Source organism: Urtica dioica, chromosome 2 (assembly GCF_054948205.1).
Source record: "Urtica dioica subsp. dioica isolate 48M chromosome 2, U.dioica_male_clone48M_v1_H2, whole genome shotgun sequence".
Lineage (NCBI taxonomy): Eukaryota > Viridiplantae > Streptophyta > Magnoliopsida > Rosales > Urticaceae > Urtica > Urtica dioica.
The window spans coordinates 37,977,800-38,049,888 of record NC_142757.1 but is presented as its reverse complement, the minus strand read 5'-3'; the positions used below and the strand labels follow the sequence as shown (position 1 = coordinate 38,049,888).

The 72,089-nt window shown below is 40.3% G+C and overlaps 3 protein-coding genes across 3 annotated transcripts; 1 reads left to right on the top strand and 2 right to left on the bottom strand.

Annotated features, from left to right (window-relative positions):
* Positions 1 to 4,467: 4,467 nt before the first annotated feature.
* LOC149404622 (Hyaluronan / mRNA binding family) lies at positions 4,468 to 7,147 on the bottom strand. The gene is made up of 7 exons (XM_089604435.1): positions 6,723 to 7,147; positions 5,933 to 6,290; positions 5,772 to 5,837; positions 5,542 to 5,671; positions 5,207 to 5,365; positions 5,055 to 5,111; positions 4,468 to 4,957 (listed from the first exon to the last, which is right to left on the bottom strand). Exons 1-7 carry the CDS (start codon positions 6,910 to 6,912, stop codon positions 4,772 to 4,774), a joined length of 1,146 nt encoding a protein of 381 aa, XP_089460561.1. The 5' UTR covers positions 6,913 to 7,147; the 3' UTR covers positions 4,468 to 4,771.
* A 14,564-nt stretch (positions 7,148 to 21,711) lies between these two features.
* PLA-I{BETA]2 (alpha/beta-Hydrolases superfamily protein) lies at positions 21,712 to 23,666 on the bottom strand. The gene has a single exon (XM_089605043.1). The coding sequence runs from the start codon at positions 23,568 to 23,570 to the stop codon at positions 22,068 to 22,070; it is 1,503 nt and encodes a 500-aa protein (XP_089461169.1). The 5' UTR covers positions 23,571 to 23,666; the 3' UTR covers positions 21,712 to 22,067.
* Positions 23,667 to 51,880: 28,214 nt separating this feature from the next.
* On the top strand, positions 51,881 to 52,357 carry LOC149404620 (uncharacterized). Its single transcript, XM_089607609.1, has one exon. It carries the CDS (start codon positions 51,881 to 51,883, stop codon positions 52,355 to 52,357), a length of 477 nt encoding a protein of 158 aa, XP_089463735.1.
* The last annotated feature ends 19,732 nt before the right edge of the window (positions 52,358 to 72,089 follow it).

The window sequence follows — 72,089 nt, the reverse complement described above, 5'->3', positions numbered from 1 at the left end:
ACATGATTAAACCACGTCATCATTTTTTGCTAGAATAGAAACTTGGATGAAACGTTGGCTAGATTTCAATATCAACGTTTCAAGTGGCTTAGTTCGACTAATTTTTCTTGTTATTTTGTAGTGTGAATAAATTAACTAGGTCTAGTATTTATTAAGTGATCTCATTGAATCAAGCATCATGTGAAATGCTATCTACATCTCACTAAAATGTTTGTGTTTATTCATAAACAACAAAAGTGTTGAATGAAATAATAACTAGAAGAGTAAAATTGTATTTTTGTAATTCTCAGTTAGTTAATGATATTCATGAGGGTAAACATATAAAACATAGGAATCGAGATATTTTCAGTGTCAATTCTTTAGTGGAGTCAATTAATATTAAGAATGAATATTGGAAATGTTTGTGAAATTTTGAGTACAATGCTTCAATCTTAGAATTTATTCATATGAGTATAATAAGGCCTCTCTATTTATAATAGAAACTAGTTCAAATATTTAGCTTAGTCAATTTTGTGAAATTGGACATAAAAGTCACTTGGAGCAAAAACTAGTTTTTTCGCTAAAATTTTCAAATTGTCAAAATGTGATTTTGAGGTTTAACATATAATGATAAATGAAATAAATGTCATCGGTTATAACTTATATTATGGCCCTGTATAATAAGTTAAAAAGGAAGGTTAAATTTGGTATTTTCCAAATATCATTTTCCTATTAGTCTATAGCTGCTAATTAATTAATATGGATTTATGAAACAGGAAATTGTGATTGGCTATTGAGTATTTATGTGGATACAAGCTTGGTTGTGTCTATTAGAGCAACTCCAATGTTAAGAGATTCTCACTCATGGCACATCATCATAAATAGTATATATTATTAAATATTATTTGTATATTACTAATGGACATTTTTTAGACAAAATACTCCATTGTGAACATCCATAAAAGTTGTCAACAATAATATTATTTTAAGACATATGATTTCTTTTTTATTTATTTTATATCTATTTTATATTATTTTTTTATAAACATATTTCTGAGCATTGGTGCCAGATATGAGCATCATTGCCATAATGATTATAACATTCTAAGTTGCCTACAATGCAATAGCAACTTGAATTGATTTCCACCTAAGCTCCACCTAAGTATGTGCAACCCCATTGGAATTGCTCTTAGTAGGAAATAAGGCTTCAATCAATGGAGAATTAAGGGGGACATATTTATTTGTAGATTTTTCTTAAGTTAAAATGAAATGTGTGTACTAATCTCATTGGCTGTTTTCAAATTACTTGCATTTGATTTTTTTTTTTTTTTGAGAGGGAGGATAGTTTTTGGCCATGGTGAGGTGTTAAACTTTGACTCCATATTTGATGGATTAAAGAACATCTAAGATGTCTTAAGTTTTCCTACAAAAAGAGAACTAGTTCTCACGAGTTTGACACACCATTCAAATGCCAAATTCTTAAGGCACTCGGCCAATTATAAAAAATAAAAATTAAAAAAAAATTAAAAAATTGTTCAGCATATCCGAGATTCCAAGTAATCATTTGATTAATTAAATCAATTTATAATCACTTTATTCACTTGTGCCCACACCCAAGTGATTCTTTTTGTGGTTACATTGGAGGTAAAAAAGTTCTTGCATCTCGAAGTGATGTACTTGGTGAGACATTGGAGGTTAGAAATCCAAAGGCTTCTAAGATCAAGCACGCTATAAGAGTTTGGTATGATTGCTAGTTTATGTTATATATAATTTTGAATTCCACCATAGTGTGTTGTGTCAAATGTTTTTTTAACCCAAGTGTTATTTTCAACAATTAGTATATGTTCTCCTTCCCTTAAAAACACCATAGCCAAAACATGCTCTTTAATCCACACCTTCCGTCTTCCAACAGAATTGTCTTGTAAATCTATATTCAATGAGGACCTGGAAAGTTGATTCCGGATCATGTTCACACACAGTGACGGAGCCAGCTAAGGTCCAAGGGGGGCTTAAGCCCCCCTTCAAATTTTTTTTTTTGCACTTTTTGCCCATTTTAAAAAAAAAATTATATTTTTTTCCCTTGAAAATTTATACTTTTGGCCCAATTTTTATAAATTTTTTACAATCAAGCCCCCCCTGAAATTTTTTTTTCAAATTAGCCCCCCCTGATGGACTTTTCTGGCTCCGTCACTGTTCACACATATGGCATCCACTTCAAATCCTTTACGTTCTTCGGCGGCTTTTGCTTCCGTAAATGCTTCCATGCCGGAACTCGAATCTCTGGCAACCATCCACGTTGGACCTCTTAAAAGAAGTTTATAAGCATTGTGCAATGAATAATTACATGACACTTCCTTCTTCCACCTCTAATGAACATCCTCCATATCTAATTTGTTGAAAATGTCATTAATAATCTCAGGATCCCAAGCTTTGTCTCCCATCTTCATCAATCTGCCCATCTTACAGTTCACTACACTCGGGTTTAGTTATCATTTAGCCACGGGTTTTTCACATTCTTCTTTAGCACATCTTCAATCCTCCAACGAGGTCTTTTTATTTAACTTTGGGCTTCCAAAATACTCCTCCATTTCCCAAGTCTGTATAAAGAAATGAACCATTTGAGAAGTGCTTTAAAGATCTTCCCCCAAGTGAGTCTTCTTCAAAGCTTGTTTTTCTAATAAGGGCGAGATCAAAATCATGGAGATTACCGAGCCCCATACCTCCACAATCTTTACGTCTATGTTTTCCCAACGCATCCAGTGAATACATTTTCTACTTGGTTCATAAGTCCTCCAATATCCTTGCGCATCATGAGGGGGAGTAGGAAAATATTGATTGGGTAATTCGGAAGTGATTGGATGATCGTTTTTAGCTAAACTTCTTTCATCGCTTGTGACAGCATTTTACCTTCCCACCCGTGAATTCTTTAACCGACTCTCCTTCATATAGCCCAAAATTGCTTCTTTATTCATGTATACTGTGTTAGGAAATCCCAGATACTTTAATCTATCATTCGCGTGTCCATATTTACATCTCACAGGTCTGTTGGCGTCTGTTTCCTCAATATTTTACCAAAGAAAATCGATGACTTGCAAAAGTACTAATTGCCCTAAAATGGTTGTTTATACGCTCGCGCATGCTCATATATATAAGAAAATAGTCCCCAAGACTCGCCATCATTTAGTTGACAACCAGAGGTGGATCAACCTATCCGTGGGCCTTGAGCGATGAGAAAAAAAAAATAAGGCTTTTACATCCTCTACTCCCACGGTAATCAAGAGAAATGGACGTGACGAGACCAAAAAGTGTCCGGTATTTGTGGGATTCGGCGGTTTCGGAAACTGCAACACATATCGATGGGAACCGACGGTTTTACAGAACCGCTCCGGTTTTGTTTGTATCGTTATCGGCACGGATGGAGGCAGCATGGGCTCACCAGGGACTTAAGCCTCCCCTTGCAATTCTATCCAAATTTAATCTCTTATTTTTACCCTAAAAAAGTTACAAATTAATCCCTGAAATATGTTCTTACACTAGCCTCCCTATGTTTGGAGTGTAGCTCCGTCCCCGGCTATCGAGAGTCACCGTGCCGTACCGCATTCGAATCGACCGGTAACCCCGGTAGTTCAATACCAAAAAATAAAAAACAAAATCAAAGTCTTCCCAAAGAATCCATTTTGGAGTGTGCCTGGGCCTGTACTCAGGCAGTGCCGGTTCTGCGCTTTCGACGCCAAAAATTTAGGCCCAATCAACGACTGGTTCTAAGCCCCAGCCCAGCCTGGCCAGTTTTGAAGTTCAATGAGGCTAGCCCAAGAGCTGGGCTGGGCAAGCTGGCCAAATTGACATCTTTATACGATCACAAACCCGCCTAACCCTCATTTGTGCTTTTGGCGTACACAATTTAAACTAACAGACATCTCAGGAAAAGGCTGAATGGATGAGGTGGCGGGGTGCTGGCGGAGCTCAGGGATCGTGGGGCCCCGCGCGGGTACAACACACTGATAAAGGCTTATGGAATCGGCGGGATGGTCAAGTTAGCTGTTGGGGTGGTGAGAGACACGAGGGAAAACGGGACGAGCCGATAAGATACGCTATGTTGAGTTTTGCTTTCGTTCTTTAAATCTGAACTTGAAAAATATTTCGGGGAAGAAATAATATTTGGTTTTATTTAATCTATTACATGTTCTGGACACTACATTCTTAAGGCTAGGTTATTTTTACCTCGATCATAGTATAAATTTAATTTAGGCGGGGAAACAATTCATTTACGAAAATCAACGTTGATATAAATAGTGTTAACCTTTAAGGATTTCATAAAGACATTTCTATTTTTTTTTTACTAGAAGTCTGGAAGTAACACTTTATAGAAAAATTGCTGACCTAATCTTATCCAACATATTTTACGGTAAATCCGAATCAGATCACTTGAAGCGACAACTCAACAAGCATTCCATTGGAATGTTTCCAACCAAGACGTAACTAAATAAATTGGAAAAAAGCAAACCACTAATAATTAAAAATAACTGAATGTAATTTCTCAACCTATTGAAAACCAAAACTGATTCCATGACTCGTTCGGAGACGAACGATCTAAAATTTACACTCAAAGAAAAGAAAAAAAAAAAGACATAACATTAAAGAGTTTTTTTTTTGGATTTTTTTAGATTCGTTTGTGGTGAGAGCCAGGATAGGATCAAGCCCGCCACCCAAAATAGTTTATCAAGCGATACCAGAGAAGAATTCCCTAACGAGCGAAATGCAGTGATTTGGAGAGTTTGCTTCGGTGGAGTTTTCATTTACCACCCAGAGTCGGGAACTGACCAGGATCTTCAATGGACGGTGCCGCCGCAGCATGGCTTGAAGCATAGCCTCCGCCAAATCCACCGCCCCTCGCTCCGCGGCCACGCCCACGGCCCCTGCCACCTGGCGAGTAGTTCTTATCACCAGCCGGCTTCAGAAACTCGTTGATGCTCACAGACTACACACAAACAACAATCCCAATGTCAAGTCTTGATATAGAGACGGAGATAAAGGATCGAGTAAAAACACAATGATAGAAACAAATTGTTTTAAACCTTCTTGGCTTTCTCCTCCTTCTGGGCAGCTTCCTTGCGCTTGTCCTTCTCAGAACCCTGACAGCAGAAAAAAAAAAGAAACACCCAGTCAAGTCCATCTGATTCTGCTATTGGAATCTTTTGCTTTGTAATCATTCAAAGTTGGTCCTTACCAGTTGGGCAAAGATTTCATTGTTTTCCTTTTTACATGAGATCTGCTTCATGGACTCAAACTCTTTGGAGTCCACCTTCCTCACATCGGAGGTCTTCAGGGATTCAAGGACCTTTCTCTTCTCTTCCAGGACCTTCTCATACTCTTCGAGAGTCATCTCCTATTCCAAGCATATACAATCAGAACATACAACAATACCAAAAGATACATTTCTTCCTTCCTAAAACCTCTACACATGTTCTACAAATCACAACTTTATGAATCAAGAATTAAAACCAGTTTATATTTATTAATAAAATCAAACAAACAGAAATTAGCAATCAAATAAATGATAACCTTGTCCTCTTGCTCCTTCTCGGGCTCAGCAACAGGCTCTTCCTTGCTGGCCTCCACAGCTTCACCCTCTCCGGCGGGCTTCTCAGCATCAACAGCCTTCTCGGCTTCCACCACCGGCTCCTCAACCTCCCTAAATTTAAATTCAAGAAAACCAAAAAAATGATCATCAATAAACTAAGAATCCAAGACCGAAAATAATCAGATTTAAAAAGAAAACATAAGATGATTACGGAGTAATGTCATCAGCGGTAGTTCCCCAGTTTCCACGTCCAGACCCTTCCCTCTTAATCTCACTCCTGCTCAAGACAAAACCAAGAAACCCCATTAGAAGAGCTTAAAGAAAACGCAGACACTAATACCCCACAACAACACATCGAGAGTTTTTACTCACCCGCGACCAGTTCCGCTACGGCGCTCATACGTCCTCCTGGGACGCTCTCCTCCTTCCTCAGCCTCTCCATTGCTGAAGCCACCGCGGCGACCGCCACCGCCGCCGCCGGCACCTCCGCGGTAGGGTCCACGTCCACCTCCACCACCACCATATCCACCACGCCTCTCTGTGGCGGCTCTCCCTGAATCTCTTTCATCGGATTGCCTGTACCCACCACCAGGGTACCCATTGTTGTTTCCGTACGAGTTCTCATTGTTGTCCGACTCGCGGTTGAATCCACGTCCACCACGGCCGCCGCGGCCGCCACGGTCACCTCCGCGGCCGCCACCACGGCCATATTCACTCCTGGCCTCCTTCACTGTACAAATTACAGATTAAATCTATGAAATCCCATATGTGTTAACTAACTGCAACTTCTCAAGGTAAATGGAATATACAGTATTATTCATTGCTGTAAAATTGTTCAAACGCATCACAATAAGTATCTGAACTCTAACATGCAAAGATCGGTACTTGAAATAGCATTGTACCATCCTTCAGATTCCATAACATACTTAAGCAGATAACAAACAGGCTCAGAAAATATACAACAACCGACAGATAATAAAATCAATCTACACGAAGAGAAAATGAATACAGAAAACGTTACAAACAAATAAAATATAAAACGTATACCAAACCATAAACCCTAAAAACCAAAAAAAGAAAAGCCCAATCCTTTGTAATCAATATATTCGGAACACAAACAAATAGCGAAGGCAGAAAATAAGAATGAAAATCGGAGACTGACCGGCCTGATTGGGAGGGAGGGGCTTGGAGGGAAGCGGTGCCGCCTGAGACTGAGACTTCTTGGCCGCAGCTTCAGCGGCCGCGGATTCAGCCGCCGCGGCTTCAAGCTTCTTTCGCTGAACCTCGACCAGGTGATTGACGTCGCCGACTTCATCGTCTTCCAAGAGCCCGAAGGGATTCGCTGACGACATTGTTGATAAAGCTAATCAAGCTCCGAAAAACACTTCCGATCCCTCAAAAACCCTCCCTGAAATCCCGAGTGATTGCTCAGTTGTTGTTCGAGTCCATGAAGCGGGGAATCGATAGAGTTGAGATGGGAGAGTGTTTGGGATGTTGATAAAGAGAGAGAGAAGAGCGAGAAGAGAGAGAGAGAGAGAGAGAGAGTGAAGAGTGTTTGTGAAAACCCTAATCGAAAGTGCGGCAGACAAAATATAAGGGGAATCGATGAAGGGAACATCAACCTAATCTTAAAAACCCTACTCGGGGAGTGTTATGTTGCGGCCCAGTCCACTTTAACTACCCTATGTCTTTCTTGTTTCGGTTTCTTTCGTCGTTTCTGTTTACACGACCACTTTTTCTTTGTGTTTAACACTTTACTATCTATCGAACCTCAAATAAAAAAAATAAAAAACACTTTTTACTATCTATCTATTCTTAGTAACTGCTCTTCGTTTGGTCTTCTAGTTTCCTTCCTCTATTGCATAAGAGGAAATTAGGGTTGGCAATACTAATTCTTTCGCACCGTCAACACGTACGGGCTAGTTTTTGTTTATTACCTATCAATTACGGGAAAAAAACAAAAACAAAAAAACAAAACAACAACAAATTTTGTTAGATTTATAAATTCTTTTACAGTTATAGGTCATAATAATCAAGGTTCTATAATTTTAGTACATTATTGTAGGACGAATAATTATCTAATAATCCATTTATCTCTTATCATCTTTTTTAATGATATTTGTAGTTCAACACTTATATTTTTATTGCCCGACAAAATAATCTTGTCAGTATCGTCCGCCTGTCTAGGACTAGATCTTGGCACTAGTCCATATCGAAACTTCACGCGGTTCGATTTAGGACTGTACCCCATTATCGCGCGTGCGTTGAGAGATGGTGAGATCTTTCGCTTCTCTACTTTTGTCTCATCGAGAGTGATTTTCGAATTTATCTTATTCTTTGAGTTCTTCGATTCATTCCAGTCCTTTTAGTTCGTCGTATTTTTCAGATTCTTTGTGTTCTTCTATTCCTTCTAGTTCTTCGAATCCGTCATGTCCTTCGGATTCTTCAAATCCTTCGAATTCTTCACTTAAGAAATCAGAAACGTGAACAAGAGGGTCTCGAAAGGGTTCCCTCAACGTGCGTTTCGACACTTAATATTAGTCTAATTATTATATTGAGCTAGATGATATCAAGCTGGTCTCCAAGAGTTTTAGAGACTATAGAAGTTGAGATGTGAATGAGGAAGAGTTTTCTTAACCAAAAAAGAACTTACCATATGTCTTGAGTGGATGTGGTATTTATAGTTATGCTTTGAAGCTTGTGAGATATGAATTTGAACGAGGCGGCTGGGGTGTGGATTGACTAAGGACTCTTTAATGGCATATGGTCTCAAAATGGCTGACAGAGTGGTCCATGGTTGAGGATCGGTCGAGGATCTTAAATTGGTCGAAGGCTCGACCGAGATGGAACGTGGCGTGAGGAGACTCATGGCTGTTGAGGCTTGCTAAGGGTTGGACGTGGTATGGCAAGACTCTCGTTGCTTGGCGCTTACTGAGGGTTAGATTGTTGGAATAGATCTAGGGTTAAGAAAAATTTTATCGCTTCTAGCAAGCGGCAGAATATAAAAATTTCTTTAAACACGTAAAACGTTTTTACAACCTAGACAAAGCACATGAACATATAATTTAAAATTTTAAAACTACATTAAATTTTTACTCGGTACCAACCTCGAATGGAGCTTGAACCTTTAGAAGCCTTCGGAAGGTTGAAACGTTCGTCTCTACACGCAGCACGCCTCTCCCACTAGTTTTCTTGAACCTATTGAGCAACAACGAAAGTTTCTACCACTAGAGTCTTAAGAGAATGGTTGGATTTAGTGTGTGGGCACTTTTAAACACGATGACTCAAGAACAAGTCTATGAGCCAAAGAGCTAAAACAAATGCTAGGTCTAATGAAGACCTAGGTGCCAAAACAAAAGAACAAGAAGGGTTAGAGAGAGAGAGAGATGGGCTGCCACTTTTCTAGAGAGAGGAGCTCTCAATCTCTAAAATTGTGTGTTGTGAATTGTGAATGAGGTGGGGTATTTATAGGAGGAAGTTTACCTTCAAAAGGAAGTTTCCTCTTTTCTATAGAATATCACATATTCATGAGCAAATATTTGCTTCCCTTTTCCTTATGTCACACGTCCAAATAACCTTCTAGAAGGCCTTGGATTTGTTTCCTCATTTGCTTCTCCCTTAGCCTTGGCCGAAATCCCACTTTCCTTCTAGAGGAAATTTGTTTTCTCTTTTTTTTTTTACAAGTATCTTCATACATCAGTGCACAAAATAAGTCTCTTATTCTCTCTTATATGGACGGTTTCTTAAGGCTTCTAGAACACGTTTCTAGATGTCTTATTTGTTCATGACAACATAAGAAAAACCCATTAAGAATTTTCACATAAAATTCCATGAAATGAAACTTATTATGGCTGAGTGACTTGATTCATTTGTCATCATATGACAATGTCAAAAAACTTATTTATTGACATTCATTCCATCATATGTCCAAAAAGACAAAATTATCATTTAGACAATTTTCGTAAAACTTGTCTAGTTCTTGTTTTGACTTAGCTTCTAGTTTAACTAATCATACTCTAAAGACTTGTGGTAGTGACCTCATGGATCCAAATGAACAAAGCTTGAGCTAACATACTTGGACTCAAAAGTTCACAAACCTTTTTCAAGTTCTAGCTTAATGTCAACTGACTCCACTAAAGAGTTGACATTGAAATCTCTCGGTTCAAATGAATATATTTTTTACTCAAGAATTCTACTTAATTGTAATGAGTGGATCCACTGAATTTTATCTGTGTTTACCCTTCATGAATATCATCAGCTAGATGAGATTTACAAAATTACCATTTTACCATTCTAGCTGTTATTTCTCCAACTCCTTTGTCGCTTGCGAATAAGTTAGAAACAATGTATTGATTCATCCAAAAAAGTCATGACTCAATTTGGACACTGGCCACAGGTCCACTCCGAAGCGTCTTGGCGATCTCCTGAAACCGATCGTCGGAAGTGATAGTCTTAAGAGAAACTGCACAACAAACCATAAAATAACATCAGAAAGAAAGAAGCCCGAGACGACAGAGGAAATAAAAAAAAAAGCCTAACCCGCTGCACTAGACCAGTTGAAGCGGACCAGACCGGCGTGACCACCCACGGTGAGCTCAGAGACCCTAACAAAAAAAATACTTCTCAACCCACCTATCATCCCTTGTAGGGATCCCCTGAATTATGGTCACCCCCGCCTTCCACGAAAAGTAGAAAGTCTCGGGATGACGATAATTCCTCTTTGTCGTGATAAGGCGAATTAGGTCATTTAGGGAAATCTTTACACCCAACTCGTCAGCCAAGGTAAGCATCCCACACATGATCCTCAAGGAGGATGGGGTGAGTTGTGGAGAGTCACTTCCATCTGAGCCATATAACCTAAGATAAGTCTAGGAATTGGAAACCTAAGCCCACACTTTTCCAAAAAAATCTCATGGACACACAAATATCCATCTTTCACGGTCTCAGCCTAATCACCGGGACCAAGCAATAAGAGCTCTACTTTAGGTGAAATGTGAAATCTCCGCCTAATAGGGTCTAAATCGGCTCTATTAAGTAATGATGGAGGACACTCGTGAAGGAAATTTCTAGGCGGATGATAGAATCTCCGAGACTTGGATTTTTTTGGCTGGGCTAGACGTAGACGCCATTGGAGTAATCTTGAGCTAAAGTTTTCGATTTTTTTTTTCTCAAAACCAGAATGCCCAAAACCCTAACAGAGAAGAAAACAAGAAAGCAAAAGAGAAAGGTTTGGAACGTACCTTTCTTCAAAGCGAGACAATTCAAATAAATAAGAGAGATCGATAGAGACGTCCCTTCAATTTATAGACACGGAAGCCCAACAGACTTGCATTTAATGCGCCGTCATATCATGTCAAATCGTATCTTACCAAATCAAATATTTTGTAAAAAACCCCTTGATCTTCTCGAGATAAAATCATTACAGTTTGAATATTATATAATATATTCACTTGTTTTGAAGGTAGCACAGCACACGTGGCATATCTAATAGTCCATTCCAAACTAGGAGAGTAGTCAGTTTGTTTCTTGACCAGGTCGTATATGTTTTTTGTCTTTACTTTATCCATTATTATATATTGAATAAATTGAGGGACTGACTGTTGATATTGGACTTCGTCCTCCATCTAACGAAAGAGGGATTCCGCCCAGTACAAGTTAATTGGGCTCAAGCCCATACATTTATCTTTGGCAGGTACTGATAATGCACTAGCTCATTGATAGATTCGAATTCCAGCTCGAGATAATTGTCCCCTGAAGACCCAGATATACAAAGCTCGTCAGCCAGATCAATCTGCAACCGTCTCTCATACGAATAGGTCTCTAATGGCAGGTGTCTTGAGGCGCAGTAGTAAGTTTGACGCACAACGTGTCCCGAACAACCCGGAGCTCACAACCTCATCTTCTCATGCTATAAATATATGACAATTAGGCCCATTTTGGGCACGTTACTTTTCAATTATTATTATTTTTATTAAATTCTAATCTTTGTACTATTCTTGAGCGATCTTACAAACAGCTGCAAGCTAATCTTACTTCCTGCATTTCGTCTTTGTTTAATTTCAAATTCTTAGAGAGATGAAATTTAGTCTTGTTACGGGAAATTGATGCCCATCTATGTATCCAAATCGACTCATTTTAACCATAAATTTGTCCTGATGCTTTGGTGTGATTTATTGCATAAACAATTCCCGGAGGTGTTTTTCTATATGCATGCACTTTGAACAAAATAACGTTTAGTGTAACTTGTTTCTATCACCGCATGAGATAGAAAATAGATTTTAAAATTATTATTTTTCAGTTTTCTTGGCATTCCCTTCCACTCTACTTTCTCCTAAATTGTTGAGTTCAAAAGTGGTGTTTGAAGGCTTGAAAATTCAATTTTAAGTCTCCATTGTTCACTTAAGCCCACACTTAAATACTTACTAAGATATATTGATGTTTGGTGTTCATCCTTGGACGTGGGACAAATAAGGCCACCGATGATCGACGCTTAAACCGCCTTGTCCTTCCCCGTCTTGTCGAGCTCTTTCTGCTTCGCCACCAGCGAGGAGGAGAGTTCGATATTTGCCGCCTCAAGCTCTTGCTTCAGGTTCTCCTTAGCATAATACAATTTGGACCTGCGGCTGACCTTCTCGAGCTTGTCTTTGACGTCGGTATGAAGACAGATATTTTCGAGCATGATGTCCTTCAACTTCTTGGAGACCTTCTTGACGTACCCGTCCTTCTTCGCCAAGTCTCCCTCGAGAGACCCAAAATTCTCATTCATGGATGTGAACTAGAGGTGTTAGTGTGCAACTTGACGAGCTTCTCGCGCTTCCCTTCGATGTCCTGGATGCGACCTTCGTACATGGCCATGCCCCAGTTAAGCTAGGTAGACATCTAAGTATAACAGTGAAAAATAGAAAATGAGAGAAATTACCTGAAAAGTTTCTTCACTCGGTAGATATAAGAGAAGTAAAATTTGAAATGACCATGAAATCTTTTATAAGGGGTGGTTAAAACCCACTTCCCGAAATTTTTTCATCATTAACCCCCAAATCAAATCTTATCTCTCCGATTCGTGCAAAATATTTTCAACTGACGCGCCAAAACGATTCGACTTCGAAATTGTGGCACTATACAGACGCGACTCGTAGAACCCATGCAGAATCAAATATTTTCAAATATATGATTCACGCCAAACATTCGGGTGAACTCAACTCCTTTGTATCTCTTTGTCTATTTAATATCCTCCGAATATTAAATAAACTAGGGGCTGATTGCGAGAGTAGAGTTTGGCCTCATTAAATAATTTGACACTGGGCCGCCAAAGCCCAATGATCATTAAAGCTCATTTCAACAAAACAATTTAAATAATTAATAAATGACATTTATTAATCGACTTTCGTTGATTACTTTTGTATAAATTAAATAAGTCACTAGGGCTCGGCCCAAAAGTCCGTTCGCGAGCTCAGAATGTAATCGCCAAAGACCATGTCGAAGTCGAAGTCAGCACAGGAGATCGCCTTGAAATTCAGAGAGTTGACAATTTCTACCGAGCCCATTCAAACAAATGAGCGGCATGGCCGAAGAAGAGGCGATGAAAGACAAAGTCACCAACACGTATCTCCGAGGATCTCGCACTCGTCGTAGTATAAATTCCCCTCTTTAGAGAGAATTGTGAACTTTGACTTATATATATATATATATATATATATATATATAATTGTACTCCGGAGCTCGTCGATTGTGTTCATAATTAGTCGAGCTCGACCAGTTTGAGTTCGGATATTTAATAAAGACAATTAATTCCTCATTCTATTTTCATATTTATTATTACGTATTTAATATTTGTTTCTTACACGAAACCATTCTAAGATCCACTAGTTAATAATATTCACAAAGAATAATACGAGATCGAGCTCTGTAGACCAATATCACATATAGCATGTTACAGACTGAAAAGTAAACGCATATGAATCGAGATATTGTGGTATCGATCCTTTAGTGGAGTCGATCGGTATCAATGATAAAAATCTCGGAAAAAGGTTATGAACTTTTGTGTCTGGGTTTTTCTCGTAAACTTCATTCATATAAGTCCACGAGGTTTCAGCAGTAGACTAAAGATAAAGGATACGTTGAAAACAAACTTTTAAAAGTGCTAAAATATATTTTAGAGTTAAATTCAAAATCATGTTTTAGTTTAAGCACTTCTACGTCCGATCAAGTTTCAGAACGAACCTTCTTCGAATGGTCAAACTGGATTTGGGCCTATGGACTCCTTGCACATTATATAGGGCCTAAATCTCACATAATCTAATTATAGATGGCTGAGTGCCACTTAATCGATTAGGAAAAATAACCGCACAAATTTGACATGTATAATTTCGTCATTGATTGTGAACTTTCAGTAAGAATTAATATGGTGATTGGTGGACATTCCCAAGAGGTGTTTTCTATATGCATGCACTTTGAACAAAACATTTAATAGAGCTTTTTTCTATCACCGCATGAGAGAGAAAATAGATTTTAAAATGATTCTTTTTCAGTTTTTTTGGCATTCCCTTCCTCTGTACTTTCTCCTAAATTGTTGAGTTCAAAATATTAGCGTATATATATAATATATTAGTCATTATTATTATTATTGTATTTATGATTATTTCCCTTTTTCTTTATTTCCTTTTTTGGTTGTATTAGGGTTATATATACCCAAACTATTCTATTCTGTAATTCATCAATTCAGACTTCATCTTTTTCTCTGAATCCCTAAATCTTCATGGTATCAGAGCCATCTTCTCCATTCATGGCTTTTGTTAATTGATTGAAGAAAGTTAATATACCAAGCACGGTGGTCGCGGTATTTTCGTCCGTACCGTTGGTATTTTCGCCTCCTTTTCTTGATTTGTGGATGTCGTAATTGGTTGAGTGATTGTCCTGTTCACCGGTTCGGTGCTGTTTGGATGCGTTGTTGATTTCGTTTTTCGGGTTTCGATTTGGGGGTTTCTATCTGTTTGTTTGGATTTCGTTGTTTTTGGAGCGTTTGGATTTGTGCTTTTTCGATATGGCGGGTCGTAGAGATGATTCCCTTCAGGCAATTGGTGTTCAACTGGATGGCAAAAATTACTCATATTGGAGTTATGTTATGAGGAATTTTTTGCGTGGAAAATCGATGTGGAGTTATGTGACGGGTGTGCGTCGTAAGCCTACCGATGAGAAGGCTGAAGATTTTGCAACTTCGGTTGATGTTTGGGAGTCTGACAACGCGAAAATTATCACGTGGATTAACAATTCTGTTACCCACTCGATCGGTGCTCAGTTGGCGAAGTACGAGACTGCGAAGGAGGTCTGGGGACATCTAGAGAGACTCTATACTCAGTCTAATTTTGCCAAACAGTATCAGTTGGAGATGGATATTCGTGCGCTTCGGCAAAACGGTTTGAGTATTCAAGAGTTCTATTCTGCCATGTCCTCATTGTGGGATCAGTTGGCATTGACTGAGTCGGCTGAATTGAGGGCAGTGGCGGCTTACATCTCTCGGCGTGAAGAGCAGCGATTGGTTCAGTTCCTGATGGCCCTTCGTGACGACTTTGAGGGATTGCGTGGTGCGATTCTTCACCGCAGTCCTCTTCCTTCTGTTGATTCTGTGGTCAACGAGCTGCTGGCCGAAGAGGTTCGTCTCAAGTCCAAGATCGACAAGGAGAGTCCATCACCCGCGGTGCCTGCTGTCCTTGCTGCCCCGTACCGTTCTCCTGCTGGTAGTACGTCCAGGTCATCACTCCCTCTAGATAAATGTGCCTTCTGTAAAGAGAAGGGACATTGGAAGGCTCAGTGTCCGAAGTTAGGCAGGGACAGAGCACAGCCGCAGCAGCAGCAGCAACAACGCCCAACCCAGCCTCAGTCTCGCCCGACGGTTCCGTGGGCACCCCGTCCAACGGCTCCGTGGGCACCTCGTGCACCAGCTCCGTGGGCACCTCGTCCGACACCTCCGTGGACACCTCCGCCCACCAACGACGTTGCTGCCCCATCTGTGGACCCATACATGTTTGAGCAGTTCCAGCAGTTCCTTGCCTCTCAGCCTCATGCCATGTCAGCCTCTTCCTCTAAAGGTTTGTCTTCATCGTCAGTCCCAGGTATACCATCCTCCATTTGGATACTTGATTCGGGTGCTTCTAACCATATGTCCCCTCATTTTTCATCTTTTGTGTCTTTGTCCCCTCACTCGTCCATACCCATTATGACCGCCGATGGCACCCCTATGCCATCAGAGGGTTTTGGTTCTGTTGTTACATCTCATATTTCCATTCCCGATGTCTACTATATTCCTAGTCTTGCTTTAAATCTTGTGTCTGTTTCAATTGACCGATTCTGGTTTCGTAGTCACTTTTTCTTCTTCATCTTGTTGTGTTCAGGATCCGCGATCTCAGATGGTGATTGGGACAGGCCGTAAGCAGGGGGGGCTCTATGTCTTGGATGAACTTAAAGTAACGGATGTGGCTGCCTCTAGTGTGGATTTATCTTCTTTTCGTTTGAGTCATCTGTCGTCTGACTTTTATTTGTGGCATTCTCATTTGGGTCATGTTTCAGCGTCTCGTTTGCGTTTTTTGGTTTCTACGGGAGTTTTAGGAAATTTGAACTCCCAGGATATTTCTGATTGCAGTGGTTGTAAACTTGCAAAATTTTCAGCTTTACATTTTCATAAAAGTGTTTCGTCTTCTCTTGCTCCGTTTGATCTTGTGCATTCTGATGTGTGGGGACCTGCTCCCGTGTCTACTAAGGGTGGTTCTAGATACTACGTTTCTTTTGTTGATGATTTCACTCGTTACACTTGGGTTTATTTAATGAAGCGTAGATCTGATTTTTTGAGCATTTACCGTGATTTTAGAGCCCTCATAAAAACACAACACTTTGCTGTCATTAAATGTTTTCGTTGTGATTTAGGGGGTGAATATACTTCTAACGATTTTTGCCAGTTACTTGCTTCCGATGGGACTATCCGTCAAACCTCATGTACCGACACACCTCAACAAAACGGTGTAGCTGAAAGGAAACATCGTCACCTTGTTGAGACTGCTCGCTCATTTCTCCTGTCTGCCGAGGTTCCTAGTATTTTTTGGGGGGAAGCTATCCATACCGCTGCCTATGTCATAAACAGAATCCCAACCTCTCATAATTCAGGTTTGTCCCCTTTCGAAAAGTTGTTTGGAAAAGTCCCTGATTATGCCTGTTTGCGTGTTTTTGGTTCCACTTGTTTCGTTCTCCGACCTCACGTCGAGCGCGATAAATTGTCTCCTAAGTCTGCCTTGTGTGTCTTTTTGGGATATGGTGTTGGTCAAAAGGGATATCGTTGTTTTGATCCGGTCAGTCAGAAATTGTATGTCTCTCGTCATGTTGTGTTTTTAGAGCATATTCTTTTCTTCTCTGTTCCCGCTAGTTCTCATAACATGACTCAGAATGATCTTATTCGCATTGATCCTTTTGATATTGACACCGATGAGGTTGTACACACTGATACTTTGGTTCCTGAGACACACACGCCTCTGACTCCTCCTGCTACGACTGCTCAGCCATCACTTGAGATTGCGGATCATCCTCCTCTGCGTCAGTCCACCCGTCCTCGTAAGTCCACTAAACTTCCCGATTTTGCCTATTCGTCATACTCTACATCTTTTGTTTCCTTTCTCATGTCTCTTCACTCTTTGTCTGAGCCTTTGTCCTATAGAGAGGTTGTTGTTGACCCCCTTTGGCAGACTGCTATGGCTGAGGAACTTACTGCTCTGCATCAAACCCACACTTGGGACTTCGTACCGTTGCCGTCAGGGAAGCGGGCCATCGGTTCTCGTTGGGTCTATAAGATCAAGACCAAATCAGATGGGTCCGTGGAGCGGTACAAGGCCCGTCTTGTTGCTAAAGGCTATTCTCAGGAGTATGGTATGGATTACGAAGAGACTTTTGCACCAGTCGCAAAGATGACGACGATCCGCGCTCTGATCGCTGTGGCTTCCGTACATCGTTGGCAGATATCTCAGATGGATGTGAAGAATGCCTTCTTGTATGGTGATCTTCACGAGGAGGTCTACATGACACCCCCTCCTGGTGTCGCGCATCAGCCCGGTCATGTGTGCAAGCTGCGCAAAGCCCTTTATGGTCTCAAACAAGCTCCTCGAGCTTGGTTTGAGAAGTTCTCCACTGTGATCACCTCCCTTGGTTTCATTCCTAGTCAGCACGACTCCGCTTTGTTCGTCAAGCATACAAGTACAGGTCGTATCCTCTTGTCCTTGTATGTTGATGACATGATTATTACCGGCGATGATTATGATGGGATTGAATTGTTGAAGTCTGACTTGGCTCGGTGTTTTGCTATGAAAGATCTGGGTTCGTTGCGTTACTTTCTGGGTATAGAGGTGGCTTTTTCTCCGAAGGGCTACCTTTTATCTCAGTCAAAGTATATATCAGATCTCTTTGAGCGCGCTCGTCTCACTGACAACAGAATCGTTGATACTCCTCTTGAAACCAATGCACGCTACTCTCCATCTGATGGGTCTCCTCTGCCCGATCCCAGTCTATACCGCACGATGGTTGGAAGCTTAGTTTATCTCACGGTTACTCGTCCTGATATTGCGCATGCTGTTCATATTGTCAGTCAGTTTGTCACTGCTCCTACCACAGTTCATTGGGCTGCTGTTCTGCGCATTCTCAGGTATCTTCGTGGTACTCATTTTCAGAGTCTATTATTTCCCTCCTCGTCCTCATTGGAGTTGCGCGCTTACTCTGATGCTGATTGGGCTGGTGATCTTACGGATCGCAAGTCCACCACTGGATTCTGTGTTTTCCTTGGAGATTCACTCATCTCTTGGAAGAGCAAGAAGCAGGATGTTATTTCTCGCTCTTCCACTGAAGCTGAGTATCGCGCTATGGCTACGACTACATGTGAGATTGTTTGGTTACGCTAGTTACTTGCTGATCTGGGTGTCACTCTTCATCATCCTACGCCGTTATAGTGTGATAATCAGAGTTCCATTCAGATTGCTCGTAACTCGGTCTTTCATGAGCGAACCAAACATATTGAGATTGATTGTCATTACACCCGCCATCATCTACAGCTTGGTACAATCACATTGCCATATGTTCCCTCTTCACTTCAGATTGCCGATTTATTCACGAAGGCTCATTCCACTTCGCGCTTCCGCTTCTTAGTTGACAAACTCTCAATGCTTATTGCTGTAGCATCGTGAGTTTGAGGGGGGATATTAGCGTATATATATAATATATTAGTCATTATTATTATTATTGTATTTATGATTATTTCCCTTTTTCTTTATTTCCTTTTTTGGTTGTATTAGGGTTATATATACCCAAACTATTCTATTCTGTAATTCATCAATTCAGACTTCATCTTTTTCTCTGAATCCCTAAATCTTCACAAAAGTGGTGTTTGAAGGCTTGAAAATTCAATTTTAAGTCTCCATTGTTCACTTAAGCCCACACTTGAATCCTTAGATGGTGTCTATAACCCAAAAGGTCTTAGATGGTGTTAACTTTCCATATGTTCTTATTATGGTTTTCAACAAAGTGTTTTCTTAAACGTATGATTTTTTTTTTTTATATTCCGCCATGCTTTCCGTGTTCTTATATTGTTTAATCCATATAACATGTTCTAACAATCTTCTCCTAGCCCACAGTTCAAAATATAAGATTCATAAGATCTATTTGAGTCAACACACATATTTTTCATTTGAAAGATTATCGCTGCAATCAAGTACCATAAACAAGCCAAAATTACTTCACCACACTCACTTTACATAGTACATTCTTGTCAGCTGTTGTTTGATTCTTACAATATATTTGTACCTGCAGTGTCACTGGATTCAGAACCTTAATTCTATCATCAAGCTGTTAATTAAGTCTTCTAATTGGATGGCAGCAGTGAAAAAAGAGTTGATTTAATGCATCTAAATCACACCTCGCTAATTGTATCTTTATCTGTAGATAAGAAGTCTGTTGGTTGTACGTTGGATATCTAAAATAATTAAACTCAAATGGAATTATGTCAAGACATAATGTAAGGTTAGTGGCTAAAAGGTGTAATTAGGAGGGAATTGATTTCATTAGAACTTTCTCTCCAGTGGCTAACCTGGCCCACGTGAAGATTTTACTAGCCTTAGCTGCATAAAAAAAACTAGAAATTGGCTCCGGTTGATGTCAGTAATGCCTTCCTCAATGAACATTTATTTCAGGAAGTCTATCTAGATTTTTCACTTAGATATTAGCCTCATGGGGAGAGATCAAGCCATTTACATCAACTCAATAATAGTTGCAGCAGGACCTCTTTCATGTTTCGTTTCAGGACTTGTTTCATGTTTCATTTCAAAAGTATGAGCATTATTGAGTCTCAATTTAAGCTCAAAGATTTGAGTGAGTTCAAGTTATTGCTAGTTCACTGAAGGTGAACTCTTGGAGGACCCAACTCAATATAGACAGCTCAAAGGCAAGTTGTTGCACCTTACTCTATCAAGGTCAGACATCCCTTAGTGTCCATTTACTGAGCCTTGGTCTCTTCTTCTTCTTCTTCTTAGCTTCCTCATCTATTTAGATCATGGCATTTTTTGATGTGGACTAGGGAACTTGTCTAGACTCAAGAAGGTCCATCACCAATTGTGTCTCCGTTGGAGACTCAATGGTGGCCTAGAAATTAAACAAATAAACGATTGTCTCTCGCTCATCAGTTGAAGGTTCCACAAGCGATTTTGTTTGGAATCAAACAACTCATGCACAATTTATTCATTAGTTCTTCAAGTCTTACGGTGTTATAATGTGATAATGAGATAACAGTTCATATCGCTTAATCCTGCTTTTCGTGAATGATGAAGAACATCGATCGCGAGCTGTGATAGATTCACCAAGCCACTTAAATACTCCGCTCTTCGGCTTTTCCTATCCAAGATGGTTGTAAAAACATTTTCCGGCCTCCTTGAGGAAGAGTTTTTGGATCACTACGTAGTTAGTCTTTTTTTTTTTTTTTTTTTTTTTTTTTTTTTTTTTGTAGTTTGAGTTTTGGTGTCGTTTAATGTACATAAAGTTGAGTGTTGTTTTCGTTTAGAGGCTTAGCTTATTTACGTTTCATTTTGTCCACGTCTGCTTGGTTAGTTATAACCGATTTTGCTTATTTATAAAGTTGAAGTGTTTGCTTTTCTATTGATGAGAATTACAGTTTCCCGTTCAATTCATCTCTCCCTCTCTCTATGATTCCCCAAGTCTCCAATATCGGTTTGATCTCGAGTTGCAATAATATTCTCTCTTTTTATCATTCTTTCTTCTTCTTGTTTTCCTTTAGACAATTCTCTTTGAATCCATTCTGAGTATTTATTTATATTATTTTATTTATTAGTGATAGCTCATTCTAGTAATTGGATTAGGACGTTAGAAGATACATATAAACAATTCAAGGAAAACCAGCTATTTCTAATTAGTTGCTAAAGAAAAGAAAAGTCTGTGGAGGTCAATTCAAAAGAGGTAAACTATAACGATTTTTTTTTTTCTAGGTGGACCGTGTCTCTTGATCGCATTGAGAAGCAAGTGCGTAAAATGAATAAGCCCATGAAAATAATAATAGTATACATATATTTCACACAAACATAGTATGCTTTTATTAAAATAATCTTCATGACGCGAGCATTCAAATTGCTCTTATGAGAATAAAGAAAAGCTTTGTTTTCCAGTATGAAAAGTAAATAAGAAAAAATTTCGCGAGTGATTCATTAAATAAATGCTAGTCGGTGGAGTATATAGATAATGGAAAATAAAAACACAGAGAAAAAATATGCAGATGAAATAAATGGCATGTTGGACATGCGACTCTTGTTTCTTTGCACAGTTAAGAGCATTCGTGAGGAGAAAGACTTAAAGTTAATGCCAATTAAATTCATTGATAAATGCCTCAAAATGTCAACAAACAAATAGTTTTTTTAATTATTATTATTTTGTTGTTATTATTACGGTAAACCAAACAATGTAAAGTCACTTCGTAGTTTATACAACTATTATAATTTACTCTTATTTTCACCTAAAATGTTTCTTCTTTGAAACATACACGAGTTATTACTGGCTGCGTATTTGATTAATTCCTGGTATTACTCGCCTTCTTGGCCAAGTTCCCACATACCAAACCATGCATGGACCACAAAAGAATCTTACTCACTACTTTTTGTACAAGAAAAACCAGGGGAGAAGAGGACAACATTCTAAATTCCCCAAAGTAAATGAATAATAATCAAACTTAAATACATGGCACAACAAGATAAGGAAAAAAAAAAGAATTAAATATCAATCAATTTAACAAAAAAAAATAAATAAATAAATTGTGAGGGATTGGAGCACACACCACATAAGGTGAGAACTACTTACACCACTCGGGTGAATCACGTTGTTTTGTACAAAGCAGTGCCTTGCAAGTTGCAACTAATATTTCGGTACTTACTTTTAAGCACTGTGAAAAAAAAAGGAAGGTAACTCAATTGTAAAATATGATAGGTCAAGATGAAGGGCTAGGCAAGCAATTTTGCAAGGACAAAGCGATAGGAATATGACGGTGGTGGTGATCTCTTTCGAGGTTCAAGCTCAGGGACTTGGCTTTGCTAGTGTAGAGCTTCTTGACGTTGGAGCCTTGGTCTTGGAGAAGGCGAGCGAGGCTTCTCTTGGCGTTGGAGCGGAAAGGGCAATTGGAGGCGAGGAAGCCGTCGACCAAGTGGAGGTAGGCCTCGAGGTCGTGGCAGCACGCCATGTCAGCGTTGGGCTTCAAATACGGCGACATCTTCGTGTCCACCCTCAGCTCCGTCCCCACGTCCGAGTACGCCAGCGACGTCGCCGGCACTCGCGTCACCACGTCCCGCGAGTTCACTATCCTCAGCACCTTCACTCCCTTCGCCTCCACCCGCCCCGCCAGCCCCCGGTTCCCCACGCGGGGCCCGCCGAACGAGAACACCGCCACGGGTGGCGCGTCCTCACTGGCCCCGATCTCGTCCCCCACGAGCACCGCCAGGGCCGCGCCCAGGCTGTGCCCCGTCACGCTCACGCTCAGCTCCTCTCCCTTGTACATCTCCGTCAGCCTCCTCACCTCCTCCACCACCGACTCCGCCAGGCTGGCCACGTGGGCCCCCTGAGTCTTGTAAAGACTCAGGAACCCGGCCTCGACTCTGGCGGAGTCGCCGGAGTCGGAGTCGGAGCCGGGCATTTCGACCAGGTTTGCGCGCATGTTCTCGGCCCACTCGAGACACGTGGCGGTGCCGCGGAGCGCGATGACGATGTCCCTCCTCCCCATGCGTTGGATCTCGCGGGGGTCGTCGCACACGGCCACGTACCCGACCCAGCTCGAGCGCTGGGTCATCCACCCGAGCTCGGGGGCGGCGTCGTCCACCCACTTCGGGAGGCCCACGGAGGACGTGGCGTAGAGGGATTTCGTCACGCGGTACGACCGGTCGGGGAGCGCCACGTGGCGGGGGGAGGGCGCGGAGTCGGGCGACGTGGCGGGGTTCGAGTGGAAGCACCGGTACGCCGCCTGCACGAACTCGCCGTAGCGCACGACTTCCCGCCGGAGATTCTCGTCCAAAGGGTCGAGGAGCCCCGACCAGTCGTCGGAGCCGTGGTACTGTCTCCACCGCCGGCCGAGGACGTTCCGGGGAGAGCTCTCCTCCGCTGCGCCGCTCAGCAGCTGCTGGAGGCGGCCGAGGTGCCGCGGCGACATCTCCTCCGCCGAGGCGGCGTTGCCTCCCCTCGGCGGCCACAGCCTCGCCAGGTTGAGCCCGTCCAGGAGGCTCTTCCCGGCGCGTGGCGGCTCCGGCGGCTTCTCCGGCAGAGGAGGCTTGGCGAGAAGCTTCTCGAGGTTGGCCAGGTGGACTCCAGTGGATCGGGAAGACGACGTCGTTCTCGTTAGATTCGGGTTCAGCGGAGACGCTTGTGCTTGTGATCTCAGACTCGATCGCCTTGAATAGAACTGGTTTAGATTCAGAGTTGGTACCGTCGATCCTATCTGTATCATGATTCCGCAAAAACCAGTTTAGATGTTTGAGAGAAAGAGAGAGAGAAGGCGGATTATTTTACAAGAGGGAAATGAAGTTGTAGATGACAAACGCACCAAATTAAGAAATGAAAATATTCGATCCGAGTATATATAATCTACGGAGTTCAGGAATACCCTTGACATGGCTCATATTTACACCGCGGCAACGACGGGATCTTCGAAGCTCTATAGAGGGGTGTTTGCGTAATATCCTCTTTCTTGCTATAACGTGTCGATGTGGCTTTTATTTATTTAATTTTTGGAAAAATGGTATGAAATAGCCAATTCAAACTATGACTTTTGCAAAATAGTCATAGTTTCATTAGGTATAGCAAAATAGCCAATTGAGAGTACTACGAATTTTAATCCTACCTCGATTAATTTTAATCCAGCCTTCATAAAACTTACATTCTGTCTTTATAGTTCGTTGGGATTAAATTTAATCCAGCCTAGATTAATCTTACTTTGGCTAGTTTGCATATAGTTGACAAACTATGGCTATTTTGCAAAAGCTTAAGTTCTATTTGGCTATATAGCCGTTTGACCCTTAATTTTTTATGTTATATTCTGTATGTTAAAGACTGCAGACTGCTTAGCTGAACGTTCGTATTTGTCTGCCAATCGGTGATTTGCTTCTTCTATTACTGCTAAGTTTATTATATTTTTCGCTCTAAAAACATATTTGTCACTCATAATTGACTGAAATACCCTTCGAGAATTATAGGTTGAACATACAATTATGCCCCTTCCAGGAAAGCGCGGATTGGTGAATAAAGCGACAGTGGACTGCGATGATATTTTATGTATACATTTTTGTTTTTGATTTTGTGTTGTTTACAAGACGTTTGACTTTTCCATACAAGTTCAAATTATTCAGTCTCTAGCTCAAGTTCAAATTTTTAATGGTGTATATATTAAAAATTATTATCTATTCATTTGTTCCACCGGATACATCTCGGTAAATTCGGTATTTACGATTATCACGGTAATTTCAACGGTACAGTAAACATTTTCCTTTACTATATACCACGATAAATCATTGGTTTACCATGATATATTAGCAAAATTTGAGTTGCGGTACGACAACGTAACGGTATATCAATCATTGGCTCAAACTCGTTTCGCGGTGAAAAATGTTTTTCTTTTTTAATATTCAAATATGTCATATTTTTATTATTTATTTTACTTTAGTATTTAATTTTTTTTATTGATAAACTTTTGTTGTTAGCCGTAATTACTTTTGTATTTTAATATATTGTATTTAATTGATTTTGTTGACATTGATAATGAAATTAACAGTTGGTAGCGATATTTCAAATACTTATAAAATAGATATCATCATTTTTGTCAGTAATCGATATCTCAATAAAATCATAACATCGGTAATTTATCTTTTTTATTGCTATCAGTATTATAATTTTTTATATGATCTTAGATCTTTATCACATCTGGGGTGTGTGTGTGTGTGACTGAAGATATTATAGATTTAAGGGCATATTTGTCTACGAGAAATTAATTAGAAGTGGTGTGATAATATATTGTATTTAATTGATTTTGTTGACATTGATAATGAAATTAACAGTTGGTAGCGATATTTCAAATACTTATAAAATAGATATCATCATTTTTGTCAGTAATCGATATCTCAATAAAATCATAACATCGGTAATTTATCTTTTTTATTGCTATCAGTATTATAATTTTTTATATGATCTTAGATCTTGATCACATCTGGGGTGTGTGTGTGTGTGTGACTGAAGATATTATAGATTTAAGGGCATATTTGTCTACGAGAAATTAATTAGAAGTGGTGTGATAATAGATTAAATAAAAATTATAGGTTAAGATTTTAAATATTTGAATAGCATGTGTGTTGACAGACAAAATTAGTACAACACATGTCTCATGAAAAGCACTTGATTCTGAGAATGAAGTCCCAAGAACTCCGAGCGTCTAGGCAAGATTTTCTATAAATACAAACGAATCTAATAAAAGAGATAAAATAAACAAGGGTGTTGAATGATAGGTGAAGTTTATGACGAGTGCTTGTGTATGTGTAAAGATGTGATGCCCTTTGTTCAACGAGCTCCTTCTCTGTTTATAAGGATTTTTGGTCGAGTACGTGGGGTGATAAATCCCAAGTTCTTGATGGTTTATCAAGTAACCGTTCCCATGATGTGCGTAATGGATGGTTATTCCTCTTTGCTCGACATATAATCACCGAGGTGTGCGTTTTGCTTTGGTTTTAATTTATTTACACGTGTTTGTTTAGTTTTGACTAGTTTTTGACATATCAACTTATCTTCTTTTCGAAGTTCTGCTCGATAGGGTTTGTTTTTGTCTTATGAACCGGTCGTTCATTAACCTTCATAAGCTTTTGGACTTATTTAACTCGAGTTCTCGATGCCGCCGAGCAAGTGCTCCGATTTATGCAATTTATATGAGTAACAATGTGTATCCTCCTATAGAGAGCCTCACAATTGTTTTCCTCATGAAAACACGACAATTGGTGTTGAAGCATTTATTCTCTACAAAAGCTAAACTAGATACATTACTACAAACTGGGGATTCCACAATAGTACAAAACCGTTGTGGAAAGCTTCCACAACGGTTCTATACCGTTGTGGAATCCTCCGTTGTGGAATGTTTCCACAACAATACTCGTTCCGTTGTGGAAAAGTAATGATTCCACAACTGGACGAGTCCCATTGTGGAAATGTCCATGATTCCACAACAGGATAGCCTCGTTCTGAAAAAATTTAACATAATTAAACACCTCGCGCGCGATAGCGTGTATAGTTTGCCGCGGCGAATCTTTCTACAATGGTACAATTGTACCATTGTGTAACGTTTCTCCGCGGCGAAGAAAAGTTTTTTTTTTTTTTTTTTTTTTTTTTTTTTTTCGGGTAACTCGCCGAGGCCACGTTATGTTTTCGCCGTTGTGGAAGATCTCGCCGCGGCGAAAACATAACGTGGCCGCGGCCAAATTGTACCTGAGAGCTATTTTTACAGATTTCTAATTTAAAAACCTTAAAATAAAATTATATATCCAAAACCAAATGTTCATAACATCAAAAACATATTAATTACATCCAAAACCAAATATATATATATATATATATATATATATATATATATATATATATATATATATATATATCCAAAAACATCCTGAACATCCAAAACACATATGTATATCATCCAAAATCAAGCTAATATTCACCTTCTATAAAAGTTTGTACGTAAAGTATCCACTCTTCTCGAATTTTTTTTAAGTTATTCGGTGTATATGACTTCTTCAAAATATATATTTGCGACGACGTGAATTAGCGATGGCGCAAAGGCAAGTGCGAAAACTTGATGAAAAGATATTGATCGGAAACATTAGCTCGCAAACAAAGACCAGAATACCCCTTTCTTCCCTCAAAAGAGTACCCAGTCGAAAATTAAACTCACATTACCGGCCTCTGAAATGATAATTTTTTATTTTATTTTTTAGTTTATCTGAGAAATTTTGAAATCAGCCCTGTTTTAGAATTATTTTTCAAATCCAACCCCTGAATATGTCTTCTAGCTCTGTCAAGCATTCCTAGTTTTTTTTTTTTTTTTTAGATGTATGCTCACCGTATGAGTTCAGTAGCCAGAATCTATTTTTTTTTTCTTAAATACTTTATGTGCTTTCAACTGTACATCTTACATGTTACGAAGATTATATTGGGAGCTTTAAAAAGTTCTTCTATTGGGGTTGGCATTTCTCCAAATAAATGATCAATCATACACTTTTCATGAAGTGGGAGATATTTATTTGAAAGGATATTAAAGCACTAGCAGCACTAGAAATAGAGAAAGGGCGAACTATTATTCTGCATAATTGTCTCACAGACTTCATCAACTTGCTTATTTAAAAAAAAAAAAATCTGAATCAAATTAAGTTGCAATCCTTGTTAGTAACGGTTGACAGAAAATAGATACAACAATTGTCTCGACGATTATACAATAATATATCGATTATATTAGACAATATGTCAAGTACAAAGATCGTTCTTATATTAGACGAATCTCAATGCAAGAAGCAACTGTTACAGATGATTCTAATAAAATGAAAATATTAATGGAGAATTGTGCAGCGCGTGTGTAATCGTGAAGATGAGTCTGTCCTTCTTTATTTGAGTTGCTTGATTTTTTATAGGCAGAGCTCAGGTTCGAACGTGGATTGATCAGATCAACGTCTGAGCGGTTACTATACAACTGCTTAAATTGTGTTCGGTAACTGCTCAAATAACCGTTCGGTAGTTATTTGGCAGTTATTGGTTTTTACATGGCCATTGTAAGTTATTCGTTTTGACTAGTTTTTATTGTACCGAAAGCTTCTCTGTTATGCTACTCGGTATTCGAAACTCAACTTATGTTCCTGGTCGTTCCTCACATTTTACACATCTCGAACAAATTATGTTCGGTGTTTTATGGCTATTCGGAGTTATTAGAATTCCGATTATAACACTGCCCACCAGTTTCTTAGTATTTTTAAGTAGTGATAAACTTTTGACTCGGTAATTTAGAATACCGAATAGCTTCAAAAACTTATTTCAGTATTTACTTTAGATTATTTTTATTATCTCTGCTTCAAATGTTTTGATAGACAGGTGTCTCTTTCTACATAAGTATCGATTCGAGGAATTTTTCGTCATCATTGTGAAGCGACGTTTCTTGCGACTCTTCATTAATCAGTGACGATTCGAATTTGGTCCGTTGAATTTTGATTTATACTCATATTTTTGTTAGTGGGTGATCTTGACCGTTGATTTCAAGGCTTCCCTTGGAAGCTTTTCACGTTTCTCCCCTATAAATAACGATTTACAATTCATTTTGAACCCTTACTTTTCTTTTGCATTCTGAGAGCCTTTAGGAAATCCTAATCCTCCGATTCGTCCTGCTATTCGTTTCTTGTAATCAAAAGAAAAAGGTATTCGTTCTTATCTCTTATGTGTGGCGTATTTTCCCTTTGACTGAAGTAGGTTAGATTTTTTTTTGTTTTGGTCAAATTTCATTGATTTCAGTCCTAACTTATTATGTATTGATCGAAGATGAACATACTTGCCCTTCACTTTTTTCCTTGAAGATAAACAACTTATAGGAAGATTTTTATGACTTTATCCGATTCTGTCATGAATCGTTCCTTAGTTTTTTGTAGGCTAAATGTCTGATTACGATTCATTCTAATTGGGTTCGGCAGCTAACGATTCTCATAGTGATTCTCACATGGAAGCTATTTCTTGACGGTCGGGCTGTCATATTCGTTATTGTTGTTGGCCCGTCTAGGGCCAACGGGAACAAGGTCATCTCTTCGACCCACATGGCTGGTACGAGATCTTGGGCGGCGAAACCCTGACTCAACCAGGAGCCGGCCCAAACCAATGGCCAAGTCAAAACCCAGCCATGGGCCGAGTCAATGGCTCACCCGGCCATTGGCTGGGTCAAATGGCTCACTCGGCCATTGGACAGTTCACTCGGCCAATGGCCGAGTGAACCCCTCAGCCACCAAGGCAGTTCACTCGGCCATTGGCCGAGTGAACCTTCCAGCAGTTCACTCGGCCAATGGCCGAGTGAACCCCTCAGCCACCAAGGCAGTTCACTCGGCCAATGGCCGAGTGAACCTCCCTGCTGCCTCAGCAGTTCACTCGGCCATTGGCCGAGTGAACCTCAGCCGGCCCAAGACCTTCACTCGGCCAATGGCCGAGTGAACCTCACCACCATGTTCACTCGGCCATTGGCCGACCCAGCCTCCTCCAAGGCCGACCCAAGCATTTTCACTCGGCCAAGGGGTCTTCAAACCACCCCTTGGCTGCCTATAAATACCAAGGCACCCCCCTTGGTCCAGGTAATCCATGCTTGAGCACTGAAACGCTGCCGAACTCGTACCTCGCTCGTTTCTCTCAAGCTTTGGCCTCTAAACACCCCTAAAACCTCTATACTCCACCTCAATCACACTAATGTTGAGCGTCGGAGAGGTAAACAGGGGCACCCCCCCCTGTTTCCCCTTTGTAGTTCACGTGTTCTCTACTCCTTTTCAGGTACTCTGACGAACTCAAGGGACATCCACAGCTAAGGGACGACTCGGGACACCGGGTCCGACACGCTCGAGTCAAGACGAGACCACTTGGTCCGGCCTTGGGTCTAACCGTCTTTGGCTCCTAAATAGTTGTCCGAAAAACAGCGACAACATTTTGGCGCTAGAAGGAGGGGACCACCGACCTTAGCACGCTCTCCCTTCCATTCCACACTTTCACCGCCCCTGCGACTCTCGAGAGATGAGTCACCTACCCACTACCTCCGTAGGTACCCGAGCGACGAGCTCGAGGTACGGTCTCCGACTCCTCGCGCACCGTCTTGAAGGGCAACCTCGCGATAGCGAGAGCCAGCCCCAAGACCCGGTGAACGACCCCGAGGCCGAGCTCCGAGAGGACACGGCCCGGCGGCTCGCGGAGCTCCTTGACCGTCCCGGCGTTGACAGCTCCCTCATCGCCGGTCTCCTCGGCTACGACGTCGAGGATCGATCTGCTCAAGATTACTCCGACCCCGAATACGTGGAGGAGTCGAGGACCGACGAGGCCACCCCTAGCCTCGCTCAAGCGCGACCCGAGAGGGCCAACGGTGCGTTGGCCGATCCTTTGTACCCGGCGCGACAACATGCACGGTCACAGTCCCGGGGACTCGCCCCTTCGGTTTCAAGAGGTGGCCGGACACGGCCCCTCGCCGAGGAGAGAGCGACTCTGGTCGACGATGGAGCCGATAGCCGAAGCGCTCGCCGGACGACACGACCAAGGGCGACCTCGCCTCGTCGTGCGCCAAGCGTGGACCTTAGAGAGCGCTTGACGGCGCAGAGAAACTCCCGAGGGGAGGATCTCCGCCAAAGGCTAAATTCTCGAAGGGACGCGCTCCCCGCCGCAACTCTTGGCCGACCTCAGGCCAATGTCATGGACCAAGCATCCAACGAACGCCAACCGGTGACTCCCGTGGCCCCGACGGTCGGCCCTGCTAACGGGCTTGACGTGGTCACAATGATTCAGAGCCTCCAGAATCAAATCATCGAGATGAGGGAGTCAGGGAGGCAAAGGCCGTACGGAGGGATCGAGGAATCATACTCTCCCTTCGCCGCACAAGTCCTCGCGCAGCCATGCGTGGGAAACTTTAAGTTACCGTCCATTCCCCCCTATGATGGACGTACGGACCCCCATTTCCACGTCCAACACTATGAGACGTGGATGACGATGCAAGGACAGACGGACGCCACCCTCTGCCAAGCCTTCAGCCTGACCCTCACAGGGTCGGGCTTTGAGTGGTTCCAAAGTTTGAGGCCTGGAAGCATCCCGTCCTTCCGGGCCTTGCGAGAAGCGTTCCTCGCTCGCTTTGCCACGCTTGTGGCACAAAAGAAATCGAAGACCCACCTCCTCTCCATTCGACAGGGGAGAGATGAGACATTGAGACAATACCTCGCTCGCTTCACCGAGGAGTCTCACAAAGTCGAGGGCTTCGACGACAAGGACGCCATCACGGCAATCACCGAGGGAGTTCGCACGAGCGACTTCCTCAAGTCCATTGTCGGGCAAGTCCCGCGAGACATGACGGAGCTGATGACGAGAGCCCGCACACATATGGGAATCGAGGACTATCTCGATGGCCGCGATGGCCGAAAGTCAGGAGGACAAGGTAGTCGCCACCGCGAAGAACGGGACGAAGATCGCCCCGACCCTCAAAGCAAGAGGAGCAAGGGAGGCCGGGCCCCTAACGGTCGCCCCCTCTCCGGTCCAAGATCGTCGCACGTTGATAGCTTCCGAGCATCATCAACATACACCCCTCTGAACACTCCGCAAGAGCGGATCCTAGCTCTGCACCGCGACGAGCTAGGAAGTCCGGCTCCTCTAGCGAAGGATCCCGCGAAGAGGGATCGGAACAAGTTCTGCGAGTACCACCAGGATCACGGGCATCTGACGTCCGAGTGCTATCATCTTAGGCGTCAGATCGAGGCCCTGATTCAAGTCGGGAAATTAAAAGAGTATGTCCTGAGAACGGTCGGGGCGGCCACGGTGCACGAAGGCCGTCCACGGCGGGGAAGGAAGGGTCCGGCGACGGTGACTGTCATGAACCAGGCAGCGATTGAAGAACCGGAGAGCTCACAGCTGCATGTCGTGGGCTAAGCCCGTCCCCTTTTCTCATTATGTCATTTTATTTCAAGACAATCTCGAATTTCAATAAGGCCAATGGCCCAGGGATGTAATTTTTGACTATTTGTGCATGATAATTGTATCACATTTCGCCTCGAAGTCTTTATCTTGCTGCATTATAATTTCTAGTCTCCTCTACGAGTACACGAGAAACTCGGGGGGCTAATGGGAAACAATGCTCAACGAAGAACAATGCTCGACGAAACTAGAGTTCGCTCGCTCAACAAAAAAAAAAACAAAAAAAGAAACAAAACAAAGACGCGCATAATCGATTATGCCTTCGTTGGCAAATCGAGAACATAAGACGCGCACAACAAAACAAAGAAGACGCGCAAATCGATTATGCCTTCGTTGGCAAGTCGAGAAAAGTAAGACGTGCACAATACAACAAAGACGTGCAAATCGATTATGCCTTCGTTGGCAGGTCGAGAACATAAGACGCGCACCACACAAAAAAGACGTGCAAATCGATTATGCCTTCGTTGGCAAGTCGAGAAAAGTAAGACGCGCAGTACACAAAAAAGACGTGCAAATCGATTATGCCTTCGTTGGCAAGTCGAGAAAAGTAAGACGCGCACGATACAACAAAGACGTGCAAATCGATTATGCCTTCGTTGGCGAGTCGAGAAAAGTAAGACGCGCACCACACAAAGAAGACGCGCAAATCGATTACGCCTTCGTTGGCAAATCGAGAAAACAAGACGCGCACAAAACAAAGAAGACGCGCAAATCGATTATGCCTTCGTTGGCAAGTCGAGAAAAGTAAGACGCGCACAATACAACAAAGACGTGCAAATCGATTATGCCCTCATTGGCAAGTCGAGAAAACAAGACGCGCGCAACACAATAAAGCCGTGCTAACCGATCACGCCCTCATTGGTAGATCGAGAAAATGAGCCACGCACGATCAACCCGAAACAAAAAGTCGTCCCTCGCGACGCACAAAGGCCGTCCCTCGCGACGCGCGAAGGCCATTCCTCATGGCACGGACCCGAGAGCGTTCATCCCGCATCCGTATAAAGGCGTAGATTTTGAGTTTCCACTCGATCTACGCTCGACCGGAAACTCGGGGGGCTAATGTTGTTGGCCCGTCTAGGGCCAACGGGAACAAGGTCATCTCTTCGACCCACATGGCTGGTACGAGATCTTGGGCGGCGAAACCCTGACTCAACCAGGAGCCGGCCCAAACCAATGGCCAAGTCAAAACCCAGCCATGGGCCGAGTCAATGGCTCACCCGACCATTGGCTGGGTCAAATGGCTCACTCGGCCATTGGACAGTTCACTCGGCCAATGGCCGAGTGAACCCCTCAGCCACCAAGGCAGTTCACTCGGCCATTGGCCGAGTGAACCTTCCAGCAGTTCACTCGGCCAATGGCCGAGTGAACCCCTCAGCCACCAAGGCAGTTCACTCGGCCATTGGCCGAGTGAACCTTCCAGCAGTTCACTCGGCCAATGGACGAGTGAACCTTCCAGCCGCCAAGACAGTTCACTCGGCCATTGGCCGAGTGAACCTTCCAGCAGTTCACTCGGCCAATGGCCGAGTGAACCTCCCTGCTGCCTCAGCAGTTCACTCGGCCATTGGCCGAGTGAACCTCAGCCGGCCCAAGACCTTCACTCGGCCAATGGCCGAGTGAACCTCACCACCATGTTCACTCGGCCATTGGCCGACCCAGCCTCCTCCAAGGCCGACCCAAGCATTCTCACTCGGCCAAGGGGTCTTCAAACCACCCCTTGGCTGCCTATAAATACCAAGGCACCCCCCTTGGTCTAGGTAATCCATGCTTGAGCACTGAAACGCTGCCGAACTCGTACCTCGCTCGTTTCTCTCAAGCTTTGGCCTCTAAACACCCCTAAAACCTCTATACTCCACCTCAATCACACTAATGTTGAGCGTCGGAGAGGTAAACAGGGGCACCCCCCTGTTTCCCCTTTGTAGTTCACGTGTTCTCTACTCCTTTTCAGGTACTCTGACGAACTCAAGGGACATCCACAGCTAAGGGACGACTCGGGACACCGGGTCCGACACGCTCGAGTCAAGACGAGACCACTTGGTCCGGCCTTGGGTCTAACCGTCTTTGGCTCCTAAATAGTTGTCCGAAAAACAGCGACAACAGTTATCAAGTGGGGAGACGAGCTCTAGCTCTAGAAGCGCTCTTGAGGATGTCAGATTTGTTTTGGTAGATAGGGGTTTTAGGAGTTTTCATTCAGATGTAACCGGGAGGCCTTCGGAGCCGATAAATGAGATCGAAGAGGATACAATTGTTAGAGATATTGCCCACTGAAGATAATAAAATAAACATGAATGATACAGAATATAATAGAAAGTTTACTTTATTAGTATTATTATTTAGTGGGTCGTCTTCTAGTTAGAATCAATAACAACTATCATCCATAGCCTCCGTATTAAACTAAATAATATGCTAGGCATCAGAGTTTGGGCGGTTAGCTAAAATATGGTCGGTGATTGATCCATGCTTTGATAGCTGGATCTAAAATCACATATGTGAAACACAAGTGAAAGGTTGATCACTTGGGATGAGCATTCTACAGATTTGGTATGTGTACGACACATATAAACTTTGGTTGTTGATGTGCCGATTAAGCATTGTTACGACACACTAACCGGGGTCACAATGAGGCTTAATCTAAATCATGAAATGGGTACAGACTTCTAGGTCGTATTACCGGATCTTTGACTCATTCGTGAATGGCGCAACAGATAGATGCCTAAATACTTATGTCTTGGGAATTTTGGATATGATATGAGCGGAAAGTGATTCACAGATACGGAATCCAACCTTCCTGAAAGAAGGTCAATGTTCACTCACCTAAAGGTTGATTTCAAAAACTGATTGTTTGTGCACACTTTTATAGAAGTACGTAATAACATAATAATAGACTTGTTCACTTTTATAGAAACTGATTATTTGTGCACACTTTCGTTGGGGGTAGCAACGATGCTTAAGGCCATATTTATCAAGAAAGGTATAACATAATAATAGACTTTCTCTATACGAGTTGAATCTAGAGGATTGAGCTCATGTACTATATGTATCAATGGACACTCATAAACATCGAGTAAAATATAATTTTAGTAACAAGAAGAGTGCAGTCTTGGCTCCTCTTGTGGAGTGACGTCGAGATTGATGAATCAAATGAACAAGAGAAAACAAAGATTTCGTATTTTTTGTTTGTATTCGTAGGAGCTTCAGTTACTAGGTTCATAGTCCCCAAGGTGGCTATGATACATGGTCCTTGTATTTGTTTGATCAAAGCCCAATAGCAATGAGGCTTTTCTCAAATAGGAAATAAATATTATATATTAAATATGATCCGATTTTGTGAGTATTTAATGTAGTAATTGTTTATGAGAGTATCATGGAGATATTCTATGCTTTTTCTTTTATGGAATAATATATCTTATTGTGAGAAACAAATAATATACTAATTATGTTATTTATTGAGCATGGAGATATTCTCTACTTTTCCATTTATAGAATAGTATCTCTTACTGTGAGATATAAATAATATATTAATAATGTTATTTATTGAGAATATCATGAAGGTATTCCATAATAATCAGTTACCTGATTAATATATTCTAAAGTAATAAGTAAATAAATATCATATATGATCAAAGTATCTTGAAGATATTTGATTTGTTCTATTCATAGAATAAATATCTCACATTAATTAGAATAAAATCAAATGAAATCAAGTAAGTGCATATTCTCTTTTGGGTAAGCTAGAATACTATAAATAAGGGGGCTTAAGCTAAGGCAAAAATCGGCCAACACATCACAATTCCATCTTGAAATTTTCGGCAGCCCCTCCCACTGGTCTTGGGCATTTTTCCTCTCTCTCGGAGTTGGAAAATTTGTTCATGCCATCTCCCAAAGAAAGAAAGAATTATTCTGGCACCTTGTTGGAGTAATTAGTGAGAAAATAATTGACCGACACCTTGGTCTCCTTCCTTCCTGAGATTACATTTTGGAAGACTATGGTATTGATGAGCAATGAGTCTTTGAAGAATTCGAAGGCTTGAAGATCCAAAGATCCATAAAACAAGGAACTGCTTAGGAGTTCGAGAGCTTGGAGATCTGCAGATCAAAGGAGCAAGGAGTAGCCGAGATCTGAATATCCTTGGAGCCCTGACGCAAGATACAAGGAGATCAAAAATCTAGGAGCGTGGATGATCTGTAGTTGAGTCGAAATGTAATCATCTTATGGTATTGTCTTGATAATATTTGCCCAATATTAGATTTGCTTTTATTGAATAATTTTGAGTATCCTTGTAATTATTGCTTACGTTAAAGATTAGCGATTGTTCGTGTATTATTATATTCGACACTAGTAAACATATTGTAAGGGTTAAGAGATTAGTTACCCAATAAGAAGTATTGAAACGATTATCTGTGTTCAATACATGAGAATCGTAATTAACCCTAGGGAAGTAATTTACCAATCAAATGGCATTGGATCGATCATTCGTATCAATACTAACAACCTTAGACCGCCCAACAATTGGTATTAGAGCGATTGTTTGTGTCTGATATCACCTTATTTTCGAACAACAACAAGGGATGTTTATTCTCCGAGGAGCCCCGAGGAACAAAAATTCAAGGACTTTAAGGCAAAGCATGTGTGTTCCAAGGTGACCGAGGATTATTCGAAACGTTTCTTGAAAGCGATTCAACTCGATCCATGGTATGAACTGATCATTCCCTCCTTTAACGAATACGCTCATCGTCCGCCCCCAAGATTAGTGCAGATTAACCCTTCAATTCTTAGGATCATTAGGGGACTTCCCTTTCATCTTTTCATCAAGACGGTCCTCAGGGGTTCTAATTTAGCCTGACTATACTTAATATGAATGTATACCACATTTTGATATGTATGACCATTTTTTGGCGTAAGTTATATGGTTGAGATCTTTCTCCAGCCGCCGTCACTCCTTTTTATAAGTTTAAATTAAACCTCGATTGCAATGGCTGGTACAATCTTACATGAGTAGATAAGTATAAATTAATTTTGGACTTACCAACCAACAATAAGGCTTCAAAAGATTGGTTTATATTTATTCGGCATTCTGATTTGCTGAAAAGTCGATATTCAATCCCTTGTGAATTCTCAACATTTGGTGGGTCTTGTTTCTTGGAATTTGAAAATCATTTTGCTTTCTTTGGTTGGTCATCCTAATGTTGTTTGGATTTCCTATTTAGATGATCTTCATTCTCGGTCAGAAGTTGGAAACATCGGGTTGATAGAATCGCTTTCTGATTATGCACGATCATATCTCAACATCTGGACTGCTGAGAAATTTTCGACATAATATTGGGCATCTCATCTTGCTAACCCGCATTCAATTGGTGCGTGGGGCTCGTTCTTATTATAATAGTTACTTTATTCAATATTAAAACTAATGATGATGATTTTTTTTTGCAGATATTGGCAAACTCCCTCCTCTTCCCGAGAACCTAACCTTACCTAAGGGTTTAAGAGTCCCCCCGTTCAAATCATCAGGTAAGAGGGCTGTTAAGTGTTTGACGGGGGATCGAAGTCCAAAGAGGGCTCGTCGATCACCTGAGAAGTCAACCGATACTGAGCATCATCACCCTTCATCATCTGATCCTCTGACATCTCAAGAGCTCGATCGATCTTACTCATGCCCTAGATAACTTGACTCATGTATTCTGTTACATGATGGGACTGCTGATGTAAAAGAGGCCAAGAGAATTACCGAGGTGTCTCAATTTGCTCGTGTAACCTGAGTGAAAACTTAGAATGTTTATTTTTAAACATGCTATGGCTGACCTTTCTTATTTTGGCCCCGAGCTGATCGACGATTTTTTGGATCGGGAGAAACTTGCGGAAGATGTCAAGAAAGTTGAAGTTTCTAACAACCGAGCTTCCAATTACATCACCCGAGCAACCACGTGACAACCCTTTTCCTGCTGTCGACCAGTAAATCCAAGTCCTGAGATAATCTCTACTACCTTTTCTTTTTCTTCTTTTTGTATATGAGCCCATTCGGAATGGCTCTTGAATTTTTTTTTTTTTTTTTGTGATATTAATTTCAAAAAATTGGCTACGTAAGCCACCTAAACTATAGTAATTGTAAATTAGCCAACTTTTAATTTATTTTGGGAGACCACATAAGGTTTCCAAACAGTGGTGATTGACAAGTCCTTTTTTCTTTTTGGAGAAAATATTTGTGGCTCAGGCTTTAATAGCAAAAAATGATCTATTATATTTAGCTTGTGGTTTTGATTTATTATTATAGTATAATACCGTCTTTGAAAAAGAACTACAAATATTCACAGTATCAAAATGTATTCGGTACAATTATATTCCGAATTAGTTTTAAATTGCTTTCTGTTAAATTTTTTTAATATCTTAAAATACATTCGGTATATTCATACACCGAACTGGTTTTATTTTTTAAGTTTTTTATACTGCTCGGGTAGTACTCCCCCCGAACTTGTTTATATTTTTATAAAAATTATAAGCAAGTTAAATAACTAAACATGTAAAATTGATAAGGGAATGAACAAAAAATTTGAGAGAATTAAACTACTTGGCTTCAACCTTGATTTAAATTAAAAAAAGGTTCAGCTAAACGCCTTGAATTACCATTTGCTTGATCGCATGCTTTGATTGAAAATAAAATTATTAGGCTAAACGCCTTGAAATAACAAAGTACTTGGCCGCATGACTTGATTAAAAACAGGGAAATTTCACGGGTAGAATCGGATCAGATGTTCGTCATTCCAATATTTTTTTTTTCTTCTTTTCCTATGATACCAAGCATATAGTCACCATTTCCGAGTGATGAGATGACTGTATAAGGGCCCTCCTAGTTTGGTCAGAGCACTTCATTTGTTGGATTTTTTGTATGCAAGAACACATTCTTTAGTACTTTTTCGCCCACTCAGAAGTTTCTTGAACGTACCGATATATTAAAACAGCGTGCGATTCTTGCTCGGTTAGCCATATTATATACTCTAGCATTTTCTCTTTTTTCTTCTAAGAAACCGAGATTTGTTTTGAGATTAACATTATTTACCTCTTCAGAATAATTTTCCCAGCTAGGTGAATTGATGCCGATGTCGACTTATACATGGCTTCGGAACCGAATGCCAAAGAAAATGAGGCTTCCCCCATTGAAGAATGCCTTGATGTTTGGTATGCCCACAAGACCTAGAAATTCATTGATCCATGCTTCTTTGTATTCACCGAGCCCTTTCTTCGGTCCATGTTTGATGGACTTGTTGACTGCTTCTACTAACCCATTAGCATGTGGCCTAATCGGTGTAGAAAAAGCCTTATGGATTCCGTATTTCCCACAGAACGATTGGAACTGTTTGCAGTCGAATTGTGTTCCATGTTCGTAATGATCTTTTTGGATTATCGAATCTGAAAATGATGTTCTTCCAAATGAAATTTTTTTATTTTTCTTTCGGTAATGGATGCTAAAGGCTCGACTTCCATGCCCTTTGTGAAGTAGTCAATTGCGACAACAACGTATCTGCAATTTTCTCTTCCTTCTGGCACGAGGCCAATTAAATCGATCCCCCACTCTACAAAAGGCACCGAGCAGGTGATATTAATGAGATCGGCAGAAGGCTTTCTCGTGATGTTCGCGAATCTTTGGCAAGACTCGCATTCCTGAAAAAAAATGTTTTTGCATCATCTTTTAGAGTGGGCCAGTAAATACCTTGCCACAATATTTTTTGGGCAATAGCCATTCTTTCATTGTGATTTCTACAGATTCCTCCTTTTACTTCTTTCAAGCCATAGTCGGCATCTTCTTTATTTACACACTTCATGAGTGTGTGGATAAACCTCGCTTGTATAGTGAATCTCCTTGTAGAGTATACCGAGTAGCCCTAAATTTCAGGTTCTTCGATTTTGTTTTGTCTGTCAGGAGAAGTTCATTTTTTAAGAAATTGGAAGATTGGAGTCATCCATGATTCTCTTTATTTAGTCATGTGTATATCGATAGGACAGACACTCGGCATCTCGATGTCAATGATTGGTCGCTCTATGGTGCGTTCAGGTGAACTGGATCGGAGCTTTGCTAGATGTCTTCCTTGACGTTTTCTTCTCCCGGGATTTGTTTGAATTCCACATGCTCGAATGCTTCTGCCAGAGCTCTTCCTTCTGTGGCGTATTGCATCATGTTTTCTCCCCTAACGTGGTATTCATTTGTTATTTGATTAACCACCAGTTGAGAATCCGAGTAGACAATAATTTTCTTTATATTGCAAGATTTAGCTAACTCTAGCCCATTAATTACAACCTCGTATTTGGATTAATTATTAAAAGCCTTGTATTTAAATCTTAGAAAAATGCTTACTTGATAGTCATCTTGGGTTGACAAGACCATTCCTTCTCCCAACCCGTTAATATTTGCCACACCATCAACATACAATTCCTAGATTGGTGTCAACTGGTCGGTATGTGAATTCTGCTAAGAAATCGGCAACCGCCTGTCCCTTTATCGCCGATCCTGGGTTGATAGTTGATTTCATATTGGTTGTGCTCGATCGACCATTTCATTAGTCAAATCGAAGCATTTGGTTTCTGCAAGACTTATCGAAGTGGGAAATTGGTCAATACTATGATCGGATGTGTCTGGAAATAGTGGCGCAGCTTTATCGAGATCGTCACCAAAGCTAGCGCCAATTTCTCTAGTTCTGGGTAACGAGTCTCGACATCTTCCATTTGGCGACTTGTGTAGTACACCGGAAGTTGAATTGTTCCTTCGTTATTTTTATCAATGTCGAGCTGATGGCATGTTCGGACATGGCTAGGTATATGTCGAGTGGCTCTCTTGGCTGTACTTTCACGAGTTGAGGTAGGCAGCTGAGGTATTCCTTCAATTTAAGGAAATCCTTGTTGCATTCTTCGGTCCATTCGGATTCTTTTGAACCCTTGAGGCGATCGAAGAATTGGACGCTTTTGTCCGTGGACCGAGAAATGAACCTCCCGAGTGCAGTGATCGAACCTGTCAATTTCTGCACTTCTTTAACGTTTCTTGGAGGTCTCATGTCGAGGAGGGCTCTAATCTTGCTTGAGAAGAGTCTAAAGTGGCTCCGCATGAAAGTAATTGCTGATAAAATGGTTTGGAGTAAGTTAGATGACCTTGGCTTTAATGCCTCTTTCATTCACAACATATCCGATGAATTTTTCTGCAGAAACACCAAAAATACATTTTAAAGGATTAAGTTTCATCCTAAAATGCCTAAGAATGCCAAATGTGACAATCAGATCTGTAACATGGTTAGTCGCAATTCTACTTTTGACCAATAAATCGTCGATGTAAGCTTCCATTGTAATTCCAAATTGGTTGGCAAACATTAAGTTTACGAATCTTTGGTAAGTCGCACCGGCATTTTTCAAACCGAATGGCATAACTGTGTAACAATATAAGCCTCGATCGGTTTAAAATGTCATATGGTCTTCATATGGACCATACATTTGTAGACCGAATATGCATCCATAAAACTTGGCAATTAATGACCATCTGTTGCGCATCAACTAGCTGGTTAATTCTCGATGTTGGAAAACTATATTCAGGGCATGTTTATTTAGATCGGTAAGTCTACATATGTGCGCCATTACCCATTTGGTTTCTTAATAAAACGGGATTAGCAAGCCAACTAGGATATTTTGTTTCCCTAATTGACCAAATAGAAATAAGTTTATCAACTTCTTCTTTTAGGGCTGTATACCGATCAGCATTCATGGGTCTTTTTTTTTTCTCTAATTGGCCTAGCTTTGGGATCAATATTTAGTCAGTGAAAAGCATGATTGGGATCTATTCCTATCATATCGGATTGTCTCCAAACAAAAAACATCTAAATTATTTGCTAATAAAGAAATAAGCTCGATTTTCGTACTTGTGTCCAAGATCTTGCCGACTTGCAGAGCTTTCTATGGTTGACATAGCCTTTGTTCGGTAGTCTTAGATCCAGATCTTCTTGGATCATTATTGCCGAGTAGCTACACTTATCGTGGCTTTTCTTCAAATATTCCGATTAGCAGCTTCAACCCAGTCTTCTAATCCCTTTTAGTTACTCCGACGCTCAATTTGGTCAGGAATTTGATGGTTAAAAATTTGACCGATGTGACTTCCCCGAGTTCCAAAAGCGTCGACCTCCCGATCACGGCGTTGAAAGCAGAGGATCCTGGGACTACGACCCAGTTGGGTTGGATCACCTTCGTTTTTGGATGCTCACTGATAGTCAGTGGAAGAGATATGATTCCATTCGGCATCACAACGTCTCCTGTAAGACTATACATCTGTGCCGGAGATGGAGTAAGCAAGTCGGCTTTTAGGGCCATCTTCCCGAACATCTCTCCATATAGGATGTCAATTGAACTTCCATTATCGACGAATATCCTTCCGGCCACATGATTAATTATTGTAGCTTTGACTACTATCTGATCGTTATGAGAGAAGTGAACCCATTTCCCATCTTCTTCAGATAAAGTGATTTCATCCATTTCTTTCTCAAGTACCTTGGTCGGTCTTATTTCTAAGGCAAACATTACCATGGCAGCAAAGGAACTGTCTTCTCTGATATATTTTTTTTCTAAGCACGATGAGAATTTCCTCCGATGTCTGGTCCACCAACTATTATGGAAATCTCGTTGTAAGACTTCTCAGGCTTGTTATTTCTTTCATTTTGATCGGCATTATCGACTCGATATTTTTGCAACTTTCCTTTTTTGATCAAAGCTTCGATAGCTTCTTTCAGGTTGAAGCTATCTACAATATTGTGCCCAATGTCGCGGTGGAAAGCGCAGTACTTTGTACGATCCCGCTTTGTAATTTCCTTCTTAATCCTCAGTCTGGAAATTTTCTTGATGATCGCTGAGTGCAAAAACTTCATCTATCCCCATGGTAAAGGGATGATACTAGTCGAATTAATTGGCAAATGGCTTGCTCGGCACTTGACCCGACCGATTCTTTTTTCGGTGGGCGCCGATCATCCTAACGTCGATCGTCTCGAAGTCGAACATCTTGATGCCGATCATAGTGTCGTCGAACGGTTTGATGACTTTTACGGTCATCATCTGACTTGCTTCTTGGCTTGTTAATCGAATCTGCCGGCAACGTGTCCTCTTCGGCATTGATATACTTCTGAGTTTTCGGAAGAAATATGTTGTAGTCCCGAGGCATAGTCTTCTGTAAAGACCACAAAAAGCCGAGTCGGTACGCAGCCCCAACGTAATTCCGGACTACCTGAAATCTTCATTCAAATCGTCTACAAGAATTTCGTGTTCCGAGTAGCGATTGATGTCATCCTTAAGGGATTCATCTGAACGCTCTCGGATGGCCAGCAATCTGTCCTTCGGTTTTTTTCCTGCACGAAATCCCACGATTTGATCCACGAAGATGTCGCACATCTGCTTCCATGAGCCAATTAAATTTGGCCTCAACTTCCGATACCACTTCTTAGCAGTATGGGTTAGAATAATAGAGAATGCCTGGCACATGACTTGTGAACTGGTTCCCTACATGGCCATCCAGGATTTATAGGTGTCAAGGTGGTCTCCTGGATTGGACTTTTCGTCGTATGGAGGGATGCTCGACATCTTAAAACCATTGTGAGGGAGGTGTTCTAACACCCTTGAAGTGAATGTAGATGCGGTATCCTCCCCTCTAAGTTGTTTCTTCTGGCCCATAACAACTTCTTCAATTCGACGCTCCAACTTTTGGAAATTAGTCTGGGCAGTGCTCTCTGATTCATCGGTATCGGATTCTAATCTTGATGTTCGAGTATTTTTGGACTTGGCCTTCTTAGGCTGTGGATCTTCATCGGACGGTTGGTATCCACCCTGAAATCTCCGAACACTAGGCTCGTCGGAATTGTCAGTGTCTTCACTGATTGCTTCCTTCTCATACCTATCTCTGGCATGTTTTTTTGGTCTCCTTAGACCTATCTTCTGCCTTATCGATCTCCTGGCCTAACTCTTGGTGGGGACGATCGTCTTCTGGAGTCACAATTGCGCTACGTACTGTGACACGTTTGGCTTTAATTTGCCACTCCAACTTCTTGTTCTTCTTTTCCTGCTATAATGTCAACGGGAACAAAAAAAATCATTAGAAAAATAAATAAGTTTTTTTTGGTGAATTTTATTAATGAATTTTTTAAAAAAGGAACATCCAATTTAAAAAAAAATAGAAATTTCAGATGCTCTTGCATCTCTCGAAATACCTCTGTAAGACTTGCTTGTGGGAGCATCTCTGCAATTTCTTCGGCCGCCAAGAGAAGAGTCTTGTTGTGATGCTCGATCTTCTCATGCTCATCACTTCTAGGATTGCCCTCCACTTTAGACCTCGGCAGCACTGACGAACTCGCCATGAACTTCAATCCTGACGATCCCTTTCCTTCTGGCACCAAACTGTTGATGTCAAAAAATAGATGCAACAATTGTCTAGACGATTATACAAAATATATCGATTATATTAGACGAATCTCAATGCAAAAAACATGTGTTACAAGGGATTCTAATAGCATTAAAATATCAATGTAGAATTGTGCAGCATGTGTGTAGTCGGTGAAGATGAGTATGTCCTTCTCTCTTTGAATCGCTTGCTTTATATATGCGGGGTCAGGTGTGAACGTGGATTGATCAGATTCATGTAGTAACTTCTTAAATTGTGTTCGGTAACTGCTCAAATATGGTAGTTATTTGATAGTTATTGGTTTTACGTGACCAGTGTAAGTTATTTGTTTTAACTAGTCTTTATTATACAGAAAGTTTCTCCATTTTTCACGGTTATGCTGCTCGGTATTCGGAACTCAACTTATGTTCCTAATCGTTCCTCACATTTTCAATACCTGGAACAGATTTTGTTCGGTTTTATGGCGCTATTCGGTGTTATCAAAATTCTGATTATAACAGTAATCAAAAGAAATCTAATTAATGGATTCAAGGACCAGTTTGTGTCATCTCCCACGTTTACAAGAAGAAGAAGAAAAAGAAGAAGAAGAAGACGACGACGATAATAATAATAATAATAATAATAATAATAATAATAATAATAATAATAATAATAATAATAATAATAATAAAATGAAGAAAAAGCTATTAGATATCAAATTCAGTATTTCCACACATAAAAAGAACGACTATTACTCCTAAGTTGGTAAGACCTTAGCTAACTTAATGTTGGTAAGACCTTAAGGTGATCTTGTGTCAGAGAGTGACGATCACCATAAAATGTAAAAAAGGTGTTTTATATTGAACATTAAAGTTTATAATATTTGTGATATATTTTTTAAAGTAAAATATAATTTAATTTATATAATCTATAATGTAAGATAGCAAATCATAATTAGAAGACTCTTAAATATATCCTATATCTAGTCGCCGGAGTTAATCACTTCTGAACATTTGAAGTGATATATAAGTCGTTTTTTAAAATATTTAGAGATGGATTTTTGTCGCTTTTAGAATCTATTAATTTAACTTATTTTTAGAATTGATAGTAGGACTTTTGGAAGTGATGATAATCGCTTCTAAAAAGCAAATTTATCATAGTGAAAGATAAATTAATTTACATTGTCTATACAATTCTTGAGAAAATTTGACTATCTAAGACCAATTCCACCCGATTACACAATTTTCTACTCTATTTTGCAGTACATGTCACATCAAACACTACATCATCTCCAACCGAACTCTATTTTTACACCAAATTGAAATATTAATTTTCTATTCAACTTTCTCTTATTTATTTCCATACCGTTATAGATAAGGCTAAGTGATATGAGGGAACGCCTCTTGGAAAGTATAAATAAGGCAAATAATTTGAAAACAATCAGAGAAAAAAACAAAATAATGAAAATGAATTTAAATAGAGTATCAGATCCTCATGTTCATGTATTTTGGGAAGCTGAACAAGCCAATGTTTTACAAAAGAGAGCCGAACAACAACCTCAAACACCACTTCCTAATTCCGATTCATATTCGCAATATTTCACCGGTCTAGGAGGATCCGACGCTAATTCTCCCCGAGTATTAGTTGATGTATTGTAATTTTATTTTCAATTTTATTTTGTTGTATTGTGTGTTTTTTTTAATGTTTTTTTTTAGTTTTGCATTTCGATGTCATTGTAATGTTATTTTGTTTCGGTATTAATATTAATGTCAGTTTAGTTTTTCCCAAACTCCAAATGTCAATGTTGTATTTTAAAATATTGTGGTCTTTTAAAATATTTAATATATAAAAATAATTTTTGAGATAAATATGAAATAATTTTATAAATCAGTGACAATTGAGTAAATAATAAATTTTGCAAGGACTAAATAACAAGTAAAAATTGTTATGGCGTAATGAACAGTTATGCGTCAAATATAGCGCAACACAATGAACAAAATGTACTTCACGCTATTTTGGCGTTGTGTTTGACGTACGGGTGGAGCAATTCAACACACCAAATCAAGGATATGCAGTTCGGTTGGTTGGTGTAATGGTGTTGCTCTAAAAATTTAGCTGTTACACTTTAGTGTGCTTATCAAAATATTGATCACGAACGCCCCATATCTCAAAATGATTTCAAGTAGCATATAATTAATAGATTATGAAAGACGTAAATATTTCATAACAATTTGTTGTATTCATTTTCTAGTCCGTTAATATGGTATCAATAATATATATATATATATATATATATATATATATGTATGAATCTCGCTTTCTTAGCTAGCTATTTTACATAATCAAGTTATTAAATATATATAAAAAAGAAACTGTATAGTTTCTTCAGTTGAAACTTGAAACGTACCTTTCAAACTGTAATCCAATTAAAATAATAGTATGCTCACTTTGTGCTTTTTTTTTTTTTTTTTTGGTTGTTGTTGTTGTTGTAATTTATGGTGCTTTAGAGAATGTGGGACACGGCAGTCGACAAATTATGATCCAATTAATATCATAATCAACAAAAACCTAAAATATTACACATGTTTCACTAGCTGATTTTAGATAAAGAGTGGATGATGATGAACGCGAGACCTGCGTGAGACATGTTTATAGTGTGTGTGAATAATATAATCTTCTCATCCATGTCTTTATTTATCCATCTAGTTTTTCTATTTTATCAAATTCAATATTTAATAGTCCATTTTGGTAATGGTTTTGAAAATTATGCAATATATAAGTTTGAATATATAAATTTTATTTGTTTATTTTTACATGCGTAACTCGAATTCATAACCTCACTATAAAGTTTGTATTGTTTTACCACACATAATTTAGCTTGTATGATTATTTATGACATTTCAAAACAATTCATCCAAGGACGAGATTTTAAACCTTGTTCAAGTTTATTAGTATTACGTATTTGTTGGTAGAGAAAAATACTCACCGTTTGATTAACTTCAAGACCACCTGATATCCGTTCTTGAAATGAATTTGTAATTTAGGAGTCGTATTTGGAGTACCAGCATCGAGGATGACTCACCGTTTGATTAACTTCAAGACCACCTGATATCCGTTCTTGAAAGAAAAAACAAGTTCATCTTTTATTGCTGATATATATATATATATATATATATATATATATATATATATATATATATATATATATATATATGTTACGGGATATAGTAGTCAGATACCGAGTAGGGTAGTCGGACTCCCGAGCAGAATGAAGAATCCAGCATCAAGCTCAGGTAGAATAGACCTAAGGGCTGCCCATTGAAAAGGAACGACCCGTTCATAAGGTAAGAACGAAACCTACCGATCAGAACTTCGGAGAGAAGAGAAGACCGTAGGTCAAAGACTAGTCAAACTAAAAGGAAACATGTTTCAAATACTTAAACGCACACCTTGACGGTTCAGAAATCGTGCAAAGATTAGTAACCATCCACCTCAGCGAAAGAGAATCAGCAGTTACCCAAAAAACCGTCTAGAACGTGGGATTGATCACCCCACGTTCCCCAGAATAACCGTCAGAGCCCGCGACCACGTGGTTACACCAGACAAATATAAATAGGAGCTCGCGGCACAGAACGAAGGATGAATTTTTTTGTTTATTTTTTCTTACTCACTTTTCTTTCACTCTGAACCTCTAGAAAACATTACTCTCTTGTATTAGATTCGTCTATATAAAGAGAAAGTCTTGCCTAAATCATCTCGGTACTCGGAGTCTTCGTACTCGGAGTCTGTGTATTTTCGTGAGATATTGTTGTACTAATTTTACAGGTCAACAGTTGGCGCTAGAAGGAGGGGACGCAGCTGAAGAATATGGCTAGTTCATCCACCCCGATCACTGTCCCCAACCAGGAGACGGAGATAGAACATCACAATCGCACTTTGCCTCTCACTCTGGAAGAAATAGCTGAACTTCTCCCGGAACCTAGCCTCGAAGAACAATTCAGAAAGATGCAAGAGCGTCTTTCAGTCTTAGAGGCGAATAACAGGGAGCTGAAAAGAAGGCTGCAGGCGAAGAAAGTCACACTGCGAAGCGCAGTAGTGATCCCAGATGAAGAACCCTCACACCGATCAGGGAAAGAACCCATCGGGCAGGATCCGCAGGTTAAGAAATCTCGGAAACATGCTAAAGATCGGTATGAGAGAATGGAAGATGACTCTGAATCCGAGAAAGAGCAGTCCAGTCAGGAGAAGATTCCTGATCGGTACCAGCCTACTATGGAAAAAGGTCATTCAAACACTTTCAGAAATAGCATGGTAAGCTCGGAAACTGAAGACAGCGCGAGCACCAACAAAACAAATTTTAGAAGATTGGAGCGTCGAATCGAAGAGGTAGCCCTGGGTCAGAAGGAGTCTATCCCGAAAGTTGGAGAAACTGTCTCCCCTTTCACAGCACGCGTGTTAGAACACCCGTTGCCTGATCGTTTCAGGATGCCAAGCATCCCAGTATACGATGGAAAGACCGACCCGGGAGACCATCTAGACACTTTTTCTTCTTGGATGCTGTTGCAAGGGGCAGGACCAGAAGTTATGTGCAGAGCATTCTCTATCACTCTGACTGGCTCAGCCAAAAGGTGGTACAGAAAACTAAAGCCAAACTCCATAGGATCCTGGAAGCAGTTATCCAGAAAATTCATGGAACAGTTTGTCGGCTCCAGCTCGGGGAAAACTCCTAAAGAAAGGCTGCTAGCGGTGAGACAAGCCCATGAAGAATCATTGAAAGACTTTATTAATCGATACTCGGAGCAAGCTCTTCAGGTGGACGATCTGAATGAAGACTTTAAGCTCTTTGGGATCTCCTCCGGCGTCCGAACCGAATCAGAGTTCTGGTGGTCACTTCAGAAGACTAGTCCAAAGGACTACAATGATTTCCTGAAAAGAGCTCAGAAATATATCAACGCGGAGGAAGTGAGTCTGGCGGCAAGAAAAGCAAAGCCACCAAAGAGCTACCGAGAAGAGCGCAGGGAGCGGCATTCTGAAGATAATCGCCCACCAAAGAAGAGCCGGTCTGGAGCAGGACCTCTGAAGCCTTTTTCCAGTAAGTTTGATAAATATCATAAACTCAATGCCCCGATAGAGGAGATATTTAGTCTTACACATGACAAAGAAGATTTCCCTAAGCCAAGGCCGATCAAGAAAGATATCTCAAAGAGAGATAAAACAAAATATTGTGCTTTCCATGCGGACATCGGTCATCGCACTGCTGACTGCTTCAACCTCAAAGAAGCTATAGAAGCTCTGATCCGAAGAGGAGCGTTGAAGAAATTCAAGGCCGAGCACGGGGATCAAGAGGATCGAAAAGGTGAGGCATATGCTGAAATCTCGCTCATAGTCGGAGGACCACATGTGGGAGGAACTTCAAGGAGCGCTCAAAAGAGCTATGTAAGAGAGGCCTATGCGGGACCCCGACAAATCTTGTTTACAGCCGAACAAAGGCCTAACAAGATAGCCAAACCTAGCTCGGAGCCTATCACCTTTACAACAGAAGATGCTCGGTGGGTGATGTTTCCTCACAACAATCCACTGGTCATATCAGCTCTTATCGGAAATAGGAATGTACACCGAATATTGGTGGACACTGGGAGTGCCGTCGACGTGCTCTATGAAGACACATTCAACAAAATGGGTCTTAAGCAAGACGCCTTAGCTCCTTCCCCTGAAAATCTCTATGGTTTCACAGGAGACTCAATCCAGCCTAAGGGAGTAGTCCCGCTCCCAATAACTGTAGGAGAGAGCCCGAGGAGCAAAACCACTAACACAACGTGGGTGGTAGTTCCCGGAAAATCATCGTTCAACGCGATCATTGGCAGACCAACCTTGCAGTCCCTCGGAGCTATCGCTTCTGTGGAATACTTGAAAATGAAGTTTCCTACCGAGCACGGGGTAGGAGAAGTAGTCGGTACACAGGCTATCGCAAGAAGCTGTTATGCAAATTACCTCAAAGAGAGTCAGGAAAAAGATGTCCTTAAAGTTATGATGATCGACTCAGATTTCGACCCACGCCTTCCGAGCCGAGAAGAGATTGGCCCAAGAGGTGAAGTCGAAGAAGTCACGCCGGATCCAAAACAACCTGAGAAGAAGCTCAAGATTGGAAAATATCTTGAATCAGGTACCAAAAGTAACTTAATTACTCTCTTGTCTAATAGCTTAGACATATTTGCCTGGTCACAGTCCGACATGACGGGGATAGATCCTCGAATAGCGTGTCATAGGTTAAATATAGATCCTAAAGAAAAACCTATTAGACAAAAGAGAAGGGCTTTAAACTCCGAAAGGTATATAGCCTTAAAAGAAGAAGTAGACAAGCTAATTTCTAACGGATCAATAAAAGAAACTAAATATCCAAAATGGGTAGCCAATCCCGTCCTGGTCAAGAAACCTAACGGGAAATGGAGAACTTGTGTGGATTTTACGGATCTGAACAAGGCTTGCCCGAAAGATAGTTTCGTTATGCCAAGAATAGATCAGTTAGTAGACGCCACAACAGGCCATGAAATTTTAAGTTTCATGGATGCCTACTCTGGTTACAATCAAATCCCTATGTATGGTCCCGACCAGGATCACACAGCATTTATAACTGACCGAGGACTATACTGCTACACAGTAATGCCCTTCGGGTTAAAGAATGCTGTAGCAACATATCAAGGATTAGTAAATCGTATGTTCGCTGAATTACTCGGGATTACGATGGAAGCATACATTGATGATTTGCTGGTTAAAAGCCGAAAAAATAAATGAACATACGGACGATCTTAGAAGATCATTCGAACTTTTAAGGTAGTATCACATGAAATTGAATCCTCTAAAATGTACGTTCGGTGTCTCTGCAGGTAAATTCTTAGGTTTCATCGTTCATGAACGAGGCATCGAAGTGAATCCAGAGAAGATCACAGCCTTATGGAACATGACACCACCACAGAACATAAAAGAAGTGCAAAACTTGACAGGCTGCATAGCTGCATTAAGCCATTTTATTTCGAGGTCAACCAATCGGAGTATTCATTTCTTTAATGCGCTCAGAGGCTCCAAGGAGTTTGAATGGACCAAGCAATGCAATGAAAGTTTCGAGTCTCTAAAAGAACGTTTGGCATGGCCTCCTACTTTAAGAAAAGTACAGGAATGAGAGCCCCTGGAAATTTACTTAGCCGTATCAGAGCATGCAGTGAGTTCAGCGTTAATCAAGAATGAGGGAAAGCACCAGGTCCCGATCTATTATACTTCGCGATGTCTCAACGAGGCGGAAGGAAGATACCCGGAACTCGAAAAGCTAGCCTTCGCCCTCATCACCGCTTCTCGGAAGCTGAAACACTATTTCCTTGCACATCCGATTACATTCCTTACCAATTTCCCGCTACGCCAGGTGCTGCAAAAACCTGATGTGTCCGGAAGGCTAATGAAATGGTCGATCGAGCTGACACAATATGATATACGCTTCAGCCCCCGACCAGCAATCAAAGGACATACAATTGCTGATTTCATTGCAGAATTCACGTACAGACCAGTTGATTTCCCAACTTGGGACATGTACGTAGACGGAGCGGCCAACGAAAAGGGGTCCGGGGTCGGGATTGCGCTATCCAGTCCAGAAGGAGACAAGGCAAAAGGCGAAAGGATGTCGCTATATGCCGAGAAAGCCAGAAACCTGGCAAGAAAATTCGAACTTTGCGAAATCACCCAAGTCCCCAGAGCCATGAACGAAGAGGCCGATGCATTAGCGAAGCTTGCCACTCAAGGATCCGATTCGGAATCAATCCCAGTCATCAAAATTGGGCAACCTAGCATTAAGCAAGCTCCCCATGTGCTTCAGATCGATCAACGAAAGTCATGGCAAACTCCGATCAGGGGGTACTTGCAGCACGGAACTCTGCCCGAAGAGAAAAATGAGGCTAGAAACTTGAAGTTCAGAGCTGCTCAGTATTTCCTAGAAGGCCAAAATCTCTACAAAAGAGGATTTTCTCAGGCTCTCCTCAAATGTCTAGACGAAGACGAAGCTGAATACACTCTCAGAGAAATCCATGAAGGGATATGCGGAAGTCACATCGGATGCGAAGCATTGGCACAAAAGATCATCCGGCAAGGACTCTACTAGCCAATGTTAAAAGCCGACGCTCGGCACATGACACAAAAATGCGTGAAATGCCAGAAGTTCTCTAACATCCTGAGGCTTCCTCCTAATCCACTCATCTCCCTCTCATGCCCGATCCCATTCGCAGAATGGGGAATAGATTTGATCGGAGCTTTGCCAACAGGCCGAGGTGGATGCAGGTACGCGATTGTAGCCGTCGATTATTTTTCAAAATGGGTTGAAGCCGAGCCCTTAAATAAAATAACAGCTCATGCAATTGAGAAATTTGTATGGAAAAATATTATTACTCGGTTTGGAATACCAGTCAAAATTTTGTCCGACCACGGAACTCAGTTTGACCGTGATTCCTTCAAAAGCTTTTGTGAAAAATATGGCATTAACAAGGTTTTTTCTACTTCAGTCAGACCACAGTCCAACGGATTGGTGGAAGCCGTCAACAAAACAATAAAACACGGCCTAAAAACAAAGTTAGGCGAACAGAAGTCAGAGTGGGTGGATATGCTCCAAGAAGTCCTCTGGTCATACAGAACCACCGAGCACTCCGTAACTGGCGAAACGCCTTTCTCCCTCGCATACGGTTCCGACACGGTCATCCCAACCGACGTCATGATACCAACAGTGAGAAGAGAAAACTACTCGACAGAGGTAAACAACGACATTCTAAAAATTAGCCTAGACTTGCTAGAAGAAAAAAGAGAAAAAGCCAGATTAAGAAATCTCGCTAACCAACAAAAAGTTACTCGGTATTTCAACAGGAAAGTCCGACCAAGATCTTTCAAAGTCGGCGACAAAGTCCTCAGAAAAGTTTTTCTCCACACCAAGATCCACCAAGAGGGAGCCTTCAACGCAAACTGGGAAGGACCCTACATCATCCGAGAAGACTTCGGAAACGGGGCATACCGACTGCAACAGTTGAGCGGTGATATGGAGAAAAATCCTTGGAATGCCGAGCACCTTCGCCGATTTTACGTTTAAGTTTTTCAATTTTTAAACATTCAAAAAGCGGCTTGGTCGCATGTATTGTGTTTGCAATTTCAAAAAGCGGCTTGGTCGCACGTACTTGTGATTTCCAAAAGTTATTTATCTTTCGTTTCTCTACTCGGTGTTAAGTCACATTTTTCTTTTAATTTACGGCTAAATAAACTAGGTGGCAGGATAATCAGTAAACAGTTGTTTACAAAACTTAAATTTTGTAATATACTTAGGTATACTTTATTTCGCCAAAATTCAAAAATACTTTTTACTCTATTTTGGCCAAAGTCAGATAAATTAACATGGATTATAGATCCGACCAAGGATCAATTGTTCAAAACCCGAGCGGGTTAACAAAAATTACATAATAAAAGATCCGACCACGGATCAATTGTTCAAGACCCAAGCGGGTTAACAGAAATTGGAATGCAAAAGAAAATAAAATTCTACTCTTGGTCGCCTCCTCCATCCATGTCATCACTAGCTCTTGATTCCGAATCCTCATCGAGATTCGTAGTATCCAGAGTAGGATTCTTTGGGCCGAGGATCCGAACGGCCTCGTTTATTCCGGCGGTATAAAGGTCATCGCGCATGTTGTGATAATCCTCGGAAGCCTTGTACTCTTCCACCGCTGCTAAACGAGCAGCCTCAAGATCTGCTTGGAATTTTCGAGTGAGCTCCGATCGGGTCTTCACCGTTTCGTCCCTGGCCGCATCCCTCTCCTTGAGAAAACGATCGTTCCGTTGTCTCAAAGAAGTGAGCTCGGAGCCTAAAAGTCCGACAAGGCCGACCACACCAACGAAACCCTGTGATAATAAAAAAGGTCAGTTATAAAATTCGTCAAGGAAAGGAAAGAGATACCGACTAGGCGAGTAAAAAGTACCGAAACCATGGAGTCGGTGACCTGATTAAGCCTCTCTAAAGGCTCAGACCCGAGAACCGCGTGGACTTTCTCGACAGGAAGATGCTCGCGAAGGAAGGTAACGATCGGAGTCAGGTGCTCGGATGCAGAAGAAGGTTCGGTCATGCTTTTCACCGGAGAAGAGCTCAAAAGCTCCGAAACCTTTGAAGCAGATGGGGTTGCCCGCTTACTAGCAGCCGAAGTCTTGGAAGCCTTAGTGCGTTTAGGGTTCGGAGGAACCTGTTCGGGAGCAGGTCTCTTCTTCGCCATCTGTGCAATCTCTGTTAAGAAACAGAAAGTGAGAACGAGAAAAGATTGGAACATATGCGATTTGATAAGAGACGAATAGAATACTTACTCGAGTAGGGATAATAATAGTATTGATCGAGTAGGTCTGGGTCCGACAACACAAACGTCGACCGATCAGCCTCCGAAATATCAAAAATCTCTGAATGGAGCGGTCGCTCGTCCTCGGGATACTGTGGAGGGGAACCTGGAACCAAACATAAAACACATGAGGAAACCAGAACAAAAACCTGGTCTAGTTTATCGAATAAGAATTATAAACCAGAGTCACACCCAGTTCCGAGAACGAAGCTCTTATGGGGCACCTTTCGTAAGAGGCGTTCCCTTCAACCCAAAAGAAGTAATCCTTCCAATTTTTCTGGCTGGAAGGAAGACGAGTAACCACCCTGGATTGGTCATCATGGGCCCGAGCATAATAATAACCATGTTGCCCGGGAGCCGACTTAAACGAATAATATTGCGAAAAATCTTGTAAAGTGACGGGGCGATCGTAAACTTTCGCCCATAGCACAGCCATCCCAACAAAAATCTTATACACATTGGGGACGAGTTGAGTAGGAGAACAACCCAGGTCAGAAACGAACTGAGAAATAAGAGGATGCATCGGTAATCCTCCGATCACGTTCAAGATAGCCTTGTTGAACGCTATCTTCCCAGCAGGGGGCTGATCGGCCCTCTCGTTTTCTAAAGGCGCCGAGATGATAATTCCTTATGCTATCTCAAATTATTCTCTCAGTTCTTGTATATATTTTTCGGTAACCCGAGAAGTCCAAACCTTGGCCGAAAACTGGACCTCTTTCTGTTAAAAAACCAAGGCCTCATCCTCTTCCTCCGGGAGATCGACCCCAAATGTTCTCCCGCTCGGACCCGGAGTGCCTTGGGAATAGCCCTCTCCTCGGTCTTGCGAAAGAGAAAGGCTCGTCGTATCACGAGATTCCGACTCGCTCCCCCTCGAAGAAGCGGACGAAGACGATATCTCCAAAACCATAGTATCCCTACACGACAGGGAAGACGAATAAAAAATCCTTGCCTCGATATCAACCCACTCGGACCCAGATCTAGGATACACGCATGATTCTTCAAAAGCCATTACGGGACGGTCCCATCCGATCTCTGGGACATGGTACCAAACTCGGCTCCTGAGAAAAGGGAACGTGGTCCCATCCGACAAGATAACATTATCGGGGTCGGGCTCCGATCGCCGAACGACACGGGGGTCGAAACTCAGGTCAGGACGCGCGAGCCCTCCCATAACCCTAAGGAAGTTGAGAAGCTATGATCCCTAAAGTCCGGAGGGTCCGAATACGAGAAGTAAAGGAAAGTACAGACCACCAAATAACGACTTTAAAACAAAAAAATATATATATCTATCAGATTAAGGATAAGGAAACCTTACCCACAAATTGAAGGTCGGAAGGTCTGAACAGAAAAAACAAGAGAACTGAGAGCACAATCCAAATAGGCAGGACAAGCCGAGAACGCTCTGAGAGTGAAATTTGAGACGAAAGACAAAATGAAGTCAAAACTTCGGAAAAGGCCTTGTATAAAGGCCACACGAACGGCTGAGATTGAGCTTGTCCAAGAAGCCAAACATATCTGACCATCGAAGCGAAACGACGCGATGATTCAACGGTACTAGAGACAAACGACGTCGTACAATACCCTACAAAAAAAAAGAAGGAGAAAGAATATAGAATTCTACTCGGGTCATTCCGAGATGAGCAAGCAAAAATGAACACGGTCATCAATTAACCGAAATAGTTCCTTACCATTTTTGCTAAAAATACTAAGAAACTGGAGGGCTCCTGTTACGGGATATAGTAGTCAGATACCGAGTAGGGTAGTCGGACTCCCGAGCAGAATGAAGAATCCAGCATCAAGCTCAGGTAGAATAGACCTAAGGGGTGTCCATTGAAAAGGAACGACCCGTTCATAAGGTAAGAACGAAACCTACCGATCAGAACTTCGGAGAGAAGAGAAGACCGTAGGTCAAAGACTAGTCAAACCAAAAGGAAACATGTTTCAAATACTTAAACGCACACCTTGACGGTTCAGAAATCGTGCAAAGATTAGTAACCATCCACCTCAGTGAAAGAGAATCAGCAGTTACCCAAAAAACCGTCTAGAACGTGGGATTGATCACCCCACGTTCCCCAGAATAACCGTCAGAGCCCGCGACCACGTGGTTACACCAGACAAATATAAATAGGAGCTCGCAGCACAGAACGAAGGATGAATTTTTTTGTTTATTTTTTCTTACTCACTTTTCTTTCACTCTGAACCCCTAGAAAACATTACTCTCTTGTATTAGATTCGTCTATATAAAGAGAAAGTCTTGCCTAAATCATCTCGGTACTCGGAGTCTTCGTACTCGGAGTCTGTGTATTTTCGTGAGATATTGTTGTACTAATTTTACAGGTCAACAATATATATATATATATATATATATATATATATATATATATATATATTGACAACCTATGAGATTAATGAATTCAAAAATTTTATTTAAAAAAAAAAATCGATTCAAAAGTTGGAAAGTTAAAAGCGAACATGCTTTTTTCCCCCACAAAAGAAACAGAATTAGACCACCGACTAAAAGGAGGAAAAAGATAAGAAGAAGATGTATTATTTTTCATATTCCTATAGACAATATATTAATCCTTTCTGTTATACCTTTATTACTTTGTGCTTTAGAACTTGGAAGTAGAAATTATGCCACAGCCGCAATTAGTGTTTTTAAACTCTCTAACAAATTAACCTTTACGTATTGAATATTATGGCGAATTTATTTAGACGTTAGCACTATTAGCCTTTGAATTTATTTTTTTCCTTCCGCAAATTTTAAACTTTAACAACTTGACACATGTAGCTTTTTGCTTAATTTCTGCAAACAACTTCCACAAAATATCCATTGTGTAATTCACGTGACCTGAACTTTTTAAGGGTAAAATGATATATTTATTTTATGAGGAGAAAATCGAGTGTCTATAGATTATGCCCCGTCCTCCGAACTGCATATGAGAATTACCAAAAAAATAAAGATCATACCGTCTCACAGATTATAAGTAGGTTAAGATCCAATAACTATTTAACATGATCGAGAAAATTGAAGAAGTTAACAGTTATAAGACTAGTCGAATCGCAATGATCATATAAACACCAAATAATCGTACAAAGCCAATAAAAAAAATAAAACAACTACCAAATAACCGTTCAAGTGGGACAAAACACAGACAGTTATCAAAATAACCATTCAAAACGCGAGAATTGATCAGCCAACCAAAAGCGCGACTAAGATTCTCTTCAATATTCACTTCAATTCACCTATATTTTCAACACATTCATTTATTTTAATTTATGTTTATATATTGTATTGAGATTCATATATAAAAACAATCAGGTCTTGATTATTTCCGCATCGACCAAATTTGTTCGGAATATGCTAGCTAGTCTTCGCCGAGATAATTATTCTATTTTCTGCTACCAATAAACGATTTGTATTTTATAACATGCTAGATCAATGAGATGCAAATACAAAGTACGGCTATAGCTACAGTAGTCACACAAGTTCCATCTACAGTATATCAGTGAATTGAAAACTGATTAAATATATAACTTTTTAAAATTTAATTATGAGTAAAAGAATAATTAAAAATCATCTCAACACATATGATGATACAATGATTATAAGAATAAAAGTATTTTTTTGTACTATAGTATACTAAAGTGATAGTGAGCATTTTGTCAGATACATATATAGTAATGAACCATGTGAGTACTGTCTCTATCTCTACGAGCTTAACCGACAAGCGTGTACAACGCAATAAAAGACGAAAAAGTAGATACGCGGGTATTTGACCTTATATCATGAGACTAGAGCTTATTATATTATGAGGGTCAAAACAATACGGGTTTAAAAACAGATATTCATACCTGCGTGTGAAATGCGAAGCTACATAGAAAGTGCTTGCCTTGAATATATTGGATATGCATTTCTTTTCCTTGGGTATGGAAACTAGTTTCAGTCGTCTTATGTACCCTAGGCCTTAATCTAACTCAGAAGTTTATTGTGCACGTAAATGTAATTATCATACGAATCTTTTTAATTTTCAGATACAATTTAGTTTATGTTACAGTAAACATATTTAAGTTTACTCATGATCAGGTACGGATATCTAGAAAGCTTAGGCCCTGGCCTCAAATACTTATTGTTTGATTTATATAATAAGAAATTTTCATTCTTAAACCTTTTGATGTAAAAAAAAAAAAAGATACAACAATTGTCTTGATGAGAACCCGTGTACACTGAAACAGGCTCAGTCAATGAAATGTTAGTTAAGATTGGATTGATCTTATATGAGACTACTTTCAACACAAGAAATGCAAATACAATTATCGAAGTACTAAGGCTCCGTTTGGAATTCAGAAAATAAGAGAAAAAGTGAAAATAATAGAGAAAATGAAAATGTTAGAGAAAATTATAGAAAAACTCAAAATTCTAATTGTGTTTGGAAGTCATGGAAAATATGAGAGAAAATTGACGGGAAAGTAACGATGAGAACAGGGACGGAGCTAACTCAGATCTAGGCCCCCCTCAAATTTTTTTATTTACATTTTTTGTCAATTTTTAAAAAGTTTTACATTTTTTACCCTAAAAAATTTACACTTTTGACCAATTTTTTTTTTTAAAAAATTCATTATTACCATGAATTTTTTTAATTAGCCCCCCAAATTTTTTTATTTACATTTTTTGCCAATTTTTAAAAGTTTTACATTTTTTATCCTAAAAATTTACACTTTTGACATTTAAAAAAAAAAATTCATTTTTACCATGAATATTTTTAATTAGCTCCTCCTCAATTTTTTTTATTTACATTTTTTGCCCATGTTTACCCTAAAATTTACACTTTTGACTCATTTAAAAAAAAAAAATCATTTTTACCATGAATTTTTTTTAATTAGTCCCTCTAAATATTTTTTTTCAAATAAGCTCCTTATTGAGCTTTTCTGGCTCGGTCCCTAGACGAGACACACAAATGTGATCATCTCATAGACAAATTTGGAGCGATTCTCATTTTCCATTTGATTTTCGAAGGAAAATGAAATTCTCATTTTACTTATACATTTTCTCTCGCATTTTCCCTCATATATTTTTTCCACCCTATTTTTTTCAATCCAAACAACCTAAATAAAATAGGAGGGATTTTCATTTTCTTTGCCCTCTGATTTTATTTTTCAGGTTCCAAACGGAGCCTAAAACTATTGATGAAATAAAGATGGAGAGACTCTCATGAGTAATTCGTAAATTTTGTGGGAGTGTCTGACCGTCTTCGTTGAATGGGGTTTGCTCTTTAGAAGTGGGGGTGTGACCTAGACGTGGATTGTTCAGTTTTCATCTGCTAGACATCTTATAATTGTCTTCATTGTGTGTTATATCGGGCAGTAATTAAGTAATCGCTTGGTCCCTCGTAAGTTTTGAACTCTTATTTGTACTTTGGTGGCTATTGTACGCATTAATTTGATTAATCTTATTATAATAGATAATTTCTTCAATATTTTTGGTTCCAATATTCGGTCATCGGATCTTAACTTGTAATCTTAAAAATTTCTCAATCCAAGTTACCTCGAACCTCTATTCCGTATATATTTTGTTGGCACTTTAGTGTTATCACAGCGGTGATATTTTTCTTTCATAAACACTGCCCTCTATTGTTTAAGTATATTTTAAATATTGAGAAACTAATTTATTTATATGTCATCTACATCTTTTGTAGATCGAATACCCCGGTTTACTTAAAACATGTATATGTAATTATCATACGAAATCTTGTTAATTTTCCTACACCAATTAGTTCTTGTTACTTAAAACATATTTAAGTACTCATGATCAGGGACGGATCCCTATAAGGCTTACTCCCCTCAAATATTGATTTATTGTTATTTATGTTTATTATTTTTTAATTTACATAATAATAAATTTTCATACTAACCTCTCCTCAGATTTTTATTTTATTTTATATAAAGTCGTCGACCCGAAATATGTCTTCCAGCTCTTCGTCGCTGCTCATTAGGAATTTATTTTCTTCAATAAGAAGCTGCTGTACTGTTTCGCAATAGATAATTATTTGACTTTAAATTTCTCTGGAACTTTTCGCGACCTCTGTCGTGTATGACGTTTAGTTATATATTTACCCAATAGTAAATGAATATTTATGTGGCGTTGGTATAATCAGTTTGACTATTAATAGCGCCTGTAGACATTTAAAGCCTTTTACACACAGTCGGTGTGCGTCGTGATATAAGAGAAAATAGATGCCTTTCACTTATGTTTCAAAGATAAGGTTGACGTACGAGTAATTCAATGGTTTATTTTCTGCTACTGCCAACTATTATTCAAAAGGTTCAGCTTCATGATCAAGACACGTACATCTGAAAGCATTAACTAGAATATTATTCATACGTTGAACGTCTTAATTAATGTCTCTACTGGCGTAATTAATGTTTTTCCTTCTGAATTAATTATCAACCGTATGTCAAATTATTCTTTGTCTTCCAGCAAGCATGCATATCAAATTTATGCCTGTTCAAAATTTCAAATAATATAGTCCAACAAATTTTAATTAGAGAGATTATGAAAACAGCCAATCAACACAAATTTGGTTTTTTTTATTTTTTTATATTTGACTCTTTATATCATTATCATTTTTCTGAAAATAGTTTTTTTTTCATTCCTCGGATGGTACCAAAAAATGTGATGCGGGGTTTTGGAAAATCGCATCTAGCCAGCTAATTTATATGCGCTTGGTAAAATGGCCACATGTATAAAATTTTTGAAGTTAAAAGACTATTCATGCTAGAAGAAATAAATTAAGGATCAATATGCCAAAATCCATATAGTTTAGGAAACACATGTACACGTAAGTCATATTTTTATTTTGATTGTATAGTATGTAGACTTAACGTAATTAAGGTATTATAGCAAGTAATATTACATTTGAAATCCTACATAAAAAATATCATTTTAATACAATACAAAAGACGACATTGTTGGAAGTGCATGAACTAGCTAGGGCATCACACAAAGTAACTTATTAAAAATTCAAAGTCAAAGCATATAGCCAAGAATTACGTTTTGGTCGAAGAGGTATTGCCATGTAATGAGCCTACACTAAATCTAAAATTAAGTATATATGTAAAGATTTTTTTGATTCGTAGAAACCAAAAAGGAATCAACTGAACAGCCCATATCCATAATACGTGTCAAAAGTAGATCTATTCGAGGATGAAAAAAATCATCGCAACCTCTACGAAAAAATGATCATAAATATAGACTTCAATTTTCTAAGATACTACTTTTTTTCTACGTTTAAAAGTCTTCGCGGCTTGTAGTACAAGAAATCTTTAGACTGGAGTTATTCAAAATAAGGGATATAATATAAAGTCAAGAACTTGTACGTGAATTTCATGTGCTGTTAGTACAAGCAAGCCTGCACATTGACAAAACTACAACTATTATTAGTGTGACACGAGTTAATTTACCGCGCGTTGCCACGGGTTAGTTCTGAGTTCCAACTATCTTGGTAAAAGTATAACTATGATTTTACAGTAATCGTTTTAGTGAGAATTCATGCCAACAAAAGATAACATATATTTTTACTTACGTTTAGTATTTACGTATACATGTGTGTTTATATGAACATATATTACTATTTATTAAAAACCGGTGCGACACATTTGTAAAATTGCTACCCAATCTAATACATTTAAGAAGTATTATAAGTTAATGATTAACTAAAAAATGACAAAGAAATAGAATCATAAAGAGAAATCAAGTAATTAAAATTATATTGTAATTAAAAGAATAAGAATCTATTACGTATTAATTTAAGCATCATTATCTATTAATTTTTTTTTTATAACGGTTTGAAACTAAGTTATTTAATCTTGTTTCATTCCCAATTAAATATATTAACCGTATTTGTATAGTATGGATAAAGCATATACATATATATATATATATATATATATATATATATATATGTATATATATAAGGGATAATTAGGCCACTAGCTCAATAGTCTACTCTCATTTTAAAATATAGTCAAAGTTTCATTTTATCAAGAAAATAGCTCACCCGACTGAAGTAAATTGAATTAAATATTTTAGTTAGTTTAATTTACTTCGGCCTGGTGGACTATTTTGTTAATAAAATGAAACTTTGACTAGAATTCTTAAAGAATCTACAGTATTGAGTAGTTGCAAAAAATTCTCTATATATAGCACTAGAAATATTTTTGGAGCGGTTCAGAAAATCAAGAATAGTAAGCAGTTTTTATGTGATATATGTTGTCAGTGATATTTGAAAAATATTAAATTCATCGTGACTTACGAGAAATTCCACATCAAAGCTAAAATAAAGGCCATCAAGGCCTACAAAGGCCAAGACTAGGAATGGCAACGGGTACGGGTTTTAGCGGGTACACCAATACCGGTACCCGTACCCGCCTATTAAAATACCCGTTAACCCGGTTTTCCCAACGGGGCGGGTAACGGGTATATCCGCCGGGTGACGGGTTCCAAAATTGAGCACCCGCTAACCCGTTAACCCGTTTAAAAAAAATAAAAAAATAATTTTTAATAAGAATCAAAACAACAACCTACTCATTATGATGTAATCTAATGTTTTCTTAAAAAAAATATCTAGTTTTTTTCCATAAAAATAATTAACGGGCGGGTTAGCGGGTTAACGGGGCGGGTTTAACATTTTCGCTACCCGACCCGTACCCGCTAAAATACTAACGGGTAATACCCGTTAGCCCGTTAACTCATTTTGAACGGGTATTACCCGACCCGTTAAGACCGGGTATCGGACGGGCTAACGGGTTTCGAGTAAAAATGCCATCCCTAGCCAAGACCCATACAAAACGGCCCAAAAGTCCAAGCTCAAGCTTACACGCGAAGCAAAGCTCACACGCGCACCGCACGACAAGCACACGGCGCTTACCCCTCAGCGCCACCATGTTCCACAAGAGGAGCACCACACACGCCTCGAAAAACAGGTGCCCACGCGATCCTTGCGCGCTCCAGGACCACCGCACACTCCAAGTCTGACTCGCGCTCCATGAGGTGCATCTTGAAGCTTCGCTAGGCCTCTTAGTCCACTATAAATACCCTTCCTCAGAGAGGTTCAAGCCGAATTCATTCTCTCTAGAGATTACTTGCTCTTAGGGTTTCGAAACATTGTTAGATACTTTCTGCACAGAGTTTTTCTGATCGAGCATTTAATCTCCTGCACGTAATTGCGCCAAGAATTCACTATTGAGAATCTACCTCACCTCCAAGATAAAACACACATTCTCTCTCGGGTTTCTCGATTCTAGAGTATGAAACATCGTCGAGGACTTCTCCGCGCTCTGTTTCTTCTGTCGAGCACACCTTCAGGCTCCGTGCCTTGCATAGCGATCACACACACATTGAACTACGACATGACCTGATCCGACAATTCGGGTACGTAGGCAGCTCACGAGAAGCACGGTCACCCCATCCACCCCATTCTCTCTTCAGAGAATACCTCCGGGCTAGAGGAATGACAACTTGAGACTTTCCAATTCCCACACTTGGCTCGAGTGCGGCCCCTTGGTCTAGCTTTGGGTCGAACCGCCCGAAGCTTTCCACATTACCGATTTTCGTTGACAATATTTTGGCGTTAGAAGTAGCGGACTTCCCAACTTAAACGGCCCGAAATTTCTTCCAATCACCTTCTTTTCTTCTTCTAAATTCAATTATCTGAGACTTGAGAAACATGAACGATCAAATCCACAACACATCTGATAGAGGCAAGAACTCTCGCACTGAAAGTGCCCGGTACAACTTGCAACGACTGGCTCAGAGAAACCAGGACTTGCCTCCAAACGCGATCGAAAATCCATTCCTGGAGTAAGACCCACGTGAATTCTGCGTTGTCAATCTTGAGGAATTTGTTCGTCGACTGATAGACTACACCTCCCAAGACGAGGAAATGATATATCCACCATCGAGGGACTCCTCGGCCCGATAGGGCAGACTTACGGCTTCTCCCGCGCGCTTGGGGGGCTCCGAAGATGAACACATGAACATTCACGAAAATGGAGACGGTGATGGTCACACTCACTCTGACACGGACGAGAGCGAGGACACACCCGACTCCAACGCTCGAGGCCTCGATCACAACATCCCCGACACTAGGGAAGGTGCCAACAAACGCGCCGTTCGACGTGAATCCCGAAGCCCTACGGCTTCATCGCAGACATCTCGCTCCCATTCAGGGACACAGATGAGCTGGGTCCGAACCGCGGTCTGTGGGCACCACTAGAGCAACAATTCCACAACAAAAGAATGGTAATCAAGAAATGTCCCTTCATCACACAAATACTTGAGGCACTACCTCAGCGTCATTCGAAAAAGCTCGAAAAACCAGCTTCCTTTTGAAAACGGGGCTGCATAGACAACGACCAAACTCAGTCAAAATAACGTTGCTCAACCCAGTACGACACCTATTGACTAGGCCTCTAACAAAATAGGGCAATTCGGTCTCCCTGCAACACACGCTGACGTGGCCACCATGCTCCACGACATCATAAATATTTCTCACCTTGAGGCGCGATAAATGATTCCCACCTTGAGGCGTGATAAATTCCACAATCACACTTCGATGAAAGTCGGCACGCATTGCGATATAACCAAATACTGCGCGTTCCATAAGGACCGTGGTCACTTGACATCCGAATGCAAATAGAAAATGAGACAAATCGAATACCTCATCCAAGCAGGGGAACTAAAAGAGTTTGTACTCGAGATGATCGTCAACGTCAACACCCTTATAGGCCAACAAGCAGTAGCGGTTCGCCAAGAAAACAACCCCGCCAAGCGCCCCTCAATATCGCCACCTAGACATCTAAAGGGTTTTTTTTCTTGCTTTCAATAAATTCATGCCTTGGGACGAGACAATTGTGATCCTGTATGGAAATTATGCGAAATCCACATGGATTAATAAATATAAAATTCCCTATTTTATAGATAAAGGTAGACACGATCACGTGCGTCATTTTGTACGCCCTATGACGCTTCTTGGCCCAAGCGACTAAGCGATTGCGCTTCTTGGATCGAGTGCGTAAGCGATCTAGTGCGTTAGCTTGTACGCCTGATGCTACTATATCCCGTGATGAAACTTCTTGCCCCTAGCGACTAAGGGATTGCACTTCTTGGCCCGAGTGCCTAAGCGATTGTGCTTCTTGGTCCGGTGCCTAAGCGATCCAATGGGTTAACTTATACGCCCTGTGCTACTCTAGCCCGCGATGACGCTTCACATCGTGAGCGACTAAGTGATTGCGATTTTTGTCCCGAGTACCTAAGCGATCCCATGCGTTAGCTTATACGCCCTGCACTATTCTAGCCCGCGATGATGCTTCTTGTCCCGAGCGACGAAGCGATTGCTCTTCTTGGCCCAAGTGCCTAAGCGATCCCACACGTTAGCTTGTACGCCCTGCGCTACTCTATCCCGCGATGAAGCTTCTTGTCCCAAGCGACTAAGCGATTGCACTTCCTGGCCCAAGTGCCTAAGCGATCTCGTGCGTTAGCTTGTATGCCCTACGCTACTCTAACCCATGATGACGCTTCTTGTCCCGAGCGACTAAGCGATTGCGCTTCTTGGTCCAAGAGCCTAAGCGATCCCGCATATTAGCTTGTACGTCATGCGCTACTCTAGCCCGCGATGACGCTTCTTGCCCCGAGTGACTAAGCAATTACGTTTCTTGACCCAAGTGCCTAACTGTTCACTGCATGTTAGCTTGTACGCCTTGCATTACTCTAGCTCGCAATGGCGCTTCTTGTCACAAACGAGTAATGTAGGGGTATAAATTTTTTCAAAAAATATTTATTATTTATTGGGCCTTGGTTCGGCCAAAGCCCAATAAATGATACAACTTAGCTCTAAGCAAAAAGCCCAAGCCCAGCTCGCCGAAGAGAGCAGATCGCCGCGTTGAACCAATCGAGTAGCAAAGTCGTGGTCAAGAGGAGACCTCACCGAGAAGACCGGATCTGAGAATTGACCAACTTGCGACGTGGCAAAGACGAGCTGATCAACACGTGTCCGAGAGATTATATTTTCTTCGCCTATAAATAACAGCTGTTGTATTCATTTTTAGGCACGTACAAGCTTAGACTCAATCTTTAACATATGTATTCGAATTCTCTGATCTTTGTTGATATCGCCATCTCGACCTCGGCACTTCGCCCAACTGTAATTATTTCGTTATTAATAAATGCTTATTATTCCTATATTGCATATCAACATTCCTTTCTCTTTAAATTGAGATTTCATTTCTGTTTCTTATACGAAGTCTTCTGAGACCTGTTATTAAATAAAGCAAATATATTATAGAAATATTTATGGTTGTTGATGATCCCGAAATTAGCATCAACAATTCGGCACCGTTTGTGAGAAATTTCAGAAAGACCAACGTCGAAAGAAACAAGTTTCCCAAAAACAAAATATCATGTCTTCCACTCCGCCTCACTACGAATCAGGAGAGGAAATCCTTTCGGGGATCAGGACAATCCTGGATATGCTGAACAAAAAATTGAAAAATCAGGAAGAAACCAACTGAGCCCTTAACGCTAGGTTGGATTCCCTCACGACCCCTCTAAGTACTCCGGATCCACGATCTGGATCTGGCGAAATGACTGCCCCTGAGTCGGCTCGGAATGCGGCTTCAGCTGCATAGACGGGCCGAGCTCTCCCTCCAGGCATCCAGCTGGATTTTATCGAGATTCAGGTGTCCCGAGGGATAGATCAAACCCCCTACCCGAACTTACAGCTCGGCGAGACTTCAAACGAGGCCGCCCCGGAGACTCGGAACGATCCGATAGATCTGCCCCCGCCCTGCCGGTAGGAGCACCCTTCGGATCCTTCCTAGCGAACTCCAGACCTCGTCCCTCGGTGACCTCACAAACATTCACCGCTCAAATCCTGGGCGAGCTGAATCAAACTACCATTACTCCGGTCGAAGTCACAGCTATTGCACCTCTGTGCACGAGGTTTCGTTGTTCTCAGAATGACGAACCCAGCATGACAGAGTTTGAAAATTCAAAGAATCCATTGTAGCCAAACTAAGAGCTGTCCATTCAAAATTCCACAGCGCTACTAGCTCGGCCCCTAAAATAGATCGTCTCGTCGCTGAGACAGGAAGGACCTCGTTCGCTAAAAAGAATAGCTATGGGACTAGTTATGCTGGCAGAGAGAGAACGAGAAGCACGTAACTTCCAACTATTCGTAGAAAGCCTATATGGATCCGCCATAGAGAGATTTTCCAGATTAGAGCCTAACTCCATTGATAGTTTCGTGAAACTATCTGCAGCATTCCTGAAGCATTACTCGATGTTCGTCGTCGAAGACGAACTAACAATGGCGGACCTATGGGGTGTCCGTAAAAAAGAAATCGAAACTTTGAAGGACTTTATGGTCCGTTACAAGGAGGTATTATCCAAAATATCAAACGTCAATCCCGAATCTTCCATGACCGCTCTGAAGAACAGATTATGGCACGAATCGAGATTCAGGGAGATGACCGTTAACCGACCCCCCACTTTAGAGGATTCCATCCATAGAGCCACAAATTATGCTAAAGCCGAAGAGGAACTCGTCTCTTTCTCCAAAGAGCATACAATTGAAAAGAAACCACACTCGAACATCTGGGTACGACCTGGAAACGGTGGAAATAACCCTTGAAAGGTCAATCCCCAAGATGCCGGACCGCAGACTAGGAAGCAACACGCCTCTCTTGATTTCACTTTCAACATCGGAGACGAAAGCAAGGCCACGCAACGGTAAATTGCGAGGCTATACGAAAAGTCTTGGCAAAGAAATACGCGAAAGGGGAACTAAAGAATGTCGACTTAGGACCCCGCCTAAAAAGAATGTCTTTAAGAACCGAGGGAGAGGCAATCCCTTACCTAAAAGGTCTAGACCAACAGAACAAGGGGAGCCCGATTCCCCACCGACCATAGTAAAACATCGAGTAGACTTCATAATGGGTGGCTCAAAATTTTGTAGCACCTCGGTAAACTCGATCAAAGCTCATCAGCGACGGCTGATGAATAAGACCACCCAACCCGGGGTAGAACAAGATGTCCAAATCTCGTTCTCAGAAAATCAAGCACCCAAGATGACAGACCCACACGACGATGCGCTTGTCATTACAATCGACGTGTCCAACTGTGAGGTCGCCAGAGTCTTTATCGACGAAGGGAGTTCTATGGATCTTATCTTTAAGGAAACTCTAATGCGAATGTGGATAGAAGAGTTGGAGATCGAAAGGGAACAAACCCAGCTCACAGGCTTCAACGAAGTAACCACTCGTTCGATAGGAACCATTAAGCTACCCGTAAAGACAGAAAGAATAAACAAAATAGTAGAATTCCAAGTTTTGGAATGCCCCTTCCCTTACAACATAATAGGAAGGCCGTGGATACACAAGATGAGGGCAGTGTCTTCCACGTTCCATCAGTGTATCCGAAAGAAGAGTAGTAGTTATTGCTTATATGCATTTGATGTAATAAAGTCTCACAAAGACTCTTGCTTGTAACTGCTGAATAATTAATAAATAGTTGAAACTTTCATTTATTCTATAATCAAATACATATTCAAATACAGATTTGCATCAACAAACTCTTCATGGTTTGCTTGAAACACTACATTCACAATCTAAAGATCAAAGGGTTATTGATCCCACTATGATTGTTAAGAGAACTTATGATGTCTGGTTATGAGACATAGAGAGTTGAAGACTCTATAGTTCTTCCTAGCTATCATCTGAAGATACTGAACTGATCGGTGCACTTTTAGAGACAGTGTAAGAACAAACTATTTAACCTCTTCTGTCTCAAAGTCACTATGTATGAATTGCATCATGCTTACCTCAATCCTGAAATGAGACATGTCACTTCATAGCTTACATTCTCGCATTTGAGAAAGTCAGAATTCTAGATTCACTATGTGATATAGAAAAAACCTATTGATGAAGTACTGAGTTAAGAAGATGTCATGAACAACTTTGTGAAGATCTCATAGATGCAATGTATATCACCTCATGCTTTGTTCCTTGGAATGTGCATAAATGAACAGGCTAGTGTCCAAATTGAGTCATGACTCTTTTAGATGAATCAACGTGACTTGTTAGCTCATTGTAAATACATTGTTTCTAACTTATTCACAAGTGACAAATGAGTTGAGGAATAAAAACTAGTAGGGTAAAATGGTAATTTTATAAATCACATCTAGTTGATGATATTCATGAAGGGTAACATAGATAATATTCAATGGATCCACTCATCACAATTCAGTAGAATTTTGAATAGAAAATATATTCATTTGAACCGAGAGATTTTCAGTGTCAACTCTTTAGTGGAGTCAGTTGACATTAAGTTAGAACTTGGAAAACGTTTGTGAACTTTTGTGTCCAAGTATGCTAGCTCAAGCTTTGTTCATTTGGATCCATGAGGGCACTACCACAAGTCATTAGAGTACGATTTGTTAAACTAGTTGTTAAGTCAAAGCAAGTTCAAGTGTTGAACTAGACGAATTTTACGAAGATCGTCTAAGGGGTAATTTTGTCCATTAGGACATAAGATGGTATAAATGTCAAAATAAGATTTTGGACATTATCATATGATGATAATGTGAATTAATTCACATGGGCAAAAAGATAGATTCGGGCCTTGAGGATTGAATTTCATTTTATGTGAAAATTCTACATCGGCTTTTCTTGTATTGTCTTGAACAAAAAAAGAAACATCTAGAAGCGTGTTTTAGATCACAAACTCGTGGCCATCATCAAATAAAGAAAGAGAGAAGTTATTTTGTGCATTGATGTATGAAGATACTTGCCAAAATGGAAAAGAGGAAACAAATTTATAGCACAAGGCTATGATGTACACGCCCAAAACAAGAAAGGGAAACAAATTTCCAGCCTTGGTATTATTATGATGGGAATGGGAAACAAATATTGTGCTCATGAATATGTAATATTCAGCCATAATAGAAAAGAGGTAATTGCATCTTTTACATTGAATTGATTCAAGGAAATTCCTTCTCCTATAAATACCACACCACATTCACAATGTTGAAATAAGTTGTGTGCCTTTGTTTCTCTCCTCTTGGATGTGCGCCTATCTCCCTCTTCTTCTCGCTCTTTTGTTTTGGCACCTAGGTCCTCATTAGACCTAGCGTTTTGTATTAGCTCTTTGGCTCTAAGACTAGTTCTTAGGTCATTGTGTTTAATAGTGCCCACACACTAAATCCTATCCAAGCTCGAAGACTCTAGTGGTAGAAACTATCGTGGTTGCTCGGATTCAAGAAGACACAAAGGAGACAAGCTAAGTGGGGAGACGAGCGATTAAACCAATCCACAAGCTACTCAACGCTCAAGCTTCAAGCGAGATTGGTACCGAGTGAAAACTCATTATAGTTTTTTTTAGATTACATGTTCATGCACTTTGTCTAGGTAGTAAAATCGTTTTACATGTTTTAAATTTTTTTTTATTTTCCGCTGCTTACAAGAAGCGATAAATTATTCTTAATCTTAGATCTATTCCAACAAATGGTATCAGAGCTATGATCAATGTTTAAGCATGTGCATATAATTTAAACTATGAGTAGGAAAATTGTTTTCTTAATTTTACTCGGGTAATGAATTTGCTAGAATTGTTTTTGTAGATTTTTAATTTATTGCTCGGGCCTTTAAATTAAAATGCATGTTGATTTTCTACACAATTGGGATGGTATTAAAACACATTAGAATTGGTTATATATTTTTTTTAATTTTTGCATAATCAAAATCGTGTTTTGAGAAGTTTGAGAATTTCGGGTAATTTCATGAAGTAGTAAAATTGTCTTGCTTGCTTTATTTATTTACTCGCTTGTTTTATATTTGTTGTTATTTTCGTTTGCGCTATATTATTACTTTGTTAATAAAACACATCAATAAGACTTAACAACTCAATAAAACTTTTCGTTACACCTAATTCTTTTGCACTTTTGTCCTCTACCGAATTTCTGTCCAAAATTCAGTGAACTTAAGAATACCTCTTGGTAAAACGAGTGCATCTCTCTGCTCGGAATTCGGATGTGAATTTTTCTTAAACCAAATCAAAGGCTTGTGAGTCTACTATCCAAATAATTTAGAATTAGCTCAATTGGACATCAGAGCCGCTGTCTACGGCGTTTTTCTCCGAGGTGCTTGCTGTCCGAGATTAAAGAAATTTCAGAAATTTTGGATTCCAGATCCCGGATCCCATTCCGAGAGTTCTAGAACTCGAAGTGAAAAATTTCCTTGAGCAAAAATGTTTTTTTAAGTATAATAAACATAATGTGTAGGATTGAAAAGTTTTGATATTTTGAATATTTACTTGAAATTGAGATTTTATAAAAACTAGTTTGAATTTTGAAAAGTTGTTTTCACTTTCAAACTTGAATTTTTTTTTTGTCATCCAAATCAAATATGTTTTTCAAAATGTTT

Coding starts and splice junctions, on each gene's coding strand:
- LOC149404622 (XM_089604435.1), bottom strand. CDS start 6,912: ATGTCGTCAGCGAATCCCTTCGGGCTCTTGGAAGACGATGAAGTCGGC. Junction 5,838..5,932: donor CGTAGCGGAACTGGTCGCGG/GTGAGTAAAAAC, acceptor TGTCTTGAGCAG/GAGTGAGATTAAGAGGGAAG. Junction 5,112..5,206: donor ATGAAATCTTTGCCCAACTG/GTAAGGACCAAC, acceptor TTCTGCTGTCAG/GGTTCTGAGAAGGACAAGCG.
- LOC149404620 (XM_089607609.1), top strand. CDS start 51,881: ATGTCGCTATATGCCGAGAAAGCCAGAAACCTGGCAAGAAAATTCGAA.